This window comes from Mobula birostris, chromosome 2, assembly GCF_030028105.1.
Source record: "Mobula birostris isolate sMobBir1 chromosome 2, sMobBir1.hap1, whole genome shotgun sequence".
Taxonomy (NCBI): Eukaryota; Metazoa; Chordata; class Chondrichthyes; order Myliobatiformes; family Myliobatidae; genus Mobula; species Mobula birostris.
Genome location: NC_092371.1, coordinates 101,092,615 through 101,164,703, shown reverse-complemented (window position 1 = coordinate 101,164,703; position 72,089 = coordinate 101,092,615). Strand labels below are relative to the sequence as shown.

The 72,089-nt window shown below is 45.7% G+C and overlaps 1 protein-coding gene across 5 annotated transcripts; it reads left to right on the top strand.

The window, feature by feature from the left end:
* The first annotated feature begins 31,831 nt into the window (after window positions 1-31,831).
* prss35 (serine protease 35) lies at window positions 31,832-71,798 on the top strand. 5 transcript variants are annotated; one of them, XM_072245794.1, is made up of 3 exons: window positions 31,832-32,628; window positions 44,507-44,554; window positions 66,230-71,798. In XM_072245794.1, exon 3 carries the CDS (start codon window positions 66,249-66,251, stop codon window positions 67,389-67,391), a length of 1,143 nt encoding a protein of 380 aa, XP_072101895.1. In that variant the 5' UTR covers window positions 31,832-32,628; window positions 44,507-44,554; window positions 66,230-66,248; the 3' UTR covers window positions 67,392-71,798. The 5 variants fall into 5 exon arrangements, with proteins under 5 accessions (XP_072101895.1, XP_072101901.1, XP_072101917.1 ...); XM_072245800.1 differs by having other exon boundaries at window positions 31,832-32,632; XM_072245816.1 differs by lacking the exon at window positions 44,507-44,554.
* The last annotated feature ends 291 nt before the right edge of the window (window positions 71,799-72,089 follow it).

The following is a 72,089-nucleotide window of genomic DNA, read 5'->3' as shown; positions in this document are numbered from 1 at the left end:
TTTTGCTTTCAACTCCGTCAAAACAGATTGAATTGTTGACATTTTTGCATAAGTTGTCCTAAATTTTTCAAATCACATCTGTTGTAAAGTGGCAAAGTAAGCAAGACTTCACGCTTGGGAATTCCCTCCTTAATTTTCTCAACTTCTCTGCCTTCCTTTTCTCCTTTAAGACATTCCTTAAAATTGATCAGTGAATAATCTACTGGAGGAGCTCAGCATTGAGATGTCAATAATCTGTTGATCAAAGTTCAATATTCAAAGTAAATTTATTATCAGAGTGCATATGTAAGACCCTGAGATTCATTTTCTTGCTGGCATTAATAGTAAATACAAAGAATCAAGGAAAAAACACTCACAAAAGAGACAGATGAAAAATCAATGTGCAAAAGGCAACAAACTGAGCAAATGCCAAAAAAGTAATAATAACAACAATAAATAAATATCGAGAACACAAATTGTAGAGTCATTAAAAGTGAGTCCATAGGTTGTGGAATCAGCTCATGGTTGAGGTGAGTGAAGTTACCCACTCTGGTTCAAGATCCTGGCGGCATGCTGTTGTGCTGACGGATTGGGGGAGTGTTTGTGCGTTAACGGCAAAGGGTTGATTTTGCAGGTGCAATAGGTGATCAAGAAGGCAAATGGAACACTGGCTTTTATTGCCAGAGGGATTGAATTTAAGAGCAGGGAGGTTACGCTGCAACTGTGCAGGGTACTGGTGAGGCCACGTCTGGAGTACTGTGTGCAGCTCAAGTCTCCTTACTTGAGGAAATAAACACTGGCTTTGGGAGAAGTTGCCAGAGGAGCTTCGACAGGTTAAATCTGGAAATGAATCAGAATCAGGTTTAATATCACTGGCATATGTTGTAAAATTTGCTGTCTTGCGCCAGCAGTACATTGCAATCCATAATTGTAAAAAAAAACTATGAATTACGATATAAAATATATGTATATATATTTATAAAATTAAATAAGTAGTGCAGAAAGAAAGCAAAATAAATACTGAGGTAGAGTGCATGGGTTAATCGACATCCCCTCGGGTAGCCTGGGACTATACTTGCTGGAATTCAGAAGAATGACAGGGGATGTTATTGAAACATCTAAAATTATGAAAGGAATCAATAAGATAGAGGCAGGAAAATTGTTTCCACTGGTATGTGAGGCTACAACTAGGGGACTGAGCCTCAAGATTGGGGAAGAATATAGTGAGGACAGGGATGACAAAGTAACACACACAAGCTGCTGGAGGAACTCAGCAAGGCAGGGGTCATCTATGGAAAAGAGTTCAGTTGACGATTCTCCAGTCCTTCAGCAGGACTGCAGAAAAAGAAATGAGGTGTCAGAGTTAGAAGCTGGGGGGAAGGGATGGAGAAATAGAAAGTGATAGGTGAAACTAAGAGGGGGGGTGAGATGAAGTAAAGAGCTGGGAAGTTGATTGGTGAAAGAGATACAGGGCTGGAGAAGGGAGAAACTAACAGGAGAAAACAGAAGGCCATGGAAGAAAGAAAAGGGGAGGAGCACCAGAGGGAGGTGATGAGCGGGCAAGGAGATAAGGTGAGAGGAGGAAAAAAAGGATGGCAAATGGTGAAGGAGGGAGGGCCATACTGGAAGTTCAAGAAATCGATGTTCATTCCAGCAGGTTCTGTCCTCAGTAAGGGCCTCACCTTTGTCCTCCTGGGCCCACACCTCAGTGAGTTCCACGCCCGCCATGATGCTGAGCTCTTCTTCCGCCGCCTCCGTCTCTGAGCCTATTTCTTTGGTAAGGACTCCCCACCCCACACTGATGACCCCTTCTTTCATCTTGAACCCTCCTGCTCTTCCTGGACACCCCACTCTGGTCTTCTGCCTACTCTGGATCTTTTCATTGCCAACTGCTGACGAGACATCAACCGTCTGGACTTTACCACTCCTCACTCCAATTTCAACCTCACCCCTTCCGAACGCTCTGCTCTCCATTCCCTCCAAACTAATCCGAACCTCACCATCAAACCCACAGATGAGGGGGTGCTGTAGTAGTCTGGCGGACTGATTCTACCTTGCTGTAGCCTGGTGACAACTGTCAGACACCTCATTTTACTTACCCCTCAAACAGGATCCCATTAAGAAGCACCAGGCTATTGTCTCCCACATCATCAATGACCTTATTAACTCTGGGGATCTCCCATCCACAATCACCAATCTCATAGTTCCCGCACCCTGCACTTCCCGTTTCTACCTCTTACCAAAGATCCACAAACCCGCTTCTCCAGGTAGACCCATTATTTCAGCTTGTTCCTGCCCCACTGAACTCGTATCTGCATGCCTCCACTGAATTTTATTCCCCGCCCCCCCCGTTCAGTCCCTTCCAACCTACACCTGTGACACTTCACACGCTCTTGATCTTTTCAACAATTTCAAGTTCCCTGGCCCCAAGCATCTTATTTTCATTATGGATGTCCAGTCCCTATACACCTCTATCCCCCACTGGGAAGGCCTCAAAGATCTCCTTTTCTTTCTGGACACCAGACCCAATCAATTCCCTTCCACCACCCCCCTCCTCCGTCTAGCAGATACTCGCCTGGGTCCCAGCTATGCCTGCCTGTTTGTCGGCTACACGGAGCAGTCTGTGTTCCAAGCCTACGCTGGTATCACTCCCCAACTTTTCCTATGCTGCATCGACCACTGCATTGGTGCTGCTTCCTGCACCCATGCTGAACTCATCGACTTCATCCACTTTGCTTTCAACTTCCAATATGTTCCCTGCTAGACAGTTTGGGAAAATATTAGTGTTTTAAAAATTCAAAGGTCAAATTAAATTTATTATCAAAGTACATATATGACACCATATACAACCCTGAGATTTGTTTCCCAGTGAATTCAAAGAAGCAACAAAAAAAGCAAAATAATAATAGTAAATAAATAAGTAATAAATATCAAGACTATGAGATGAAAAGTCCTTGAAATTCAGAACATGGGTTATAGGAGCCATTCAGTGATGGGTTGAGTGAAGTTATCCCCTTTGGTTCAAGAGCTTGATGGTTGAGGGGTAATAACTGTTCCTGAACCCAGTGTTGTGAGTCCTGAGGCTCCTGTACCTTCTTCCCAATGGCAGCAGTGAGAAGAGAGCATGGCCTGGATGGCGGGGGTCTCTGATGATGGAAGCTGCTTTCCTGCGACAGTGCGCCGTGTAGGTGTGCTCAGTGGTGGGGAGAGCTTTACCCGTGATGGACTGGGTTGTAATTATTTATATGATATGAAGATAGGTGGAGGGGGAAGTATTTTTGAGGAAGCAGAGGGGGCTGCAAGTGGACTGAGAAGAACAGGACCCTTTTCTGGTGAATTTGGTACTCATGTCTTACATTCTGTAAACACAGCATGCTGGATAGTTCACAGTGTGGAGTAACATGTCTGTGTAGCCATTCCAGTGTCTGCCAGTAATGTACTAAATGGATAAATCAGGTTTAAGGTCATTCAGGTTCAAGTTGAAGTTTACTGTTTCCTGTCTGTACATTTATACAACCAAACAAAACAACATTCCTCCAGAACCTGGTGAATTCCCTAAATGTATATCACACAGAACACCTAAAACAAAATATTACCTCAAATAGGCTAATGAATATAATTCAAAATGCATGTAGTACATTTGATATACAATGTAATAAGAGCCCATGATGCTACAGGAAAGATACTAGCATGGATAGAACATTGTCTAATTGGCAGGGGGCACAGATTGGGAATAAAGAGAGTCTCCTTTGATTGGCTGCTGGTGACTCGTGGTGTTCCACAAGGTCAGTGTTGGTACTGCTACTTCTAACATTGTACGTCAATGATTGGGATAATAGAATTGATGGCTTTGAGGCCAAGTTTGCAGATGATATGAAGATAGGTGGAGTGGCAGGTAGTTTTGAGGAAGCGGGGGTCTGCAAAAGGACTTAGACAGATGAGGAGGATGGGCAAAGAGGCAGCAGATGGAATACAGTGTTGGGAAGTGTATGGTCTCGCACAGGTAGAAGGAACAAAAACATAAACTACTTTCTAATTGGAGTGGCACAGTAGTGTAGTGGTCAGCACAACGTGTTACAGTACCAGCGACCCAGGTTCATATCCCACCACTGTCTGTAAGGTGTTTGTACGTTCTCACCGTAATTGCGTGTGTTTCCTCCAGGTGCTCCAGTTTCCTCCCAGAGTCCAAAGACATACTGGTTAGTAGATTCATTGTTCACTGTTAATCGTGGCTAGGGTTAAATCGGGGGTTGCTGGGCAGTACAGCTCGAAAAGCCGGAAAGGCCTGTTCTGTGCAGTATCTTAATAAATAAACAAGGAGAAAATTCAAAAATCTAAGGTTGCAAAGGGACTTGGAGGATTTCCTAAAGGTTAATCCTGCACCTGCACCTCGTGCAGGATTTCCTAAGATTAATTTATAGGTTGAGACAGAGGTGAGGAAGGTAAATGCAATGTTAGCATTCATGACCAGAGGACTAGAATATAAAAACAAAGATATAATGTTGAGGCTTTATAAAGCATTGGTGAGGCCTCACTTGGAATATTGTGAGCAACTTTGGGCCCCTTATCTAAGAAAGAATGGTTGACATTGGAGAGAGTTCAAAGGAGGTTCATGAAAATGATTCCGTAGTGAAAAGTTTATCATATGAGGAGCATTTGATGGCTCTGGGCCTGTACGCACTGAAATTTCAAAGAATGAGGGAGGATCTCATTGAAACCTATGGAATATTGAAAGGCCTAGATAGAGTGGATGAGAGAGAAAGTATGTTATAGTCAAGGAGTCTAGGACTAGAGGGCACAATCTCAGAATAGTGAGATGTCCATTTGGAATGGAGATGAAGAGGAATTTTTAAGCCAGAGTGTGGACTTGGTTGCCACAGCCAGCTGTAGAGGCCAGGTCACTGGGTGTATTTAATGTGGAGGTTGATAGGTTCCAGTTAAGTCAGGGCGTGAAAGGCTATGGGGAGAAAGCAAGAGAATGGGGTCGAGAGGGAAATGGATCGACCCTGATCAAGTGGCAGAGCAGAGTTTATGGCTGAATGGCCTAATTCTGCTCCTATGTCTTATGGTCTAATATACAGTAATAATACCTTCCAAAAGCAGAGAAGTGTGTAGAGAGGGCAGGAGAATGGGGCTGGCTGGGTGATTTTTCAAAGTGGACAGCACAGTAGGGTGGTGGTTAGCACAATGCTTTACAGTACCAGTGACCCAGGTTCAATTCCCACCGCTGCCTATAAGGAGTTTGTACGTTCTCCCCCCACCGCTCACATGGGTCTCCTCCGGGTGCTCCAGTTTCCTCCCACAGTCCAAAGATGTACCAGTTTGCAGTTAATTGGTCATTGTAAGTCGTTCTGCGATTAGGCTAGGGTTAGTTTGGAGGTTGCTGGGCAGTGTGGCTCGAAGGGCTGGAACAACCTGTTCCATGTTGTAGCGCAATAAATAAATAAATAAATAAATAGAACATACAAAGTTCAAAGTATATATACGTCACCATCTACAACTCTGACATTCATTTTCTTGCAGGCATTCACAGTAAGTACAAGAAACACAATAGAAACAAGGAAAAACTACATGCAAAGATGGAAAAAACAACCAATGTGCAAAAGACAACAGATTGTGCATATACAAAAAAAGAAAAGGAAACTTAAATAATTAAGAAATAAATATCGAGTCGTAGACTCTTTGAAAGTGGGTCCATAGGTTATAGAATCATTTCAGTGTTTAGGTGAGTGAAGTTATCCACTCTGGTTCAGGAGCCTGATGGTTGAGGGGCAATAACTAGACCTGAAACCCAATATAGAGCTGATGTGCTGAAGGAATCCTTAGCATACTATAATCATTCTGAGATTCCGTGAAATGACCGCATTCCTTTCCCCAAGTTGCTGTATGAGAGGACAGCTTAGCTGATTGTCCAAAGCAAGGGGTCCATTTGCTCAGTAACCTCCTGCTTCCCAGTAAAGGGAATCGTGAAGAGCACATTAATGGGAATGGGATGGAGAGAGGAGTAGAATTAAGCCATACAGTCCATCATGGCCGATTTCTTATCACTCTCCACCCCATTCTCCTGCCTTCTCCCCTTGGATACCCTGACTAATCACGAACCTATCGACCTCCGTTTTAAATATACCCAACGGCTTGGCCTTCACAGCCGCCTGTGGCAATGAATTTCACAGGTTCACCATAGTTTGGCTAAAGAAATTCCTCCTCAGCTCTGTCCTAAAGGATATCCTTGCATTCTGAGGCTGTGCCCTTTGGTCCGCGACTCCCCCATGAGAGGAAACATCCTCTCTCTGATCACATTCCCAATTGCATTCCATTTGATCTATGAGCGGAGGCTGTGGGAATTCTTTTTCTTTCACGCTGAGCCAAAGAAGGGAAACACAAAAGTACTAATTTCTCTGAAGCAGCTATGAGCCGCCACCAGGAAGGAACAGCAGAAAGAATGCAGACCAGCTGATTACACAGCAAACTGCTGCCAGTGTAGGGACTGCTGAGTGGGAAATATCAGTCTGTTTGACCTGGAGCTGAGAACTCTGTACTGATAGAGAAATCACGCTGCAGACGGTGGGGGGGGGGGGGGGGGGGGCAAAAACCAAAACTTCCTGGATGTTGTGGGGTGTGGGGGGTGGTGGAATTGACACGCAAGTTACTGGCAGCCTAGAGGTGACACTAACCTGTGGCCAGAGCAAAACTCTGTGGCCAGGCAACACAGGATCAAAATCAGGTTTAATGTCACTGGCGTACACTATGAAATTTGTTGTTTTGTGGCAGCAGTACTTTGCAATACATAATCATTTTTAAAAACTTTACATTACAGTAAGAAATTTATTTTAAAAAATAAATAAGCAGTGCAAAAAGAGAGGAAAAAGACCAAAAGAAAAACAGTGAGGTCGTGTTCGTGTGTCATTGTCTATTCAGAAATCTGATGGTGGAGGGGAAGAAGCTGCTCCTGAAACATCGAGCGTGCGTCTTCAGATCCCTGATGGCAGTAACGAGAAGAGGGTGGTGGGGCTATAAATTGTTCTGCTAATCACTATACTACCTTGCTGCCCTGTTTGAACAAGGCAGAAATACAAAGAAACTGCTTCACAACAACCGAAGCTCTCGACATTTTGACCCTTTGTGGGGGACCTCACTGTCAGAGCCGTTGTAAAAACCGAGTCAGCCCACGTACACTCCCTCAGTTTTTCTGTTTGTTTTTCTGCTCTCTCTCGACATTGCTAACATCTGACTGCAGCCACATAGAACAGGGCATATAAATACGGTGAGTATGCTACGTTGGGACCAGAATGTGTGGCGGTACCTGCGGGCTGCTTCCAGCACAACCTTGGGTGTGTTGGTTTCACAGTACATTTCCACGTAGATGTGATAAATAAATATAAACAGTGAATGCAGGTCAGACTGCATCAGTTCTGCTTGAAATGTTAACTGTTTCTTTTTATTTATGTTCATAGAAAGAGGGCAACTGGACCGACTACTTAATGCCATTATCCAGCTTCAGCTCCTCTCCGTTATAATTCCTTGAACATGTCAGACTACATTTGGAACATCGTGAGCAGCTTATCTGAGAAAGGAGGTGCAGGAATTAAAGGCCTTGCTGAGTCTCACGAGAATGACTCTGGGAATGAAAGGGTTAATGTTTCAGGAGCGTTTGATGGCTCTGGGCCTGTACTCGCTGGAATTTAGAAGAATAAGGAGGGGGGATCTCGTTGAAACCTATTGAAAATTGAAAGTCCCAGATAGAGTGGACGTGGAGTGGATATTTCCTACGGTGGGGAGACTAAATGGATAACTTCACTTGCCACAACCTATACGCTCGTTTTTAAGTACTCTGCAGCTCGTGCTCTCAATGAATGGAGACATCTCCAAAGATCGAGGCCTCATGAAGGCAGCAAAGCAACAAATTTCATGACATATGGCAGTGATTACAAACTGAATTCTGATTCTGATTTCAATCTGATAGTAAAAATGAGAGCTGGGATATTCACAGTTCATTATAAACAAGCAAAGATTAGCTACAGAGATTTCCTGATATGGACTACTAGCAAGAGATTCAGATTCAGATTATCACCTGCACGTCAAAACATCATTTGTGATGATAACCAACTCAATGTAAGAATGTTCTGAGGGCAACCCATAATTGGTGCCACACATTCCAGTGCCAACATAGCATGCCCACAATGTTCAGCAGAATAGCAGCACCATTGGCGACCCTCTGTTGGTCATGGTCAACCATGGGTGTTGTGTCCTAGCTGTCTACATTCAGTCACAACACAAGTCAGGGCAGTACGATACGGAGAGCAAGCTCTTGCCCGTGTAGCAGTCTTCCCCTCTCCATGCAGCTGATGAATCCAAAGGAACGGCAGAAACCGATACAGTTTGGTACCAGCAGGAGTTGCCAGTCAGCATTGAACTCAACGTAGGTCTGCCTTAGGGGCTCCAGCTCCAGATTTGCCCTTGGTGTTTACTCCAAAAACCTTCCCAATGAGAGGGCATAGCCACAAAGCAGCGGAGGATGGAAATCAGAGTTTTCCTTCTCACTTGAGCGACGACAAAAACAACAACATCAAAATGAGCCCCCTTCCCGACCTCCCTCTTCCCTCACGCACACTGCCAGGGTCCAGCCCCGGGATAGACCACCACCCAAGGATGTGCTGGCGGTAGCACTTTCCTGCGCCAACGTACGTAGCGGGCCCGCAATGTTCAGCAGAAGCAACAACGATGGAAGAAAAATCTTCCACCAATGTACTTTAAGTAATAGCAATTCAAATGTGTTGATGATATGAAATTCAGTCCTTTCCTTTGCAAATTAGCAAGAAAGCACTCAGTAGTCAGTCTGGATTCCTCTTACAGTCCAAAGATGTACACACACATATATATAGAAAGCACAGCAGTGCCTCTACTTTCTTAGAGGTTTGTGAAGATTCAGCAAGTCATCTAAAACTTTGACAGACTTCTGTGATGTGTGATGTAGAGTATATTGACTGGTTACACCATGGCCTGGTATGGAACCACTACTACCCCTGAATTGAAAAGACTATAAAAATTGCAGATACATTCCAGTCCATCAAAAGGCCATAAAATATAGGAGCAGATTTCAATCATTTAGCCCATCGTGTTTCCTCCACCATTTCATCATGACTGATCCATTTTGGCTCTCATCTCCAATCTCCTGCCTTCTCCCTGTATTCCTTCATGCCCTGATTAATCAAGAATCTATCAATCTCTGTATTAAGTATATCCAATGACATAGCCTCCACAGCCGCCTGTAGCAATGAATTCCACAGATTCACCATTCTCTGGTTAAAAAAAAAATCCTCCTCAACTCAGTTCTAAATTGATGTCCTTCTATTTTGTGGCTGTGTCCTCTGGTCTTAGGCTGCCACACCATAGGAAACATCCTCTCCAAATCCACTCTATCGAGGCCTTTCAATATTCAATAGGTTTCAATGATATCCCCCCGCATTCTTCTGAATTCCAATGAATAGAGGCCCAGAGCCATCAAAGGCTCCTCATATGACAAGCCTCCTTCAATCCCAGAATCATTTTTATGAACCCCCTTTAAAAATTCTCCAATGTCAGTACATCCTTTCTAAGATAAGGGGCCCAAAACTGCTCACAATACTCCAAGGGAGAAATCATCAGTGTTTTATAAAGCCTCAACATTACATCCTTGCTTTTATATTCTAGTCTTCTCAAAATAAATGATATCATCACATTTGCCTCCTCACCATCGACTCAACCTGAAAACTAACCTTTAAGGAATCCTGCAAGAAGACTCCCAAATCCCTTTGCACCACAGATTTTTTGAATTTCCCCTCCATTTAGAAAACAATCTAAACTTTTACTTCTTCTGCCAAAGTGCATGACCATACACTTTCCAGCACTGTATTCCATCTGCCACTTCTTTGCCCATTCTCCTAATCTGTCTAAGTCCTTCTGTAGTCTCTCTTCTTCCTCAACACTACCTGCCCCTCCACCTATCTTCATATCATCCACAAACTTGGCCACAAAGCCATCAATTGCTTCATCCAAATCATTGATATATAACATAAAAAGAAGCAGTCCTAACTCAGACCCCTGTGGAACCCCTCTAGTCACCGACAGCCAATCAGAAAAGGCTCCCTTTATTTCCACTCTTTGCCTCCTGTCAATCAGCCAATGCTCTACCCATGCTAGTATCTTTCCTGTAACACCATTGGCTCTTAACTTGTTGAGCAGCCTCACGTATGGCACCTTGTCAAAGGCCTTCTGAAAATCTAAGTACACAACATCCACCAATTCTCCTTTGTCTATCTTGCTTGTTACTTCTTCAAAGAATTGCAACAGATGTGACATGCAAGATTTTCCTTTAAGGAAACCATGCTGTTACGGCCTATTTTATTATGTGCCTCCATTTAGCCCATCCACCATTTCCTTGTCCACCATCATTACCTCTCCAGCATCATTTTCCAGTGGTCTGATATCCACTTCACCTCTCTTTAACACTTTATATATCTGAAGAAAATATTGGTATCCTCTTTAATATTATTGGCTAACTTACCTTTGGATTCCATCTCTTCCTTTTTTAGTTGTCTTCTGTTGGTTTTTAAAACCTTCGCAATCAGCTAACTTCCCACTAATTTTTCTCTATCATATGCCCTCTCTTTGATTTTTAAATTGGCTTTGACTTCTCGTCAACCATGGTTGCCTCATTCTACCTTTAGAATACTTCTTCTTTGGCATGAGTAAAGCCCCCCCCCCACCCCATCATTGAGCACATCTACACTGAGCGCTGTTGCAGGAGAACAGCATCAATCATCAAGGATACCCATCATTCAGGCCATATTCGCTTCTCGTCGCTGCCATCAGGAAGAAGGTACATGAGCCTCAGGACCCACATCACCAAGTTCAGGAATAGTTATTACTTCTCAACCATCAGGTTCGTGAACTAGATGCCATACTTCACTTGCCCTAACACTTCCTGCATCCTATGGACTCACTTTCAAGGACTCTACAACTCATTTTCTTGATATCTGTTGTTTATTTATTTATTTTTTTCCCTCATGTTTTGTATTTGCAGATCTTCGTCTTTTGCACATTGATTACTGTCCGTCTTACTGAGTGGGGCTTTCATAGGTTCTATTGTGTTCTCTGTGATTGCCCACAAAAAAATTATTCTCAGAGTGACGTATATGTACTTTGACAATAAATTTATTTTGAGATTGAACTTTGAGAGGAGGTAATGTCCTGGGTAATGGGGGTCCTTAATGATAGGTTCCATTTTGAGGAATTGCCTTTAGAAGTTCAACATTCGGGTTTCAATATTCGGTATTGACCCCAGGCTCGCTGCTGACAGAACCTTGAATTCCAGGCCTAATCAGCATTCTTTATTCCAGTAATTATATTCCATTAGATACATTGCTATTTGAAATGGGAATATCAAGGGGATTCTATTAATAATACAAGGAGAAGCATCTCTGTAAACTGTGGGATTAAATGGAATGAGGAAATTTCATTGGCAATGGAAGACAAGCTGGACTGCATCAGTTGCGACTGCTCTTGCATGTGAGGAACTGCTGCCTGCTTGTATTTGCAGAAACGTGGCTCCAGGCCAACATCCATTCGCCATCAATCTACTGGCCATGACACTCAGGGTCTTGGTCTATATTGTTTTATCATACATATATTTTTGTAACTATATTTTACTGCTATCGTAACTAGATATGCTACATGTGCTGTGTGCTGTTGGTACTGTGCTTTGCATCATGGCCGCAGAGGAGCACTGCTTCGTATGGCTGAATGACGATTAAGCTTAAACTTGAATTTGGAATCGATTATAGCAAAGTAACACCCATTGAAGGTTTGTGTTGTGAGTTGATTCAGAACAAAACCCTGGTATGACTGATGTGTCGGTCCACGGCCTCCTCTTCTGCCACAATGAGGCCACTCCCAGGCTGGAGGAACAACATCTCATATTCCATCTCGGTAGCCTCCAAACTGATGGCACGAATGTCAATTTCTCCAACTTTCTGTAATTTTCCCTCCTACCCCTTCCCTCTTCTTCATTTCACCACTCTAGCCTCTGCTCTTTTCTCCTCACATGCCTATCGTGTCCCCTCGTTTCTCTCCTCCTCCTCTTTCTCCGATGGTCCACTCTCCTCTCCTATCAGATTCTTTCTTCTCCAGCCTTTTGCCTTTTCCACCTATCACTTCCCAGCTTCTTACTTCATCTCTCCCTCTCCCACTCCCCCATACACCTGGCTTCAGAAATCACATTCCAGCTTGTGCTCCTTTCCCTTCCCCTCTCCCCACCTTCTTACTCTGGCATCTCCCCCCTTTCTTTCCAGTCCTGAAGAAGGGTCTTGGCCTGAAACATTTTTCCATATTTGCTGCCTGACCGGCCAAGTTCCTCCGGCATTTTGTATGTGTTGCTCTGGTATTAGTTACTCTGATTAAGGTTTGGAGTAAAACATATACTTCCATATCTCAGAACTGACTCAGACTGTAAATCAAGAGATTTCTAACAGCATGCATATAACTCCAACAGGAATACCCCACTGGTTTAGAAAGAAATAAAAAATGAATGTCGTATGTTGGAGAATAAGTTAACGACTTCATTACTTGGCACAAAGCAATCATTAATGTCTTACGAATGCTGAAAGCCTCCATTGTGAATAAATAGTCCCAACAGAAGTGTGATCTCAGTGGGAACTGAAAACATGAAGATTCCACTTCCACGTAATTCAGAATCAGAATCAGATTTATTATCACCAGCATGTATCATGAAATTTGTTAACTTAGCAGCAGCAGTTCAATACAATGCATGATAATGTAGAAAGAAAAAAATAAATACGAAAATCATTTACAGTAAGTATTTACAGGTGTATGTATATTAAATAGATTAAGAATAGTGCAAAACGGAAATAATATATTTTTAAAAAGTGAGGTCGTGTTCGTGGGTTCAGTGTCCATTTAGGAAATGGAAGGCAGAGGGGAAGAAGCTGTTCTTGAATTGCTGAGTGTGTGCCTTCAGGTTTCTGTACCTCCTACCTGATGGTAACAGTGAGAAAAGGGAATGCCCTGAGTGATGGGGGTCCTAATAACGGACGTCACATTTCTGAGACACAACTCCTTGAAAATGTCTTGGATACTATGAAGGCTAGTGCCCAAGAGGGAGCTGATTGACTTTACGACTTTCTGTAGCTTCTTTCAGTCCTGTGCAATAGCCCCACCACCCCCATACCAGACAATGATGCCTCCTGTCAGAATGCTCTCCAAGGTACCCCTATAGAAGTTTTCGAGTGTTTTAGGTGATAAACCAAATCTCTTCAAATTCCTAATGAAATATAGCTGCCGTTTTGCCTTCTTTATGATATCATTATTGCTTTATGATATATTGCATCAATATGTTGAGACCAGATTAAATCCTCAGAGATCTTAACACCCAGGAACTTGAAATTGCTCACTCTCTCCACTTCTGATCCCTCTATGAGGATTGGTTTGTAGTCCCTCATCTTACCCTTCCTGAGGTCGACAATCAGCTCTTTCATCTTACTGATATTGAGTGCAAGGTTGTTGCTGTGACACCACTCAATTAGCTGGTATATCTCGCTCCTGTACGCCCTCTCGTATCCATCTGAGATTCTACCAACAATGGTTGTATCATCAGCAGATTTATAGATGGTATTTGAGCTATGCCTGGCCACACAGTCATGGGTATAGAGAGAGTAGAGCAGTGGGCAAAGCTCACACCCCTAAGTTACACCAGTGTGATATCAGCGAGGAGGAGATATTACTGCCAATCCACTCAGATTGTGGTCTTCCATTTCGGAAGTTGAGGATCCATTTGCAGAGGGAGGCACAGAGATCCAGTTTCTATAGCTTATTGATCAGGACTGTGGGAATGATGGTGTTAAACACTGAGCTATAGTCAATGAACAGCATCCTGAAATGGGAGATTGAATGGTCCAGATGAAGAGCCATTGAGACTTAGACCGGTTGTGGTGATTCCATACCTGCAGAACCTCTTGCATCTTCCAGGAGAAAATTCAGGAATATGCATATGCAAATATGACAGAAACAGGGAAGTTTCCTGCAATGAAGTAGATCTTGTTTTAGATGAGCATTATTTGTCACACGTACACCAAAACATCGGAACAGTGAAGGGGGTCGTTTTGCGTCATTGACCAACACAGTCCAAGGATGTGGTGGGAGCAGCCCACAAGTGTCGCCGCACTACCAGCGCCTGCACAGCATGCCCACAACTTACTAACCCTAACCCGTACATCTTTAGAATGTTGGAGGAAACCCACATGGTCACAGGGAGAACATATAAACCCTTTACAGACAGTGGCGGGGATTGAAACCCGATCTCTAGTGCTGTTGAGGGTTTTGCCAGCTGTAATGCTACTTGCCGCTGAAATGGAGGTACAAGGGATGGTAGATGCTGTAAATCTGGAGCAGCAAGCAGAATGTCAGAGGAACCTGCTGGGTCAGGTCACACTTGTGAAAAGAAATGGACCAGTCAAAGTAAATTTATTGTCAAAAACTGTATTTACAGTATATATTACCATCTTTTACCTTGAGCAACATTTTCTTGCAAGCACTTAGAGGAAAATGGAAATCATGAAAAAGAACTCCATAAACAGACAAAACCTGATAAATAACCAACGTGCAAAAGAAGACTAACTGTGCAAATACAAAAAAAACTAATAATCTGATGTATCATTCAATAATACTGAGAGTCAAAGTCAAAGTCAAAGTAAATTCATTATGAAAGTATGTACATGTCACCAAGGAATATACTACCCTGGAGTTCATTTTCTTAAAGGCATTCACAGTAAAAAGATAGTCATTGATGTCAAGACAAGTTTAAATTTACAGATTAGAGATCGGTTGGGTTCCTTTAATGAAACTAAAATATCAAAAGCAATAGTAATTTTGGGCACCCAATGATCTGTACTGCTTAATCATTTGATGGGTTTGCCCTACCCAAGCTGAGTCCTTACTTTTGGAATTTTATTTATATAGTGTCCATAGGAAGACCGGATTTCTATATGTGGTTTACACGTTATTAATTATTTCTTTTGCAACAAAATCTAAAAGCAGATAAATGCTTCACTCTTCTTAATCAAGAATAGTTCATAATCAAAAGGCATGCGGATAAACAGGCCGTGTGGAAAAATACATCTTTTCCTTGTTCCATGAGAATCCCAAAGATTCCCAGGCATTTGCCAATGCTTTAGTGATGTAATAATGATAATAACAAAAATAATAATCAGAAACAATTACAGGATCCTGCAGGAGCTTAACTCAGTCTGATCACTTACACAGGTACAATCAAGTAGCAAACATCATTCATCAAAATCTTGCTTTAAAATACAAACTCAGAAAAGACACCATGCCTTACTATAAGCCTGATCCGGTTTTAGAGTCAGAATATATTATGACAGATCCTTTATTACAGATAGGACAATCCATAATAACCGTCTGGAGATAATAAAACAAGATAAACAAGCAAGAACAACTTGCTTAATAGATATGGCATTCCAAACACACATACCATACAGAAATCAGTAAGTGAAAAACTCCAGGAATATGCTCAATTAAAAGAGGAAATTGAAAAACTTTGGAACATGAACAAGGTATACATTGTCCCAATAGTAACATCTACAACTGGTGTCATCCCAAAGGCACTACAAGTTCCTAGCAATTGACAAATGAGTGTGCTTGGCTCTTAACAGCTTGAGCTGAGAAAAAATTTAAAAAAAAAATAATAATAATAATAATAGTAATAACTTATTTCTAGAACACTTTTCATGGGTTCGACCATGGATTTTACGTCCCAGCTGTTTACGTGATACTCAAGCTGGTACAGTAAGCCTGGGCAGTACGATATGGAGAGCAAGCTGTTGTCCGTGTACGAGGCTCCCCCTCTCCACGTAGCTGGTGAACCCAAAGGAACAGCAGAGAGCAATACAGTTTGGCACCAGCAGCATGGCAGTGGCTGAACTCAACGTAGGACTGCCTGAGGTACTCCAGCTCCGGACTTCTCATCAGGGTTTACTCGCAAAACCTTCTGCATGAGTGGATATAGCTGCAAGGGAGTGGAGGTTTGAGATCAAAGTTTTCCTTCTTCTAGATGAGCTGCTGATAAGCCCTGACTGCCTGAAGCGACTGGTCTTAAAGTGTCTTTACCCCTTCTCCTATCAGAAGAAATGGTTCCACCGGGCTTAGTAGCTAGCCCACACGTAAAGGCCAGGAGATGGACTTAGTTGTCGGAGTCTATTTGAGACTCATGCATCAGGAGCATTTAATAGGTAGTGGGAGCTTGTCCCCATTACCTCCCCTGGCAATGACAACCTTAAAGCATCAATAAAAGTGCTTTACAATCAGATAAAGTGCAAACATGAAAACAAAATAAATGATAAAGATAAAATAAGCATAAAAATAAAAGGCAAAAAGATGTTAGCTATAAGTAAGGTTAAATAAATATGTTTTGCGTTGGTGTTTAAAAGTGTCAACCGAAACTGCAACCATCATAGTTCAAAATAAACTTATTACCGAATTTCATATATGTCACTATATACTACCCTGAGATTCATTTTCTTGCAGGCATTCATAGTAGAACAAGGAAATACACTAGGATCAATGAAAACTACACACAAATACTGACCCACGACCAATGTGCAAAAGAAGACAAGCTGTGCCAATACAGTGAAAACAAATAATAATAATAAATATTAAATAAATAATAGCATGGGTTGCAGAGTCCTTGACAGTGGGTATTGCATTGTACTGCTGCTGCAAAACAAGTTTCACAATATATAAGTGATAATAAGCCTGATTTTCATTCTCATTCCTATTCATTTATTCACAGAATAAAAACAGATGTCATCATTCCTAGTCCAAGTCCAGCTTCAAGTATTCTCACCCAAAATTATGCTATTAGTGCACAAAAATTCCTCAAATTGAGTATTCATCCAGGAAAAATTAAGACCATAAGAACATAAGACATAGGAGCAAACTTAGGCCATTCAGCCCATCGAGTCTTCTCTGCCATTCCATCATGGCTGATTTATTAACTCTCTCAACCCCATTCTCCGGCCTTCTCCCCGTAACCTTTGATACCCGGACTAATGAAGAACTTGTCATCCTCTGCTTTAAATATACTCAATAACTTGGTCTTCACAGCCATCTGTAGCAATAAATTCAGCAAGTTCACCACCATCTGGCTAAAGAAGTTTCTCCTCATCTCTGTTGTAAATGGACGTCACCCTATCCTGAGGCTGGCTTCAAGTATTCTCACCAAAAACTATGCTATTGGTGACTAAAAACCGTGAAGCTGAGTGTACATCAAGGAGGAAGTTATGAGGAATTATGCCTGGCCTAGTGGAATTCTCCGCTTGTTTCTGATTTGCAGTGGACAGTCTGACTATAAATGGTCAGTCACTGATTCGGTGTATGATCAGACCTGCTATTTTTAATATTCTCAGCTCTTTATTGTTATCTGTTTTACAGAAGATCAAGCAAGAGTCTGACGGCGGGAGAACACAACTCTAGACATATAGGCACTATCTCACCTCTCAGCCGTGATAAGCACTGTCTGCTGTCTTTAAAGGAGAATGCATCACCCAGTAAAATGACAGGGATATTCTCTATTTTTGAAGTGGCACTCTGTGGCTTATCAAAGTTAAAAGTGCAAAGTAAATTTATTATCAAAGTACATATAAGTCACCTTGAAATTTATTTTCTTGCGGGCATTCACAGTGAGCACAAAGAAACACAAGAATCAATGAAAGCCTGCGCACAGAGACAGTCAAACAACCAATCAGCAAAAGACAACAAATTGTGCAAAATCAAAAGGAATAAAAGAAAGAAATTAATAATAATAAAGTAATAAATAATAAATATTGAGAACGTGAGTTGTGGAGTCCTTGAAAGTGAGTCCAGAGGTTGTGGAATCAGTTCAGTGTGTTGGGCTGAAAGAGTGAAGGTATCCATTCAGCCTGCTGGTTAAAAGGCTGTTCCTGAAGTTCCTCCAGGACAGGGGTTCCCAAAATGGGGTCAGTTAATGGTAGGGGTCCTTGGCATGAACAAAGGTTTGGAACTCCCTCCTCTAGGAGAAAGACAGAATCAGAATCAGACTGATTTCGAGGTGCCGCCTTTCCAAGGTGTCCCTGATGCTGGGGAGTCTAGAGCCCATGATGGAGCTGGCTGAGTTTACAACTCTCTGCAGCTTTAACTGATACTGTGCAGTGGCCCCTCCTTATCAGACAGTGATGCAACCAGTCAGAATAATCTCTACAGTACCTCTGTAGAAATTTGCTAGTGTCTTTTCTGACATACCAAATCCCCTCAATGGTGGGCAGACTAGTGCCCATGATGGAGCCAACTTGAATCACCACTCATTAAATTCTATTTTTGAAACGGCAGACCATGGTTTATCAAGGACATGACAGGACCAGCATGTTAAAAAAGACCTTCCTGCTCAGTATCAGTAGGAAGTTGATGCAAGCTATCTGTGAATGCACACACTGTCAGCTGCAGTAGGCAAAACAATCATTCTGTAAAGAATGCAGATCTTCGAACGCCGTCTCCAGATTAATCTCAGCCCTATCACGTGTTTTGCTAGGCCACACGGATCCTCTTATGCCTCTTCAAAGTTCAAAGTAAATTTATTGTCACCATATACTATCCTGAGATTCATTTTCTTGCTGACATTCACAATAGAACAAAGAAAAACAACAGAATCAATGAAAAAATATGTACAATGACAGACAATGAACCAATGTGTAAGACAAACAGTGCAAATACAAAAAAAAATCAAATAATAACAACAAAAATAAATAATTAATAAATAATACTGAGAACTTGAGTTGTAGAGTCCTTGAAAGTGAGTCTATAGCTTGTGGAATCAGTTCAGTGTTGCGGTGAGTGATGTTATCCACACTGGTTCAGAACCCTGATGGTTAAAGGTAAACATCGATTGGCATCTCCCCAGAGTGAGGGGTTTAGATGGGGTAGAGTTTGTTAGGTGTGTTCAGAAAAGTTTCCTGATACAATATATAGATAAGCCTACAAGAGGAGAGGCTGTACTTGATCTGGTATTGGGAAATGAACCTGGTCAGGTGTCAGGTCTCTCAGTGGGAGAGCATTTTAGAGATAGTGATCACAATTCTATCTCCTTTACCATAGCATTGGAGAGGGATAGGAACAGACAAGTCAGGGAAACATTTAATTGGAGTAAGGGGAAATATGAGGCTATCAGGCAGGAACTTGGAAGCATAAATTGGAAACAGATGTTCTCAGGGAAATGTACAGAAGAAATGTGGCAAATGTTCAGGGTATATTTGCATGGGGTTCTGTGTAGATACATTCCAATGAGACAGGGAAAGGATGGTAGGGTACAGGAACCGTGGTGTACAAAGGCTGTTGTAAATCTAGTCATGAAGAAAAGCTTATGAAATGTTCAAGAAACTAAGTAATGATAGAGATCTAGATTATAAAGCTAGCAGGAAGGAGTTTAAGAATGAAATTAGGAGAGCCAGGAGGGGCCATTGGTGGACAGGATTAAGGAAAACCCCAAGACATTCTACAAGTATGTGAAGAGCAAGAGCATAAGACATGAGATAATAGGACCAATCATGTGTGACGGTGGAAAAGTGTGTATGGAACCGAAGGAGATGGCAGAGGTACTTAATGAATACTTTGCTTCAGTATCCACTATGGAAAAGGATCTTGGTGATTGTAGGGATGACTTGCAGCGGATTGAAAAGCTTGAGCATGTGAATATTAGGGAAGAGGATGTTCTGGAGCTTTTGGAAAGCATCAAGTTGGATAAGTCACCGGGACCGGACGAGCTGTACCCCAAGCTTCTATGGGAAGTGAGGGGGGAGATTGCTGAGCTTCTGGCGATGATCTTTGCATCATCAATGAGAACAGAAGAGTTTCTGGAGGATTGGAGGCTTGCGGATGTGGTTCACTTTTTCAAGAAAGGTAGTAGAGATAGCCCAGGAAATTATAGGCCAGTGAGTCTTACTTCAGTGGTTAGTAAGTTGATGGAGAAGATCCTGAGAGGCAGGAATTATGAACATTTGGAGAGGCATAATATGATTAGAAATAGTCAGCATGGTTTTGTCAAAGGCAGGTTGTGCCTTACGAGCCTGATTGAGTTTTTTGAGGAAGTGACTACACACATTGATGAGGGTAGATCCGTAGATGTAGTGCATATGGATTTTAGTAAGGCATTTGATAAGGTACCCCATGCAAGGCTTATTGAGAAAGTAGGGAGGCATGAGATCCAAGAGGACATTGCTTTGTGGATCCAGAACTGGCTTGCCCACATAAGGCAAAGAGTAGTTGTGGACGGGTCATATTCTGCATTGAGGCCGGTAACCAGTGGTGTGCCTCGGGAATCTATTCTGGGACTCCTACTCTTTGTGATTTTTATAAATGACCTGGATGAGGAAGTGGAGGGATGGGTTAGTAAATTTGCGAGAATTGTAAGTGCATGGAATGGGCTGCCGGAAACGATAGGGTCTTTTAAGAGACTCATGGAGCTTAGAAAAACACAGGGCTATGGGTAAGCCCAGGTAGTTCTAAGGTAAGGGCATGTTCAGCAGAGCTTTGTGGGCCGAAGGGCCTATATTGTACTGTAGGTTTTCTATGTTTCTATAACTGGAACCTAAGGCTCCTCCTGTACCCCTTCTCGGTTGCAGCTGTGAGAAAAGAGCTCTTGTAGAGTTAGCAGCAATGATCAAAAGTCTCCGATGGAGAATTCTCAATTAAAGATAGAGAGATTAGCTTTATTTGTCAGATGTACATTGAAACATACGGCGAAATGTCATACCTTATCCTCCACAGTATCCACACTTACATTTGGTGGTTCTTCACTTTTCTCACGTCCAGCAAGGATGACAAGATTGCCCATCTACAGACTACAGAACATACCATCTCTAACGCAGGGAGCCACGGACGTCCCCAGACTGCGATCCCTGCTGCCGATCTTGACAGCCCCAACAATCCAGAGCAGGTTCAAATCTTGGAATCCACCGCCGTCAATGAGGATTCCAACGTCCTTGGACATCTCCAACGTGCCGATTTCGCAATCTCCAACCCCGACTCCAGCCTGGATCTTGACCGACAGCACCTCCAGGCTGAAACTTTACACGCTGCCAGTAGATCCCCAGTCTCCCTTCTGCATCTTCCCTGAAAACCCCAGCCTTCCCCTCTCTCCAGACACTTCCAACCCCCTTCCCCCCTCTGATCCCAGCTCTCTTCAGTACCGGGTCTTCACCATTCACTCCAACTTTCCCCTCTCTGAGGTAGAACAGTCCTCAGTAAGAGCCTCACCTTTGTCCCCCTGGGCCCATACCTCAGTGAATCCACGCCGGCCATGATGTTGACTTCTTCTTCCGCTGTCTCCATCTCCGAGCCTATTTCTTCGGCAAGGACTCTCCACCCTGCACCGATGACCCCCTTCTCCCGTCTTCAGCCCTACTCCTCTTCCTTCACATCCCACTCTGCTCTGGATTTTTTCATTGCTAACTGCCAACAGGACATCAATCGTCTAGACTTCAACACTCCTCTCTCCAATTCCAACCTCACTCTTTAGGAGCGCTCGGCTCTCCACTCCCTCTGCACTAATCCTAACCTCACCATCAAAGTGTTGGGCACGTGGCCAAGTGGTTAAGGCGTTCGTCTAGTTATCTCAAGGTCGCTAGTTCGAGCCTCAGCTGTGACAACGTGTTTGTGCCCTTGAGCAAGGCACTTAATCACACATTGCTCTAGTGTCTGTGCGAGGAGTAACGCCCCAAATAAACTTCCAATCTGCACCTTGTAAGGCATAAAAATGCCCAATGCAGGCCTCTCATGGTCTGAGTCGATGTTCCCCTCCCTCCCCGCCATCAAACCCGCAGAAAAGTTGTTAGGGGGGTGGGATGCTGTAGTAGTCTGGAGGACTGACTTTTACCTTGCTGTAGCCAGGCGACAACTCTCAGAAACCTCCTCTTAGACCCCCCACCAAACAGGATCCCACTAAGGAGTACCAGGCCATTGTCACTCATACCATCACTGACCTTATTAACTCTGGGGATCTCCCATTCACTGCCACCAACCTCATAGTTTCTTAGCCTACACCTCCTGTTTCTAGCTCCTACCCAAGATCCATAAACCTGCCTGTCCAGGTTGACCCATTGTTCCTGCCCCACCAAACTCATACCTCAACTCGGTTTTATTCCCCCCCCCCACCCCTGGTTCAGTCTCTTCCTAAGCATGACACTTCACATCCTTTGAATCTTTTCAATGACTTCAAGCTCCCTGGCCCCAGTCATCTCATTTTCACCATGGGCGTCCAGTCCCTATACACCTCCATATCCCACGACGAAGCCCTTAAACCTCTCCAGTTCTTTCTGGACACCAGACCCAACCATTTCCCCTCTACCACCACTCTCTCCTTCTGACAGAATTGGTCCTCACTCTCAACAATTTCTCCTTTGGCTCCTCCCACTTCCTCCAAACAAACGGTGTAGCCATGGGCACTCTCATGGGTCCCAGCTATTCCTACCTTTTTGTTGGCTACTTGGAACAGTTAATGTTCCAAGACTACACCAGTATCACTCCCTAACTTTTCCAACACTACATTGACAACTGCATTGGTGCTGCTTCCTGCACCCAGGCAGAGCTCATCAACTTCATCAACTTTGCCTCCAACTTCCACCATGCCCTCAAACTTACTAGGTCCACTTATGACACTTCTCTCTCCTTCCTCAATCTCTCTGTCTTTATCTCCAGAGACAGTTTATCTACTGATATATTTTATGAACCCATTGATTCTCACAACTGCCTGGACTACATCTCTTCCCACCCTGTCACCTGTAAAAATGTCATCCCCTTCTTTGAGTTCGTCCACTTCCGCCGCAAATGTTCTCAAAATGAGGCTTCTCATTCCAGAACTAATGAGATGTCCTCCTTCTTCAAAGAAAGGGGCCTTTCCTTCGTCCATCATCAACACTGCCCTCACCCGCATCTCTTTCATTTCGTGCATGTCTGCCCTCACCCTATCCTGCTGCCACCCCAGCAGGGTTAGGATTCCTTTTGTCCTCACCTACCACCTCACCAGCCTCTGTGTCCAGCACATAATTCTCTGTAACCTCTCTCACCTCCAATGGGATCCTACCACTGAGCATCTTTTCCTCACTACCCCCAGCTTTCTGCTTTCCACAGGGATCGCTCCCTACGCGACTCCCTTGTCCACTCGTCCCTCCCCACCAATCTCCCTCCTGGCACTTATCCTTGCAAGCGGAACAAGTGCTACATCTGCCCCTGCACCTCCCTCCTCTCTATCATTCAGGGCCTCAAACGGTCCTTCCAGGTGAGGCGACACTTCATCTGTGAGTCTGTTGGGGTCATCGGTATTCCCGGTGTGGCCTCTTATATATCGGTTATACCCGGATTAAATTGGGAGACCGTTTCACTGAGAACCTATGCCCTGTCCGCCAGGAAAAGCGTTTTTTCCTAGTGGTCACCCGTTTCTATTTCCCATTCTAACGTGTCAGTCAATGGCCTCCTCTACTGCCACAACCAGGGCACGCTCATGTTGGAAGAGCAACACTTTATATTTTGTCTCCAACCTGATGGCATGAACTTCCTGTAATTGCCTGCCCCCCCTTCACCATTCCCCCATTCCTGTTTCCATATCTCACCTTATCTCCTTAACCTGTCCATTATCTCCCTCTGGTGCTCCTCCCCATTCCCTTTCTTCCATGGTCCTCTACCCTCTCCTGTCAGATTCCCCCTTCTCCAGACCTATATCTCTTTCACTGATCAACTTCCCAGCTCTTTACTTCACCCCTCCCCCTCTCCCAGTTTCATGGATCACCTGCCACCTTGTACTTCTTCCTCCCCTCCCACCACCTTCTTGCTCTAACTTCTCATCTGTTTTTCCAGTCCTGATGAAGGGCCTCCGGCTGAAACGTCAACTGTTGACTCTTTTCCACAGGTACTGCCCAACCTGCTGAGTTCCTCCAGCATTTTATGTGTGTTGCTTGGATTTCTAGCATCTGCGGATTTTCTCATCTTAGTGAAATGTGTCAATCAGTGAGCTTTGTGCTGGGCAGCCCACAAATGTCTCCATGCTTCTGGCGCCAACATAGCATGCCCACAAATTACTAACCCTAACTGTATGTCTTTGGAATGTGGGAGGAAACTGGAGCACCCGGAGGAAAACCATTCAGTCTCGGGGTAAACATATAAACTCTTTATAGACCATGCAAGAATTGAACCCTGATCTTACAGCCGACACTGTAAAGCATTAGCCGGTAACCACCGGGCCTCTCTGCCACCTACGATGACTGAAATCTTCCAGGTCTTCTTCCAGAAGGCATTTATTGGAAATCGCATCATCCACTTTTCTCAGCTGGTACTTGACAGAACAAGTTACACAAAGACATTAGACTAAATTAATCCATCCATTACCTGTTTCCCAAACACCCACTGAGTGTTGTGCTTGTCATAACTGAACCCAAATATAATGTAAATAGCTCAAAAAGATTATAAAGTAAGTGATATTATTGGTTGAACTATCCGGTGATTAAATATATTGTGAAAGGTTGCATGATTTAAAAGAAATTAATCAAGTTAAACACAATTTTAATTACAAAGCTAAACAATAATGGAATACTTGCAATTTCAGATGCTTTTGCCATTTAAAGACCTTGATTTCAACAAACTCATAGAATACAAAGTATTCACTGTTCACTTGATTTTGTTTTCTTTATTAATACTTGGGTAAGTAAAGGACGAACAGAAGAGAGAGCTGTTAATTAATTTCCATTAACATGCATGGTTACACATATAAAATAAATGGATTATTCTTTTGAAAGTGTTAGTTGCTCAAGTACAGCTAGCCCTGAGAACTTCCAGCCCTCCAATGGGATGCTCGCAAGTTGAGCGAATGAGCTGACTCACACCAATGTGTCCTGGAGAACCTTTCAGAATCAGATCTATTATCACTGACATATGTCATGAAATTTGTTGTTATACAGCAGCAGAGCAGTGCAATACATAAAAAATTGTTATGTTACAATACAAAATATACAAAAATAAGCAAGTAGTGCAAACCATGAGGAAGTGTTCATGGGTTCATTATCTATTCAGAAATCTGATGGTGGAGGAAAAGAAACTGCTCCTAAAACATTAGGTGTGTGTCTAGAGGCTCCTGTGCTTCCTCCTTAATGGTAGTCATGAGAAGAGGGCATATCCCGGGTGAAGAAATGTTGCTTTGAAAATTTCCTCAATGCTGGGGAGGGTCTCATGATGGAGCTGGCCTAGTTTACAATTTTTTGCAGCTTTTTCCAATCCTGTGCAGTGGCCCCTCTGTACCAGACGGTGATGCGGCCAGTCAGAATGCTCTCCACGGTACATCTGTAGAAACTTGCTGGAGTCTTTAGTGACATACAAATTGTCCTCAAACTCCTGATGAGCATGGCTTCTTTGTAACTCCATCGATATGTTGGGCCCAGGATAGATCTTCAGGGATGTTGGCACCCAGGAACCTGAAGTGGCTCTCCCTTTCTACTGCTGACACCGCGATGGGGGCAGTGGGATGGCTCTGAATTTCCCCTGCCAGAAGTCCACAATTACATGGTCTTAGGTTATTGTTGCAGTGCTACTTAACCAGCTGACCTACCTCACTCCTCTACTCCTGCTCGACACCATCTGGGACTCTTCCAACTATAGCTGTGTCACTGGAGAAAGTATAGATGGTGTTTGAGCTGTACCAAGCCACAGAGGCATGTGCAGAGCAGTAGGCTCTGTGTTGACTGTCGACAAGAGAGAGAAGTAATTCCCAATCCGTGTGGATGTTAACACTTTCATAGTCACACAGCATGGAGAAAGGTCCTTTGCCCATCGTATTCATGTCTGCCGTCAAATATCTATCAGTTTCATTTCCAAGTACAAGCCTGCAGCCTTCTGTGCCAAGTACTCAACTAACTATAAACACAAGAGATTCTGCAGATGCTGGAAATCCAGGAGCCACTCACACAAAGTGCTGGAAAAACTCCAAAGGTCAGACAGTGTCTGTGGGCAAAACCCTTCATCAGAACTCATGGGCTCCATGGTAGCACAATGATGTTACAGCTTGGGGCGTCGGAGTTTGGTGTTCAATTCCAGTGTCCTCTGTAAGCAAGGTTGCATGTTGCTTCCCATCTGCACGTGGGTTTCCTCTGGGTGCTCTGGTTTCCTCCCACAGTCCAAACATGTACTAGTTAGTAGGTTAATTGGTCATTGTAAATTGTCCTGTGATTAGGCTCGTGCTAAATAGGTGGGTTGCTGGGTGGCAAGGTTCAAAGTGTTGATAGGGTCTGTTCCACACTGTATCTTTAAATAAAAATAAAATAAATATATGTGTTGCTCAATTAACTACTTCCAGAAAGCAATCTATGTGTTTCAAACAACCCAAAGGATTCAATCACCCTCTGGGTGAAAGGAATTCATATTGAAATCAGTCTTTCCACAATTCAGGACCATGTGTTTCCAGTCTATCATCGTGCTTCTCTGCAATAACATTAAAACTTATGGAATTATACTCGACATCCCTGAAGCATCCACCTGCAGACACGCTGGCCACTCGCCCGACAATATTCTCAAATTTTAGATTCAGTATCACAGCTTCTGAAAGCAGGAAGTTATGTTGCAACATTACAAAATTTTACAGATAGGCACATGAATGTGAGGAAAATGGAACAAAATGGACGGCGAAGGCACAGGGGATTCGTTTAGTTGGCCAAAATGTTCTATGTTATTTATGTTCTATGATCTGCAGTGGTACTACCTGTGAACTGATTCAAATAGTCTCTCCTTTTCACACTAAGTAGATGCCAGTGTCTTCATATCCTTAACTCCATGTGCAAATCCTTATTAAGCTCTCTTTGGATGCAGCCAAAACCCTGTTAATGCCTCTGGTATTGTGCTCGCTCACTGAACGGCAGTAGCTAAGTTTAAACACAAAAGATTCAGCAGTTGCTGGAAATCTTGAGCAACATACACACACACACACACACAAACACACACACACACACACACACACACACACACACACACACACACACAAAGTGCTGGAGGAACCCTGTGGGGCAGGCAGGATCATGGAGTGAGACCCTTCAACAGGACTGGCTGATCAGGATTAGTCGTAATGAAAGGTCTTGGCCCGAAATATTAACTGTCCATTCCCCTCCATGGAAGCAGCTTGACCTGCTGACTTTCTCCAGCATTGTGCATGTGCGTTTGCGAGTGCGTGCGCGAGTGCATCTCTGTGTGAGAGTGTGTCTGTGTGCGTGTTGCAGTAGCTAACCTGCCATCTGTCATGGTCCGGTCCGTGAAGTCAGTATTCCAGTTCACGGTCCGGTCCATCGACCCTTGATCCAGGTTTTCCTGCCTACCCTGTTTCTGTTCCTGTTGAGCACTAATTAAGGCAGCTGATGCTCGTTGGGGCTGGCTGCATAAATACCTCCAGAGACCAGGGTGTGGCTGCTGGATTGTTCTTGTCCTACTCCTTGTATCCCTTCCCCTGCCTTCTGTTTCCTCGCCTGAAGCCCTGCCTTGTCTTGCCGGTAACTCTTGCCTCACCTGAAGTTCTTATCTTGCCTTGCATTGCCTGAAGCCTTGCCTTGTCTTGCTGGTAACTCTCGCCTGCAGTCTTGTCCTGGAGTCACCCTGTACCTAGCTCCCTTCCTGTCCCTTGTCTCTGCCCAGGGAAGCCAGGCCGTCTTGCCGTTACCTGGGGTTGGTTCTGTCCCTTCCTGTCCCTTGCCTCTGTCGGGTGGTGATCCGCGCCTTGCCCAGGAGAAAGTCTCAAGTCTCCTGCCTCCAGCCTCCAGCCTCACCTCACCTCAAGTCTCCTGCCTCCAGCCTCGCCTCGCCTCGTCTCCTGCCTCCAGCCTCCAGCCTCGCATCGCCTCAAGTCTCCTGCCTTCAGCCTCCAGCCTCGCCTCGTCTCCTGCCTCCAGCCTCCAGCCTTGCCCTGCCTCAAGTCTCCTGCCTCCAGCCTCACCTCAAGTCTCCTGCCTCCAGCCTCCAGCCTTGCCTCGCCTCAAGTCTCCTGCCTGCAGACTCCAGCCTCACCTCGTCTCCTGCCTCCAGCCTCCAGCCTCGCCTCATCTCCTGCCTCCAGCCTCCAGCCTCACCCTGCCTCAAGTCTCCTGCCTCCAGCCTCCAGCTTCGCCTCAAGTCTCCTGCCTCCAGCCTCCAGCCTTGCCTCGCCTCAAGTCTCCTGCCTTCAGCCTCCAGCCTCTCCCCACCTCAAGTCTCCTGCCTCCAGCCTCCAGCTTCACCTCAAGTCTCCAGCCTCCAGCCTCCAGCCTCGCCTCGCCCCAAGCCTGAAGACTCCAGCCTCGTCCTGCCTGCCAGCCAAGCCTCGTCCTTGACTAGTTCTGGGGTCCAAGCCAGAGGCAAGACCCAGGTAGTGGGTCCTTGTCCAGTCTCTGTCTCGGAGTCTAAGCCCGGGCTCCTAGCTCGTTCGTCCAGTCCTGTTCCAGGTTCCTAGTTTTCCTGTCCATGTCCTTGGCGTCGCCCTGTATCCTAGTCCTGTCCCTAGTACTTCAGTGTCTGTGTCTTGCACTTGGGTCTGTTCCCAGCCACCACCATTTGACACTATCACAACACAGAATTCTCTTCCAGAATAAAAAGGAAGCAGAAAGCCTCAGTCCTTTTCTGCACCATATGAACAGTACGCAGGACGAGCTTTTCACTGTATTTTGGTGGGACACATGACAATAATGAAACAACTCCAACTCCAATTCTTATTCTGGCTGTTAATTTTGTTTTGACTTCGGAGGCATACCTTCAGTTCATCAAGGCCATTAGTCCCTCAAATGCCATTCTTGTCTTGGGTTCCACGCCACCAGGATTGGGAACACTTGTTCCCTTACAGCCATCAGGCTCCCGGGCCAACTTCACTTGCCCAAGCGCTGAACTGGCTTCACAGCTGTGGACTCACTCTCTGCATCCCTGCGGACTCTGTTATGGTCTGGTCCGTGAAGTCCGCTTTTCGGTTCACAGTCCGGTCCATGGATTCAGGACTCCTGGTCTTCCAGGTATCCTTTGTTTTGGTTGAGTTAATCATAGGCACCTGATTCCCATCTTGGGGCATGACTGTGAGCGGCTGGTTTGTCTTGTCAAGGTTCCCTGGGAGCAACCTGCTGGCGGAAGGCTAGAGCAGCCACTTGCCATCTTTGGGCTGCATTGGAGAACCATCTGTTCATGGAGCCTTGCTGTCGGTAGTCGGAGCTGTCTTTGCGGTATGGACTTGGCCATTTCCCAGGCCAGCTGAGTGGCCATCAGCCACTCCGATCCAGGTAGGGATCCAGCTGTTTCCGTAGCCAGCCTAGGTTGCTGGCTGTAACTGCGACTCAGAGCAACCCCGAAGCAGAGATGGAACTGTCTGTCGTTCTTCGGTGTTTGTCTCTTTTTGTCCTCACCTCTGTGGGGTAAGTCAGGCTGTTCTGCCATTGCCCTGCGGGGGGACCTGTCTTGTCTTGTTTTTGCCTCTGTTGAGTAAGTCCAGCCAGTCTGCCGTTACCCAACAGGTGGACCTGTCCCACATTGGTGTGGAGATAAGGTTGAGTCCTGGCTTGTCTAAGGATGAGTCCCGGCTCTATGCCTTTGTATTATCCAGTCTCATGTTAGTGTCGTGTTAAAGATGAGTCCTCGCTTTTTGAAGGATAGTCCCGGCTCTATGTTGATGTATAGTTCCTGGTCTGTCTCTGAGCTCCAGCCTCCGAGTTAGCAGCCCCAAGCCTGTCTCTGTTGCATGGGGCGACTAAGGAGAACCCAAGTGCAGGACACCAGCACGTCGACTGAGTTGGGGATGCTGGCGTAGATGTAGATGTAGAACAGCAACCTGGAGGAATCTTGACAAGGAGACGGGATTTACAGGGACTATCTGGAAACTAGAGCTGAACTTGGTACTAAGCTTAGAACTAACGGTTCTAATCGGACAAGAGAATGAGAATGGACCAACAAACTGGCAACCTGTGTAGTGATGCCATCGTACTTATTTCACAATCTCTGATGCAAACCAGGTGTACCGTAATTAAGTAAATCAGCAGCATTTGGAAATTTAATGGCTGAAATTAGGGCATAATCAGGGAAAAAGGAGCATTAAAGGGGAAAAGCCAAACGGAACCATGACAGTATTCCTTCCTCAACGGTGATCCCCCAGGCTTGTCTGGATGGTCCCGATGGAAATCCCGGATGAGAGAAGGGTCCAGAATGTAGGAGCGGGCAATCCAGGAACGTTCCTCCGGGCCGTATCCCTCCCAGTCAACCAGGTACTGGAGACCCCTGCCCCGACAGCGGAAATCCAATAACCATCGGACGGTGTACGCCGGCTGGTCGTCGATGATCCGGGGGGTGGGGAGGGGTTCGGTTGGAGGGCACAAGGGACTGACAGAAACCAGTTTTAACTGGGAGACGTGAAATGTAGGCTGGATCCGCATAGACGTAGGTAGTTTGAACTGGATTGCCATGGGCTTGATAATGCTCTCAACCTCGAAAGGTCCCAGGAAGCGGGGGTGGCGAGCTTCTTGGGCTGGTTCTTCAGAAGAATGTCTCTAGACGAGAGCCACACTATCTGCCTAGGTCGATATTCAGGAGCAGGGGTACGATGATGGTCGGCAATCTTCCGGTTACAGTTGGCTGAGCGAAGCAGGGCCGTGCGAGTGTCTTCCCAGATTTTTTGGCACCTGTGTATATGGGCCTGGACTGACGGCAATGCAATCTCTTCTTCCTGGGCGGGAAACAGCGGGGGTTGATAACCAAGAGAGCATTCAAAGGGAGATTTTCCCGTCACAGTGCTGACCAGAGAGTTGTGTGCGTATTCTACCCATGCGAGATGATTGCTCCAGGTAGACGGGTTGTTGGCTGTCGGACAACGTAACGCCGCCTCCAACTCCTGGTTGACCCGCTCCGTTTGCCCGTTCGTCCATGGGTGAAAACCGGACGATAGGCTATCTGAGGCACCAAGGCTCGACAAAAAGATCTCCAAACTTGCGAAATGAATTGAGGTCCCCAGTTGGAGACAATATCCAAAGGGATTCCGTGACGTCGGAAAACGTGGGTGACGAGAAGGTCTGCGGTCTCCTGCGTGGAAGGGAGTTTAAGGAGGGCTACAAAATGCATCGACTTGGAGAAATAGTCCACCACAGTGAATACGGCAGTGTTTACACATGAAGGGCGTAGACCGGTGACAAAATCCAGAGCGATGTGTGACCAGGGACGACCAGGGACAGGCAAGGGACGTAGCAATCCCGCAGGTGGCCGATGGGCAGCTTTTCCACAGGCGCAGACGGAACAGGCAGAGACATAGGAACGGGCGTCAGCGTCCATGGAGGGCCACCAGAAATGTCTCTTCAGAAGAGTCAGAGTCCGATCGATTCCAGGGTGGCAGGCGAAACGAGAAGTGTGCCCCCACTGGAGAACCTGCGATCAGACAGAATCAGGTACAAAGAGGCGATTGGGAGGTCCGATGCCTGGGTCAGGTTGAATCCGTTGGGCCTCTTTGACTCTGGACTCGATCTCCCAGGTGAGGGTAGCCACTACACAGGAGTTGGGAAGGTCCTCCTCGGAAACGTATTGACGGGAGAGAGCATCGGGCTTTCCGTTCTTGGACCCCGGACGATCGGTGAGGGTAAACCTGAACCGGCCAAAATATAATGCCCAACGGGCCTGGCGAGAATTCAGGCGTTTGGCGGTCTGGATATATTCAAGGTTCTTATGGTCTGTCCAGACGATGAACGGGTGTTCCGCCCCCTCCAACCAGTGTCTCCATTCTTCCAACGCCAGTAGCTCCCGATTCCCCACGTCGTAATTTCATTCAGCGGGAGATAGTCGGCGAGAGAAGGCACAGGGATGTAGTTTCTGATCCGGGCCCGAACGTTGGGACAGTACCGCTCCCACCCCGGAGTCGGAGGCGTCAACCTCCACAATGAATTGACAGGAGGGGTCCGATTGAATCAGAACGGGAACAGACGTGAAGCGCCTCTTTAGTTCCGCGAATGCTGAGTCCGCCTCAGAGTTCCAACGGAAAGATGTGGCAGCTGAGATAAGTCGAGTCAGGGGAGCCGCCACCTGACTGTAGTTTCTGATGAACCGACGACAGAAGTTCGCAAACCCCGGGAACCGTTGGAGTTGCTTGCGGTCGGTGGGTTTGGGCCACTCCGTCACAGCCCGGATCTTCTCGGGATCAGCTCTCACCTGTCCGCTCTCGATGATATAACCTAAGAAGCTGACCGAGGGGACGTGGAATTCGCACTTTTCCGCCTTTATGAATAACTTATTCTCCCGCAGCCTCTGCAGGAATTGACGGACATGAAGCATGTGTTGCTGGCGACTGCTGGAAAAGGTTAGGATGTCATCCAGATAGACAAACACAAAGCGTTTAATAAAGTCTCGTGGTACATCGTTAATCAAGGCTTGAAAGACTGCAGGGGCATTGGTGAGGCCAAAAGGCATGACCAAGTACGCAAAATGGCCTAAAGGGGTATTGAATGCCGTCTTCCGCTCGTCCCCTTCCCTTATTCGGACCGGATGGTAGGCGCTTCGGGTCCAACTTCGAGAAGATGGTGGCTCCGTGAAGTGGTTCGAGCGCAGAACTTATCAGAGGCAGTAGGTACTTGTTCTTTATGGTTATATGATTTAGGCCTCGGAAGTCGTTGCAGGGACGTAGGGAACCATCCTTCTTCCCCACAAATAACCCTGCGCCCGCCAGGGAGGACGGGGGTCGGATGATGCCCGCCGCGAGAGATTCACTGATGTAACCCTCCATTGCTTCCCTCTCTGGTCGGGACAAGTTAAACAGCCGACTAGTGGGCAGAGGAGCTCCGGGGAGAAGGTCGATAGCACAATCGTATGGTCGGTGTGGAGGCAGGGAAAGGGCGCGTTGTTTACTAAACACTTGTCCCAGGTTGTGGTACTCCACTGGAACCCTAGATAAGTCAGGGGGTTCAACGGCAGGTGAGGTCGAGGTGGTTTTTACAGGGGAAAGGGCTGTTACCTACCCCGTAACTGGGTTGCCAAACCAGCAGAAATGGACCACTCGGTGGAGTCTGGATTACTAGGAACTAATAAAGTTTTATTAAGGAAATAAATAACACAGTACTCTAATCGTAAGGATATAAATGCAATAGGTTAGCAATGATAATACACACGTGTACACAGAACTAGGGTAATAGGGATCACCCAACCTCTATCGCAGTCAAGGGGTAAAATGGTCAGTCTTAATTGACGCAGAGTTCAGTTCAGCTTAGTACAGTTCGCAGTAATCGCTGTTGTGCCATTGGAGAGGGGCGGGTGCAGTTTGATTCAGGCAGACCTTTGATGCTCTTCACAGTTGGTTTCGGGTGGACCCTTTTATGTCTTCTATCCCGCTGTGGTCACCGACTGTGACCCCTCCGTTCTGGATACGACCGTTCTTCCGCAGTGAACCCGACACCCAGGCAAGGGCGGACACACACACCAGGTTCCCACCGATCGTACCTTTTCACCCTGTGAGTCTATGGTCGGTTCCCACGAACTGGACCTCCAAACTCCCACCAACTTGTGGGGGCACACAGCTCTTCCAGGGTCTCATTATCTCGTGATCTCATGGTGTCCCGTGCCTTAGCGAACTTGTTCTTTTTATCCCCCTGCTGGGGTATCGCCTGTCCATCAAACTTCAAACAGTTCAGGTTCAAAGCAACCAGTCTGTCGATATTCTGAATTATGTTCCTTTTCCGTTAATCTCTCTCTCCTCTCTCATTAACATTTTGAATGTTTCTCCATTGTCTCCCTTATCTCTCTCATTATCATCAATCGTCTGATTACTTGGTTTGGCGTCACAGGGCCCACTGCGGACAAGTGGCATGACAAAACAGACTCCAGCGGGCTATCTTCCCGGTGGACCAATCAATGTAAGGGTTATGCTGGCTTAACCAGGGGTACCCAGGAACTATTGGAGCTTGAGGAGAAGAGATTAAGTTAAATTGTACCTGTTCCCGATGGTTCCCAGAGAGAACCAAAGACAGTGGTGGGGTACAGTGAGTGACTCGGGCCAGAAGTCTTCCGCCCAGTGCCCGGGCTTCCAAAGGAGTACTCAACAGCTCCGGAGGAATTCCGGCTTTGGAAGCTATGTTTTCATCCAACAGATTCCCCTCAGCACCGGAGTCTATCAAGGCAGACAAGAACAGGGGCTATTGGTTGTAGCTTACAGTGGCTTGGACTTGCATCTGAGATTGGGGGACAGAAGGGAATGTGGTCTGACTCATCAGGGTCTCCCTTTCTACTGGTGAGCCCTCCCTTTTGGCCGAAGGGAACAAGTAGCACGAAAATGGCCAGACTGACCACAGCAGAAACAATCCCCTGCTCTTAATCTCTGGAGCCGCTTGGAGGGAGAAAGACGGCTCCGTCCCAGCTGCATTGGTTCCTCTCCCGGGGTGGTGGAAACGGCCGGGCCGGATGCTATTCTAGGAGTGGGAGGAGGAGAGAGGTTAGGGCTGGGAGTAGATGGTAAAGCGTGCCGTGGGGTGGCCAAAGGAGTTGGACGACTGGTTCTCTCCCTCTGTCGTTCTCGGAGTCGGTTGTCCAGCCTGGTGGCTAGGGTGATCAATGAATCCAGGCTGTTCGTGTCATCCCTAGCCACCAACTCGTCCTTTACCTTGTCGCAGAGGCCTTGCTGGAATACCTCACATCGTTCCAGCCCGAGTCGGCCGCTAGCATCCAGAACTCCACGGAGTATTCGGCAACACTACGTGAGCCTTGATGGAGGGTGAGTAGCCGCTTAGCAGCATCTTTACCATGGATGGGATGGTCAAAAATTTTCCTTATTTCTGAGATGAAGGTGGGGAAGGAAGAGCAGGTCTCTGGCTGATTATCCCAAATCGCAGTGGCCCATGCTAAGGCATTTCCTCGCAACAATCCCATAACGTAAGGTGTTCGAGCAGCAGCCATCCACATACGCCACGGACAGATCCACGTCCTGACTACGCCTGAAAATTTTTTAAACAAAGCTTTTTCTCTTCATTTTGAATCTCTGTCAACACTAAAATGGCGTTTTCATCCCCCGAAAACAGAGATTTTCCAGAAACAGTCTCCAGAGCGAATAAATCTGAAAACACCTAATATCCGTTGTAGTGTGTACGGGGTAAATGGAGAGATTTAAAAACGCTGTCATGACATCACCACAACAACACTGCTTTTTCTGCTTCTGCTTGGTACTGTGCAAGCACTGCCGGACGGCTGTTATAACGCGCAGTCGGTGTGAACGGGGTGAGAGTTAAATTGTAAAGTGAGCTTGTTTGACTGTTTAAAAACGCTGTCATGACGTGCCGGAACAGATGGCCGCAGCGCAGCATTTTGCTGTTTTCTTGAACGCAACCCCCCACATACCTAACAATTTCAGAACAGACGGCAATGAGACTGAAGCCAGAAGAGTTAGAAATGTACTCACCAAATACTTTGACCCATAGCTTACTGAATAAATAAGTATACTCACTTTGCCCTGTTTTCTGTCCTTGCTTGTATGAAGGTGATTTACCTATTTATGCCACGTACTTCTCTGACAATAGATGTGTAACAGCCTAATGTATCATTGTATGGAAATACAAGATAACACTGATGCAGACGTGTTTTATATATTTAACAAGGTGCTTTATTAATGCAACAGGATTAGTCAGTTTTTCAATGTTCGTCGTCAGCCGGGTCATACTGTCCATGAACTCCCAGTCGGTTGCCTCCATACGCTCCAGTATTTGTTTTTTTTTTCAGTTTAAGTCCTCCTGCGCGAGAGCCAAGAGCAATTCCTTTATAGTCTTTCCTACTCTGTAACTAGACAAGTGTGCACCAAGTATACCGTTTCCTCTTCGCTCGTTTTCTGTGTGTCCTGTGCATGCCCAGTAGAAGGAGGCTCGCCCAAATATACAGTGTGGACAGAGATATTTTGAAAAACGCTAAAGCCTGTCGTTTTTACTCAAAACCGGCATTTTCAAAATTATCTGGCGTAATGTGGACATAGCCCAAGGAGCATTGCAGCAGAAAAGCCTGGCACTTCCCCAGATCTCCAGCGTAGGGTTCTGGTTCAGGGACACGCGGATCTCTTAGCGGACGTGTTGTTGGCGCATCGGGCGTCGCCACTACAGGCTGTCTGGGCTGGATAGATGGAGTTCCCGGAGTCGACGGGGTAAGATGGGCGGATACTCGGTCAACCTTTCTTATGTTTCCTGACAGGGAACGGAGGTTTTCCATGACTTCCTGAAGCAGCTGATCGTACAAGCCCAGTAGGGAGCCCTAGCTGGCGAGGGCTTGTTGCAGAGGATTTGTGTCCGCTGGGTTCATGTTGGCCAGTTTCTTCTGTTGCATGGGGGTACTGAGAACCCAAGTGCACGACACCGGCACGTCGACTGAGTTGGGGATGCTGGCGTAGATGTAGACATAGAACAGCAACCCGGAGGAATCTTGACAAGGAGACGGGGTTTACAGGGACTATCTGGAAACTAGAGCTGAACTTGGAACTAAACTTAGAAATAACGGTTCTAATCGGACAAGAGAATGAAGATGGACCAACAACCTGGCAACCTGTGTAGTGACGCCATCGTACTTATTTCACAGTCTCTGATGCAAACCAGGTGTACCGTAATTAAGTAAACCAGCAGCAATTGGAAATCTAATGGCTGAAATTAGGGCATAATCAGGGAGAAAGGAGCGTTAAAGGGGAACAGCCAAACGGAACCATGACAGGCTCCAAGCTCAAGCCTCAAGACCCCAGCCTGTCTCCAAATTCAAGTCTCAAGACCCCAGCCTGTCTCCAAATTCAAGTCTCAAGACCCCAGCCTGTCTCCAAATTCAAGCCTCAAGACCCCAGCCTGTCTCCAAATTCAAGTCTCAAGACCCCAGCCTGTCTCCAAATTCAAGCCTCAAGACCCCAGCCTGTCTCCAAGCTCAAACCTCGATGGGAGTTGGCAAGAGTGAAAGAGAATTGGGAGTGGGGTGCTGAGTTGAGTTGAGCTGAGTTGGAACTGGGGCTGAGAGTGTGGAGTTGGAAATTTGAGTTGGCTGGTGGAGTTGGAAAAGAGCATGGAGGCTGCAATTGCTGAGTTGATGAAGAAAATATCCTGTAGGATGAACAGGTTGACGGATAGTGAAAGTGAGTTTGAGATAGAGGAATGGAATGAAGAGAGTGAGGAAAGGAAACCGAGGTATGAGATGTCAAACTCTAAGGAGTCAGGGGACAAACAAAATAGGATAGCAAAACAATGGAAAGAGGATGAGATTAAAGCAATCATAACACTGAGCGAAGACAGAGCGTCTTTTGGTGAATGGAACCGGATTCATTTGACGAAGATAATCAACAAACTTATAGGTGAAGTCAAAAAAGCAAAGATTTTATGAAATGGATCGCTATTACTGATTTGTCGGGACAGTGCTCAAGAAGGCAAAGTGATAAGATTAAATAAAATAGACGGCTAAAAAGTACAATGCTCAATACCCAACAATAGAAAGTGGACTAGAGGAGTTATTTCGGGTATACCAACAAAAGTTACTATGGATGAGATTAAACAGAACATAAAAGGAGCAAAAATTATTGAGGCCAAACGTTTGAAAGTTACAAGAAACGAGAAAAAGTGTAATAGTTTATCGGTTACGATCAACTTTGATGAAGAGAGATTGCCGACTAAAGCTTATTTAGGGTATATGTGTTATGAGGTCAGAATATATATACCACCGCCTTTAAGATGCTTTAAATGTCAGAAATTCTGGCATATTGCGGCGGTCTGCAGAGGGAAACAAAGATGTGGAAGATGCGCTGGAGAACATGAATATGGGAAATGAGAGGCGGGAGCTAGGCTGAAATGCTGCAATTGTGGTGAGGAACACAGTGCAGCTTATCGAGGGTGCATTAGCAAGAAAGAGGCTGAGATACAAAATGTAAAAGTAACTCAAGGGATCAGTTATGTAGAGGCAGTGAAAGCAGTTGCTGGAAAAAAAGCTCTCAAGCAAACAAATACAGGGAATAATAAACTGGTGAACTGTGAGGGTTGTAATATGATAAATAAGGACACACTAATTATGAATAAGAAGGATTTCGTACTCCTTATGGTAGATGCAATTAACTGTTCAGCGCAAACAGACAAAAGAACCGAAAAAATTAAAATTATAGTCAAGTCTGCAGAAAACTATCTTGGTATTACAGACCTTAGGTGGGAAACAGTCAAAGATCTGCTGAATGGAGGATCAAACAGTTCACAGGCAGGAGAGGCAGGAAATTAATGGCTGTATATATATATATATTAAAAGGGAATGAAAGGAGTCATCGCAAATGGTCAAGAATTTACGAAATATGTACCAGAATTTAAGGAAAAACCTCAGATTTTATGTTACAAGAAACATGGTTGAAACCCAGGTCCATCAACAAATAGAAGTACTCAATAAGAACAACTGTGAGTTGGAAAGAGATTGGACGAAACAGTACTGCATTTAAAGGAGACTGTTTCTGAAAAAGATGCTTGTCAAAAATTCAGTGACATGGAAAACAGATTAAAAATGGAGGAATTTATTCCAAAGTTACAAAAGGAAAAAGGAATTCGTTGCAAAGTGAATTATCTACGTTCGGATTATAAAATGAAAAGATGGAATCAACTGAGGAAGAATTTTAAGATCTCAATAAACAACTACAGGTTCTGATTCAAGAAAAGGAAAACTTGGAAATAGCAGATAGACTTGGAAAACAACAATTTTAAATATTAAGCATGCGATAATGAATATTCTCAAGCAAGAAGCTTATACTTTTACAAATTATTCAAATAAAATTAATGTAATTTGAGGCAATGCAATTATTTGGAAACCACATGACAAAATTTGAGAAGGAAAACAATCTGCGGTGTTGCTATTTAATGAGCGCATACAGCATTTGCAAGCAGAATTATAATTAATTATACATCCTGCGGAGGGCAGTAATACGCCCAGATGTGTCCAACCTGCCGGAAATAGAAGAAGAAGAAGAAGAAGCTCAAGCCTCAAGACCCCAGCCTGTCTCCAAGCTAAAGACCAAGACCCCAGTCTGCAGTCCCAAGCCTCTAAACCCCAGCCATGTCCTGTCCTATAGACATGTCATGTCCTTGCCTGGTTCTGGGGCCCAAGCCCAAGGCAAGACCCAGGTTCTGGGTCCTTGTCCAGTCTCTGGCTTGGAGCCCAAGGCCAGGCTACCAGTGCATAGTTCCTTGTCGGGGTTCCCTGTCTAGTCCATGTCCTAGCCCAAGTCTACATTCTTGTCTCTGCTCCTCATCTGTATCCTGTCACGTCCCTAATCTAGTCAAGTCCTGTTCCTAGTACTTCAGTGTCTGTGTCTTCCATTTGGGTCCCAGTGCCCTCTGATGACAGACTCACTCTTAGTGTCTGTGCAAATGTACTCTTGCTGTCTCTGCACATTCACTGTCGGTGTCTCTGCACACTCACTCATGGTGTCTGTGCACACTCACTCTCGGTGCCTCTGCACACTGACACTCGGTGTCTCCGCACACTCACTCTCGGTGTCTGTGCACACTCACTCTCGTTGTCCCTGTGGACTCGCTCTCGGCGTCCCAGCGGTCTCACTCTCAGTGTCCCTGCGGACTCACTCTCGGTGTCACTACGGACTCACTCTTGGTATCCCTGAACGCTCACTCTCGCTATCCCTGCGGACTCACTCTCGGTGTCTCTGCCGACTCACTCCCAGTGTCCGTGCACTCTCACACTCAGTGTCCATGCACACTCACTCTCGCTGACCCTGCGGACTCACTCTTGGTATCCCTGAACGCTCACTCTCGGAGTCCCTGCGGACTCACTTTCAGTGTCTCTGCCGACTCACTCTCGCTATCCCTGCAGACTCACTCTCGCTATCCCTGCAGACTCACTCTCGGTGTCCCTGCGGTATCACTCTCGGTGTCCCTGCGGACTCAATCTCGGTGTCACTACGGACTCACTCTCAGTGTCACTACGGACTCACTCTCGGTGTCCCTGCTGTCTCACTCTCGGTGTCCCTGCGGTATCACTCTCGGTGTCACTACGGACTCACTCTTGGTGTCCCTGCGGACTCACTCTCGGTGTCTCTGCCGACTCACTCTCAGTCTCCCTGCACTCTCACACTCAGTGTCCATGCACACTCACTCTCGGTATCCCTGCAGACTCACTCTCGGTATCCCTGCAGACTCACTATCGGTGTCACTACGGACTCACTCTCGGTGTCACTACGGACTCACTCTCGGTGTCCCTGCTGTCTCACTCTCAGTGTCCCTGCGGTATCACTCTCGGTGTCACTACGGACTCACTCTTGGTGTCCCTGCGGACTCACTCTCGGTGTCTCTGCCGACTCACTCTCAGTGTCCGTGCACTCTCACACTCAGTGTCCATGCACACTCACTCTCGCTGACCCTGCAGACTCACTCTTGGTATCCCTGAACGCTCACTCTCGGAGTCCCTGCGGACTCACTCTCGGAGTCCCTGCGGACTCACTCTCGGTGTCTCTGCCGACTCACTCTCAGTCTCCGTGCACTCTCACATTCAGTGTCCATGCACACTCACTCTCGGTGTCCCTGCGGACTCACTCTCGGTGTCCCTGCGGACTCACTCTCGGTGTCTCTGCGGACTCACTCTCGGTGTCTCTGTGGACTCGCTCCTGGTGTCACTACGGACTCACACACGGTGTCCCTGCTGTCTCACTCTCGGTGTCACTACAGACTCACTCTCGGTGTCCCTGCGCACTCACTCTCGGTGTCTCTGCGGACTCACTCTCGGTGTCTCTGCGGACTCACTCTCGGTGTCTCTGCGGACTCACTCTCGGTGTCTCTGCGGACTCACTCTCGGTATCTCTGCAGACTCACTCTCGGAGTCACTACGGACTCACTCTCGGAGTCACTACGGACTCACTCTCGGTGTCCCTGCTGTCTCACTCTCGGTGTCTCTGCGGACTCACTCTTGGTATCCCTGCAGACTCATTCTCGGTGTCTGCGCACACTCACTCTCGGTGTCCCTGCGGATTGACTCTCGGTGTCCGTGCACACTTACTCTTAGTGTAGTGCACACTCGCTCTCGGTGTCGCTGCGGACTCACTCTCAGTGTCGGTGCACATTTGCTCTCGGTCTCTGTGCACACTCACTTTCAGTGTCTGTGCGGACTCACCCTCAGTGTCTATGCAGATCCACTCTCAGTGTCGGCGTGTACTCACTCTCGGTGTCTGTGCACACTCACTCTTGGTGTCTGTGCATGCCCACACTCAGTTTCCGTGTACGCCCGCTCTCAGTGTCCCTGCACGCTTGCTTTCGGAGTCACTGCGGACTCACTCTCGGTGTCCCAGCAGACTCGCTCTCTGTGTCCCTGTGGACTCACTCTCGGGCTCTCTACGGACTCACCCTCGGTGCCCTGCGGACTCACTCACAGAGTCCCTGAGGGCACACTACCGGCGTCGGTGCAGACTCACTCTCAGTGTCGGTGCAGCCTCACTCTCGGTATCTGTGCACACTTCCACTCAGTGCCACTGCAGACTCACTCTCCTTGTCCCTGCGGTCTCGCTCTCAGTGTCTGTGCACACTCGCTCTCGGTGTCCCTGCGGTCTCGCTCTTGGTGTCCGTGCACACTCTCTCTCTGGGTCCGTGCACACTTTCTCTCTGGGTCCGTGCACACTCTCTCTGTGTCAGTGCACAGTCTCTCTCGGTGTCAGTGCACACCCACGCTCAGTGTCGCCGCACGTTCACTCTCGGTGTCCGAGCACGTTCGCTCTCGAAATCACTGCGGACTGACTCTCGGTGTCCATGCACACTCACTCTCGGTGTCCCTGTGGACTGACTCTCCATGCACGCTCACTCTCGGTCTCTGTGCATGCTCACTCTTGGTCTCCCTGCAGACTGAAACTCGGTGTCTCAGCGGACTCGCTCTCGGTGTCCATGCACACCCACTCTCGGTGTCTCTGTGGACTGACTCTCAGTGTCCGTGCACGCTCACTCTCGGTCTCCCTGCAGACTGACACTCGGTGTCCCAGCGGACTCGCTCTCGGTGTCCATGCGCACTTACTCTCGGTGTCTGTGCACGCGCACTCTCGGAGTCACTGCACACTCACTCTCAGTGTCAGTGCACACTCACTCTTGGTGTCCCAGCGGACTCGCTCTCGGCGTCCCTGCAAACTCTGTCTCACTGTCTCTGCACACTCACTTGGTGTCTCTGCGCACTCACTCGGTGTCTCTACACACTCACTGTCGGTGTCTCTGCACGCTCACTGTCAGTGTCTCTGCACACTCACTGTCAGCGTCTCTGCACACTCACTCATGGTGTCACTCCACACTCACTCACGGCGTCTCTGCACACTCACTCACGGCGTCTCTGCACACTCACTCATGGTGTCTCTGCACACTCACTGTCAGCGTCTCTGCACACTCACTGTCAGCATCTCTGCACACTCACTCATGGCGTCACTCCACACTCACTCACGGCGTCTCTGCACACTCACTCATGGTGTCTCTGCACACTCACTCTCGGCGTCTCTGCCCACTCACTCACGGCGTCTCTCCACGCTCACTCACGGTGTCTCTGCACACTCACTATCGGCGTCTCTGCGCACTCACTGTCGGTGTCTCTGCGCACTCACTGTCGGTGTCTCTGCACACTCACTGTCGGTGTCTCTCCACACTCACTCACGGCATCTCTGCACACTCACTGTCGGTGTCTCTGCAGACTCACTCTCGGTGTCTCTCCACACTCACTCACGGTGTCTCTGCACACTCACTGTCGGTGTCTCTGCATACTCACTCTCAGTGTCTCTGCACACTCACTCACGGCGTCTCTGCACACTCACTATCGGTGTCTCTGCACACTCACTCACGGCGTCTCTGCACACTCACTGTCGGGGCCTCTCCACCCTCTCTCTCAGTGTCCCTGCAGTTCGTGCCCTCAATGTTGAAGAGCCCTCAATTTTGATTTGAAACTTGCATGCTTGTCGGTCTTCGTTATGTGTGGTTTCTTGTGGATTGCATTTCCTTGTTTTCCTGTGGATGCTCACAAGCAAATGAATCTCAGAGTTTTATATGGTATACGTACTTCCATAATAAATTTACTTTGAACTTTGGTATCTGGCCGATGAGAAAGTAGGACTGCTAGGAGCATTAAAACTGATTTGAGTATCTGATTCAATGTCTTCTCTGTGTGATAAAATGTGGGATTGTTAAGATCCAAGAGGTACCAGTGCCGGTCATATCTCCTATGGTTGCATTGGTTCCAGAGACCCTGTTCAAGAGAGGAAACATCACCACCCAATAATGTCTTCCAACTGGATAGTCCGTCCCTATAATGAGTCTCCCATCTGGGAAGCATGTTCCAGATGACTTGTTCTGTGGTCTATTTTCACAGATAGGAACAGCCTTGGAATAAAAAGTTCAGCGATGCATTGTCCTGATAAAGCCATTAATGAATCCCGCACTATAATAAAACTTGTAGTGTAAACACGAGAGAAAGGGCAATGCAAGTTAAAGATAAATTGCAAAAGCAAAACGAAGAACATAGAACATTGCACCAAGTACAGGCCCTTCAGCCCGCAATGTTGTACTGGCTTTTTAACTTATTACATGATCATCTAACCTTTCCCTCCCCCCATTTGTCTATCTAAGAGCCTTTCTAAGAGTCTCTTAAATATCCCGAATGCATCTGTCTCTACCAGCATCCATGGCAATGCATTCCATGCACCCACCACTCTCTGGTGAAAAACCTATCTCTGACTTTTCCCTATACTTTCCTCTGATCACCTTAATATTACCTCATATTAGCTATTTGTGCCCTGGGAGAAAGTCTCTGGCCATCCACTCTGTCTGTGCCTTTGTAATCTTGTACACCTTGATCAGATCACATCTCATCCTCTTTTGCTCCAAAAAGCGCTAGCTTGCTCAACTTCTCCTCAAAAGACATGCTCTCTAATCCAGGCAGCCTCCCGGTAAATCTCCTCTGCACCCTCTCTAAAGCTTCCACATCCAGAACTGAATACAACAATCCAATTCACTCCAATTTGCTACCAGTGGTCACAGCAGATCAGCAGCAGATGCCACCTCACTGACTCTTCACTCAACTCTGAAACATCTGGACAATGAAGATATCTACATCAAGATGCTCTTTATCTACTACAGCTCAGCATTCAATAGTATAATACCCCCGAACCTAATCACTAACCTCTAAGACCTAGTACTCAATACCTCCCTGCTATTGGATCCTCGATTTCCTCACTTGCGGACCCCAGTCAGTTGGGATTGGCAAAAACATCTCCTCGACAATCCCCATCAGCACAGGTGCACCACAAGGCTGTGTGCTTAGCCCTCTGCTCTATTCGGTTTATATTTATGACCACAAGTACAGCTGCAATGCTATATTTATGTTTGCCAATTACACCATTGTTGTTGACTGAATCAAAGGAGGTAATGAATCTGCATATAGAATGGAGCTTGAAAATCTGGCCGGGTGTCACTCAATACCAGCAGAACTACCTTTGTTTTTTTGACTACAGGAGGAGGAAACCAGAGGTCCATGAACCAAGGGATAGAAGCTGGAGAAGGTCAGTAACTATAAATTGCTTGCCATTACCATATACATAAGAATATCTGTCCTCAGACCAGCACATAAGTGTTGACACAAAGAAGGCATGTCAGTGTCTCTACTTTCTTAGAAGTTTGCGTATATTTGACATGTCACTTAAAACTCTGAGAAACTTTTACAGATGCACAGTGGAGATTATCTTAGCTGGTTGCATCATGGCCTGGTATGGAAACACCAATGCCCAGGAACAGAAAAGCCTACAGAGAGCAGTGGGCACAGCCCAGTCTATCACAGGCAAAGCCCTCCCCACTAGTGTGTACCCCTACAAGGAGCACTGCCACAAGAAAGTAGCACCCTCGATCAAGGAGACCCACCATCCAGGCTGTGCTCTCTTCTCATTGCTGCCATCAGGAAGGAGGTACACACACCACCAGGTTCAGAAAGAGTTATTCCCCTACAACCATCAGGCTCCTGAATCAGCATGGATAACTCCACTCACCCCAACACTGAACTCCCCCACAACCTACAGACTCACTTTCAAGGACTCTCCTAATCATATTCTCAGTATTATTTCTTTCTTTCCTTTATTTGCACAATTCATCTTCTTTTGCACATCAGTTATTTATCAGTATTTGTGTATGTGCACTTTTTCATAAATTCTGTTGTATTTCTTTATTTGCCTGCAAGTGAACAAATCTCAAAGTGACATAGGTAGTTTGATAATAAATGTACTTTGTCTTCAAGATTGTTTAATGTCATTTCAAGTGTAAAGGAGAACAAAGTAATTGTTGTATAGGGTCTGAAACAGCAGAATAAACACATTAAGATAACGAACACAATAATAATTTAAAAAATAAATAAATAAAAATACCTAAGTTAGCTTATATACATAGATGATTGTATGTCCATAAAGTGATGCTGGGCACAGGAGTGTCTGTACATAAAGTGACTCTGACAGGAATTTGCCACAATGTATGCTGGCAATATTGGAACCTAAGCGCAGAGGAACTACAGATTCCGATGCAAGGATGGCAATGAAAGTTTATTCATAATAACTACAAAAAAACTTTGGTGGTTCAGCTGAGCAACACTGCGAGAAGTTACATTCTCAAAACTAGGACCCTGGAATTAGCGCTAATCAGGCTTCCTCTTAAATAACAAGGAATCCCTGAGTCTATCAAAATAAACTTCACAAGCTTAATCAGAAGTCACCAGGAGACTGCATTACAAAGAGCAAGTCACTTGGGGAAAAAACACAAGGAACTCTAAATGATTAATGAATCTCATTAAATAACAATTAACCAATCCAGGTGCTTTAAAAACCTTGGAGCCTAATGCTTTCTGGTGTCCCCTACGAGTCCAAAGAACTCATTACAAGAAATGAGACAGTAGTGGTGGTGGAGAGTGGAGGTATTGATCACTCATACAATCATCTATGTATATAAGCTAACTTAGGTATTTTAATTTATTTATTTTTTAAATTATTATTGTGTTCATTATCTTACTGCTTGGGGAAGAAACTGTTTTAGTGTCTGGTGGTCCTGCTGTGGATGCTACACAGCCTCATCCCTGATCGGATTGAACAAATGGTCCATGAGCAGGGTAAGTGATGTTACTGACCTTTCTCTGGCACCTTTCTGTATTTGCATGTCCTTGATGGTGGGTAGGTTGGAGCTAGTGAAGCGATGGGCAAGTTTGGCCACTGGTTGTTGAGCCTTCCTGTCTACCACTGTGCGGTTTGTCAAGATGCTCTCTACGGCGTAGAATAACGTTAGTATGAATGCATGTAGTCCCACTTTCTTCGGCCTCCTTGCAAAGTACAAGCATTAGTGAGCTTTCCTGATTGTGTAGGATGTGTTCTGGGACTATGAGAGGTTGTGTGTGATGTGCACTCCCAGGATTTCGAAACTGCTCGCACTTTCCACTGTTGTGCTGCAGTTGTAAAGACAGGGGTAGATTGTGAGGTCCACAGTCCATCTTAGAATTCCAGAGCTTGTTCAGAGTCTCATAACAGCGACCGAAGCAGCAGCACTCAAGGTTAAGAAATCCATACGTCAGCACTGTTAGTATCGTAACCAACTATTGCGCACTAATTAATGGCAAAAATCACAAAATGCTGGAGGAACGCAAAAATGAGGAAATCTGCAGATGCTGGAATTTCAAGCAACGCACATCCAGGTTGCTGGTAAACGCAGCAGGCCAGGCAGCATCTCTAGGAAGAGGTACAGTTGACGTTTTGGGCCGAGACCCCTCATCAGGACTAACTGAAAGAAGAGGTAGTAAGAGATTTGAAAGTGGAAGGGGGAGGGGGAGATCCGAATTAATAGGAGAAGACAGGAGGGGGAGGGATGGAGCCAAGAGCTGGACAGTTGATTGGCAAAAGGGATATGAGAGGATCATGGGACAGGAGACCTAGGGAGAAGGAAAAGGGGGAGGGGGGAAGCCCAGAGGCTGAGCAAGGGGTATAGTGAGGGGGACAGAGGGAGAAAAAGGAGAGAGAGAAAAAAAAGTGTATATAAATAAATAAATAAATAATGGATGGGGTACAAGGGGGAGGTGGGGCATTAGCAGGTTAGAGAGATCAATGTTCATGCCATCAGGTTGGAGGCTACCCAGACGGAATATAAGGTGTTGTTCCTCCAACCTGAGTGTAGCTTCATCTTTACAGTAGAGGAGGCCGTGGATAGACATATCAGAATGGGAATGGGACGTGGAATTAAAATGTGTGGCCACTGGGAGATCCTGCTTTCTCTGGCGGACAGAGCATAGGTGTTCAGCGAAACAATCTCCCAGTCTGCGTCGGGTCTCGCCAATATATAGAGGGCCGTATCAGCAGCACCAGATGCAGTATATCACCCCAGCCAACTCACAGGTGAAGTGTCACCTCACCTGGAAGGACTGTCTGGGGCCCTGAATGGTAGTGAGGGAGGAAGTGTAAGGGCATGTGAAGCACTTGTTCTGCTTACAAGGATAAATGCCGGGAGGGAGATCGGTGGGGAGGGATCGGGCGGGACGAATGGACAAGGAAGTTGCAAAGGGAGTGATCCCTGTGGAAAGTGGGGGGGGGGGAGGGAAAGATGTGCTTAGTGGTGGGATCCCATTGGAGTTAGCAGAAGTTACGGAGAATTATATTTTGGACCCGGAGGCTGGTAGGGTGATAGGTGAGGACAAGGGGAACCCTATTCCTAGTGGGGTGGCGGGAGGATGGAGTGAGAGCAGATGTGCGTGAAATGAGGGAGATGCATTTGAGAGCAGAGTTGACGGTGGAGGAAGGGAAGCCCCTTTCTTTAAAAAAAGGAGGACATCTCCTTTGTCTTGGAATGAAATGCCTCATCCTGAGAGCAGATGTGGTGGGGACGGAGGAATTGCGAGAAGGGATTTTACAAGAGACAGGGTGAGAAGAGGAATAGTCCAGATAGCTGTGAGAGTCAGTAGGCTTATAGTAGACATTAGTGGATAAGCTGTCTCCAGAGGTAGAGACAGAAAGATCTAGAAAGGGGAGGGAGGTATCAGAAATGGACCAGGTAAACTTGAGGGCAGGGTGAAAGTTGGAGGTAAAGTTAATGAAGTCAACGAGCTCAGCATGCGTGCAGCGAAGGGAAATTGGGGAACAGATACCAGTATAGGCTTGGAACATAGATTGTTCCACAAAGCCAACGAAAAGGCAGGCATAGCTAGGACCCATACGGGTGACCATGGCTACACCTTTGGTTGGGAGGAAGTGGGAGGAGTTGGAGAAAATCGACACTTCGGGTCTTCATCGTCACTGGAAAGGAAGGGTCTCGGCCGGAAACGTCCACTGTTTATTCCTCTCCATAGATGCTGCCCGACCTGCTGAGTTCCTCTGGCATTTTGTGCGTGTTGCTCTGGATTTCCAGCATCTGCAGAATCCCTTGTGTATATCGTGGCAATAGTTCGATAGGCACTGATTAATACCTACAGTTTAAAAAAGAGATTGCCTGGGTAAACCGTTGTGATTCGATGTTTCGTTCGCTGAAGTTCAGCGAGGAGGAAATTTGAACACCCTTCCTGTGATTACCGTTTCCCCTGCTCGCCCATTCATTGCAGGTGCGACGGGTCTTTAAAACTTCACGCTCGACTTCATCCTCACCGCAACGTGTCGGAACAGACCGCAAATTTTCAGCACCAACAAGCAGCTAAGTTAGTGGGTGGAGTGGGGGGAAGTCCTTGGTATTTCACAACGGGGGGTTTTGTTTCTAGCCTTGTCTGACGAACAAGACCCCGCCGAGATGCGTTTGTAAACAGTCACTTGGAAACGAAACAGTGCCGAGAGGGAGGCGAGCGGGCTCTAATTGGACACTCCCCTGTCGGCTTCCCCCCGGCGCTGGGAAGAAACGCCAAGACGTGGATTTTCCTCGCAGGCATCAGGCGGGAGGTGCTCGGCAGCAGCGAGCTGGCATTCGGTGTTCAAACGCGAGCACCGGGAGGGTTGCAGAGAGGTGAGCCACCTCATGAACCGCAAAGGAGCCGGGGCCGTACCTGGAGAGAGAGGGTCGCGCAGCGCGGCGTGCTAACAGGTAAGAAGAGGTCGGTGTCAGATACACTGAATGCTGGCGGAACTCGGCAGGTCAGGCAACATCCATAGAGAGGAATAAAGAGCCGAGACCCTTCATCAGGTTAGAGTCAGCCTAGGTCCAAGGAGAGAGGAGGACGAGCTCGGCGAGGAATTGTCCCCGCTCCGGCACAGGGCAGGGACGGCTTTGTCGGAAAAGCCACGCAAACGGCTGCAGAGTCAGGAACACCGGATCGCGAAGTGCGCTCCCGTGACAAACGCGGTGGACTGACGACCATGTTCACACCTTCCCCATAAAACACCAGAGTTTTTCCACTTTTGATTTAGCATTCTGTCAAACAGCGGCCGATTCCACTCACTTTTCAGAACTTCGGTTACCGCGCTAAGACTTAACTCGCGAATTCCACACTAAGTGTGCTGTTGCTATGTGGTTTTATTGTGTTTCGCCATTCCAGTTTTCTAACAAAACCCCACAAATCAACTAAAAGTGCTTCTTTTTTCATTCGTAAGTTTGTTATTTGCCCGGAGCGTAAACTATTCTAAACGACAGTGAATTAAGAAAAAGAAAACGCCTTCAAACGCTATGTTTACCCACAAGAGTTTCCCCAGAGGAACTAATTCCTCTTTTAAGGACGACAACTCGTGTCCTGTTTTATCTATCTTTATTTTTGTATTTACAGTTTATCATCTTTTGCATATCGGTTGTCAGTCTTTGTGTAATTTTCCCATCGTGTTTCTTTGTACCTATTGAGAACGTCAGCGATAAAAAAAAACGAATCTCAGGGTAGTATTTAGCGACATAAAGGCACTTCGATAATAAAGTTACTTCGAACTTTTTCCTGGAGGTGGTCCTCGGGATCAGCGGAATAAAACGACAAGGGGTTGAAAGGTAGAGTTTTAAAACGATAAGGTTACCGCGTCTGCTATTTGTGAAGGTCGCTGCTTGTAGAGACGTGGGGGTGAGCCCCTGCGTGCAGGGAAACGCCGAGGGGAGAGCAGGGCGCTTCCCCCTCTGTGCGCGTCCCGGGTCTCCGGGGACGTGAGTGGGCCGGCGGCGCTGCCGGTCCATCTGCCGTTCACTTGCGTGAACCGCGGTCAGCCGAAACACTCCACGGAACACGGCCCATCAAACTACAGCGATCCACGTTTCTCCCCGGCGGTGACCTAACACCGCAAAGCAAAGTCAAAATAAATTTACTTTCAAAGTACATGTACAACGCTGAGATTCACTTTCTCTCGGGCATTCACAAAGAAACAAAACATAATAATAACAAATAAGCAATAAATATCGGGAACGTGAGGTGAAGAGTCCTTGAAGTGACCCCGTGTGTTGTAGGAAGCGTTCAGTGATGGGGTGAGTGAAGTTCAGAGGATTGGCTTGCTTCCTTATAAAAGCCGCTTGGTGGGATGGTGGGATTCAGCGTGCGTTTTTCCATGCTGCCACTAACCCGGGGAACTTCTCCCAAGTTTCGCTTTAAGAGACAAGCACCGCCCAGACCTGAGATTATATGTCAGCGATTACTTACTGAGAGAATAGACCCTTCCAGCCGCACCGCCCATCACCCCCCACCAACCCCGATTTAACCCTAAACTAATCACGGGACAATTTACAATGACCAGTTAACCTACTCTGGTCGTCTTTGGACCGTGGGAGGAAAGCGGGGTCCCGACGAAATCCCTCGCATTCCGGGGGCAGGACGTGCGGAGACTCCCTGCGGGGGGGACGCGGGGATTCGAACTCCACCGCCCCGAGCTGTAATAGAGTACGCAACAAGGATGGGAGCTGCATAGAATCAGTTCGAAAATCATCTCTAGATACCTCAAGTTATTAAAAATCTATAAAAATGTAAAATTTTCATGAGATTCCAGAAGAGCAGGAATGCGAAAAATGCATCAAGTTAACACGGGCGGTGCAGACGCTGCCTCACGGCGCCAGGTTTCAAGATAGTTTAATGTCATTTCTAATACACAGGTGTGAGGGAGAATGAAATAATGGTTACTCCGGATCCGATGCAGCACAAAAATCACAATAAGATAAAGAACACGGAGAATAATAGAAAAAAATAAAATGAATATAAGGCAGTCTATATTCATAGCCGGGTGGCAGGGTGGAGATGGGTCTCTGCCAAAGGAGGTGTAAGGCGCTCCTCCTCTCCGCTAGCCTGCAGGTTATCCCTGGGGAAGGTGTAGCACCTGCTTAACTCTCTCTCCTCCACCCTCACAACCCTCCCCACCCCACCCCCCTCCCAATCGATCAGGGTAGGATGAATCCATGGGAGCATATGGTGGATGGTGGTATGAGTAGCTACCTCAGCTCCTGGTTATGCAACCATTGATGCCAGGCGGACAATCCCTGAAGAGTATTGATAGTGATTGGGGTCACCCGTCTTGTGAAGACACTGCCCAGAAGAAGCCAATGGCAAACAACTTCTGTAGAAAAAAAATGGCCAAAAGCAACCGTGGTCATGGACAGACGCTGATTGTCCACGACGTACCACACAGCAGACGATAATGATGATAGATTGTATGTCCACAAAGTGACACAAGGCAGAAGGTGACTGACAGGAAATGATGAAGGAGTGGTGGTTGACTGTGTGGAGAGGTGGGTGAGTGGGTGGAGGTGTTGATCAGCCTTGCTGCTTGGGGTAAGTGACTGGTTTTGAGTCTGGTGGCCTTGATGTCGATGCCACCAGACGCTGGCTCGATGTTGACCTCAGGTGCTGTTGCTGTGGAGTCTGCACACTCTGCCTGTGACCGTGCTGGTTTTCCTCCCGGGTGCTCCAGTTTCCTCCAACATCACAAAGATGTGCAGACCGGTAGATCATAAACAAGGGATTCCGCAGGTGCTGGAAATCCAGAATAACACACACAAAAAGCTGGAGGAACTCAGCAGGTCAGGCAGCATCTGTGGAGAGGAATGAGTGTTTTGAGGTTTCTGCCTTCTGCCCCCTTCCTTTCCAGTCCTGATGAAGGGTTTGAGCTAAAATATCAACTCTTTATACCTCTCCATGGATCCTGCTGAGTTCCTCTGGCACTCTGTGTGTGTGTATATGTGTGTTACTCTGGGCTTCCAGCATCTGCAGAATCTCTTGTGTTTATGATGTAATGCTGAGACCTTATACGGTTTTGGTCTGACTGCATTTGGAGTACAGTATTGTGAGCAGTTTTGGGCTCCTTATCTAAGAAAGGATGTGCTGGGGGTCCAAAGGAGATTTGTGAGAAGCATTCTGGCAATGAAGGAGTTAATGTATGAGGAATGTTTGACCTTTCTCGGCCTGTTCCCACTGGAGTTTAGAAGAATGAGGTGGGGTGGGGGGATCTCATTGAAAAGCCTAGGCAGAGTGGACATGCATACAATGTTTCCAATACTGTGAGTGTCCACGACCAGGGGCACAGCCTCAGAATATAGGGATGAGGAGGAACTATTTTAGCTAACTGGTGGAAATTCTGTGGAATTCATTGCCACAGGCGGCTTTGGAGGCCAAATCATCAGATATATTTAAAGCAGAGTTTGATAGGCTCTTGATTCATAAGGGTGTCAGTGAATATGAGGAGAAGCCAGAAGAATGGGCCATGATGGAATGGCAGAGCAGACTCCATGGGCCAAATGACCTAATCCTGCCCCTGTGTCTTATGATTTTATGGCAGCAATCCCTGTTATATTCTTCCTCTAGATACCCTGCCATGTTGGTTTGCACAATCAGTAAGTGGATTCAAAGATTCAAAAATCTCCTATGACAATTGCATCTCTCTTCAAAAATGCCATGGATACTTCCCCATTCATTTTCAGCCTTTGGTGACATACCAGATCTCCTCAAACTCCCAATGAGGTAGAGCTGCTAGAATGCCTTCTTCAGGATTGCATCAATATGTTGTGCCCAGGATTGATCCCCTGAGATGTTAACACTCAGGAACTTGAAGCTGCTCACCCTTTCCACTGCTGGCCCCTCAAAGGTAAAAAACACCAGGCCCATCCATGTCGTCTTTCTCGATCTCAGCAGAAGCTGGCATGATACAGTTGCATAGTGGTTAGTGTAACATGATTACAGCACCAGCAACCGGGGTTCGATTCCTGCCACTGCCTGTGAAGAGTTTGCATGTTCTTCCCACGACCGCGTGGGTCAGTAGGCTGACTGGCCACATGGTTTCAATCGGGCAGCGGGGACTTGTTGGGCCGGAAAGACTTGTTACTGTGCTGTATCTCTATATTAAGCAATGAAGTAGTTAATTTGATTCTACCCTGCCTCGGCATCACGACTCAACATTACTCAGACACTTGCCTTAGATAACAAGACTATTTCGCCTCCTTTCCCTTCCTAGCCTAAACACAGGCAGAAATGATGGAAACATTCAGTGGCCTCCGGGGAGAATCGGGATCAGTGTTTCAGGTCCTTACATCAGAAGCATAATTTTTAACCCCTGCAAGCTGACCACAGCTCGAGTACTTTGCACTGGCAATGTAAGAGTGACCTAGAGACACATGACAGCAACCAGAAACTGTTGTCGTCTGACTCAGGTTTAGTATCTCTGTCTTGTGTGTTGTGAAATGTGTTGTTTTGTGGCAGCAGTTCTGTGCAAAGACATAAAATTACTATAACGTGCAAAGTAAATAAATAATGCAAAGAAGAATAATGCGGGAGTGTTCACGGACCACTCAGAAATCGGATTGTGGAGGGGAAGATGCTGCTCCTGACTCAGTGAGTGTGGGTCTTCAGGCTCCCGTACCTCCTCCTCGGTGGTAGTAATGAGCAGAGGGCTTATTCCAGGTGGAGAGGATCCTTAATGATGGGTGCAGCTTTCTTGATGCATCATCTCTTGAAGATGTCCTTGACGGTGAGGAGGGTTGTGCCATAGCTGACTCTGTAACCCTCTGCAGCCTCTCACATCTTGTGCATTGGAGCCAGATCTCCACCTGCACATCTGTAGAAAATTTAAAGTGTCTTTGGTGACATATCAGATCTCCTCAAACTCCCAACGAGGTAGAGCTGCTAGAATGCCTTCTTCAGGATTGCATCAATATGTTGTGCCCAGGATCGATCCCCTGAGATGTTACCACTCAGGAACTTGAAGCTGCTCACCCTTTCCACTGCTGGCCCCTCAAAGAGGACTGTTGTGTGTCCTCCCAATGTCACCTTCCTCAAGTCCTCAATCAGTTCACCATTAGTTCACTAGCAAGGTGCAGTGGGCTCTCAGACCTGGGTGTTGGTCTTGGTGAGGGTGGTGAGCCATTCTCAGACCTAATGCCATGATGGAAAAGGGAACAACCAGGGACAGCTCCTCTCTGCACACAGCTGGTGTCTCATCAGATATATGGTATCAGATACTGTTGGGCAGGACACAGGCAGAAGAGGTTCTGTAGATGCTGGAAATCCAGAATATATATATAAATATCTCACACACACACACACACACACACACACACACACCAGGTCAGGCAGCATCTATTGGAAGGAATAAAGAGTTGATGTTTTGGGCCGAGACCCTTCAACCAGATGCTGCCTGACCTGCTAGTACCTCCAGCAAGAGAAAATCTGCAGATGCTGGAAATCAAAGTAATACACACAAAATGCTGGAGGAACTCAACAGGACCCAGGCAGCATCTATGGAAAAGATTAAACTGTTGACACTTTGAGCCGAGACCCTCCAGCATTTTGTATCTGTTACTGACAGGACACTGGCTAGCCTTCCCCACCGTTACCTCTCACACATAGGAAGTAGTGGTGTGATTAGTGTGTGGATTAATTCAAAAGCTTTCCAGAAGTTAACACTTTAAAAGTTTCTCATTTCTACTGCTCTTGGGTAACTTCCAAAACCTGCGTTGCAAATAACATCATAAAATAATTAAATTGTGATCTAAAACTGGAATGTGGATGCCTTATTGTGAATTGAACTGTAAGCAAATATAAATAGTGCCAAATTTCAGAGCAGTAGTCCGATGAGGAAATAGAAACCTCACTAGCAAACAGTACAAGTTGAAAAATTAATGTTCAATGCTAGAAGCAACACACATCAAAGTTGCTGGTGAACGCAGCAGGCCAGGCAGCATCTCTAGGAAGAGGTACAGTCGACGTTTCAGGCCGAGACGTCGACTGTACCTCTTCCTAGAGATGCTGCCTGGCCTGCGCAACTTTGATGTGTGTTGCTTGAATTTCCAGCATCTGCAGAATTCCTGTTGTCCAATGCTAGAACTTGTGGGAGCTCGCCTGCCATCTTCTGCCACCTAGTGGTGAATTAACAGTAACACAGCAGTCACCTTAACTGGCAAGTTAAATTCAATGTCCAAATTACATTTATTATCAAAGTACATATATGTCACTATATACAACAATGAGATTCATTTTCTTCCAGACATTCAAAATAAATTCAAAGGAATACAATAGTCAATGAAAAGCTGCACACAAAGACAAACAACCAATGTGAAAAAGACAACAAATTGTGTAAATACAAAAAGACAAAATAACAATAATAGATAAATAAGCAATAAATAATATTGATTTATAGAGTCCTTGAAAATAAGTTATAAGGTTGTGAGGACAGTGGGGACCTCAGTGTTGGGGTGAGTGAAGTTATCCATGCTAGTTGAAGAGCCTGCAGATTGAGGGGTGGTAACTGTTACCTCGGGCTCCTGTACCTCCTTCTCAATTGCGGGAGTGAGGAGAGAGCTCTTTTGTCCAAGAGCCTGATGGTGGAGGGGTAATAACTGTTCCTGAACCTGGTGGTGTGGGTCCTGAGGCTCCTGTTCCTTCTTCCCGATGGCAGCAGTGAGATGGCCCGGATTGGTGTCGGGGGAGAGGGGGTGGAGGGGTTCTTTGACGATGGATGCCGCTTTCCTGCAACAGGCTCCTTGTAGATGAGCTCAATGGTGGGGAGGGCTTTACCTATGAAGGAGATTATAGATTAAAAATTAAGATTAGATTTATTTGTCACATGTATATTGAAACATACAGTGAAATGTGTATGTTTCTCCTAACACACTGCTTGCCATTCTCCCCATGCTAATGCTAACCAACCATCAAACCTGCAGATAAGAGGGGGGCGGGTGCTGTAGTTGTTTGCGGACTGACCGCTACCTTGGTGAGGCCAGGCCACACTCTTAAACACCTCCCCTTACTTACCCCTCAAACAGTACCCCACTAAGGAGCACCAGGCCATTGTCTCCCGCATCTTTACTGACCTTATTAACTCAGGATCTCCCACCCACTCCCACCAGCCTCATAGTTCCCTCACCCCACTCCCCCCATTTCTACCTCCTACCCAAAATCCGCAAACCTGCCTGTCCAGGTAGACCCATTGTTTCAGCTTGTTCCAACCCGTCCGGACTTATACCTCGACTCAGCTTTACCCACACCCCCTCCGGTTCAGTCCCTTCCTACCTACGTTTGGGATACTTCACATGCTCTGGAACTTTTCAATGACTTCAGGTTCCCTGGTCACAGTTATCTGATTTTCACCACGGACGTCCAGTCCCTATACACCTCCGTCCCCTAACAGGGAGGTCTTAAAGCTCTCCATTTCTTTCTAGATAACAGACCTAACCTGATACCCTCCACCACCGTTCTCCTCCATCTGGTGGAACTAGTCCTCACTCTCAATAATTTCTCCTTCGGCTCCTCCCACCTCCTTCAAACAAAAGGTGTAGCCACGGGCACTCACATGGGTCCCAGCTATGCCTGCCTTTTTATCAGCTGCATGGAACAGTCTATGTTCCAAGCCTATCACTCCCCAACTTTTCCTATGCTACATTGACGTCTGCATTGGTGCTGCTTCCTGCACCCATGCAGAGCTCGTCGACTTCATCCATTTTGCCTCCAACTTCTACTCTGCCCTCAAATTTACTTGCTCCATTTCTGACACCTCCCTCCCCTTTCTCAATCTCTCTGTCTCTGGAACTTCTGCCATTTCTGATGGGATTCAACCACCAAGCACATCTTTTCCTCCCCCCCCCCCCCCCACCACCTTCTGCTTTACACAGGGATCCCATTCTATGCAACTCTCTTCTCCATTCAGAAAGTTGAGGTGTTGTTTGTGATGGTACTTAATGTGCTGGTCCTGGGACAGATCCTCTGACATGATAACGCCAAGGAATTAAAAGTTACTGACCCTCTCCACATCCCATTTCCTAATGAGGACTGGCTCATGGACCTCCAGCTTCCTCCCAAGACCATAAAACCAGAAGACATAGAGACTGAATTGGCCTATCCATCGAGTCTGCTCCGCCATTTCATCATGGCTGATCCATTTTCCTCTCAACCCAATTCCCTGCCTTCTCCCTGTAATCTGTCACTCCCTGACTAATCAAGAACCTATCAACCTCTGTCTCAAATTCATCCAATGACGAGGCCTCTACAGCCGTCCCTGGCAAAGAATTCCACAGATGCACTACCCTCTGGCTAAAGAAATTCCTTCTCATCTCTGTTCTAAGTGAATGTCCCTCTATTCTGAGGCTGTGCCTTCTGGTCCTAGACTCACCCACAATAGGAAACATCGTCCCTACATCCACTCTATCTAGGCCTTTCAGCATTTGATAGGATTTAATGAGATCCCCCCTCATTCTTCAAAATTTAATGAGTACAGGCCCGTAACATCAATCACTCCTCATACAATAAGCCTTTCATTCCTGGAATCATTCAAGTGAAACTCTTCTGAACCCTCTCCAATGTCAGCACATCCTCTCTTAGATAAGGGCCCAAACTGCTCACAATACTCCAAGTGAGGCCTCACCAGTGCTTCATAAAGCCTCAACGTTACATCTTTGCTTTTATATTTGAGTCCTCTTAAAATTGCATTTGCCTTCCTCACCACCAACTTCACCTGCAAATTAACCATATAGCCATATAACAATTACTGCACGGAAACAGGCCATCTCAGCCCTTCTAGTCCGTGCCGAACTCTTACTCTAACCTAGTCCCACCGACCTGCACTCAGTCTATAACCCTCCATTCTTTTCCTGTCCATATAGCTATCCAATTCAACTTTAAATGATAATATCAAACCTGCCTCAACCTTTAGTGAATCCTACACAAGGACTCCCCAGTCCCTTTGCACCTCAGTTTTTTGAATTTTCTCTGCATTTAGAAAATGGTCAACCCTTTCATTTCTTCTATCAAAGTGCATGACTATACATGTCCCGACACCGTATTCCATCTGCCACTTCTTTGCCCATTCTCCTAATCTGTCTAAGTCCCTCTGTACCCTCTCTTCTTCCTCAAAACTACCTCCTCCGCTCCCCCCTCCCACTCACCTAGCTTCATATTGTCTGCAAACTTGGCCACAAAGCTATCAATTCTATCATCCAATTGATTGATGATAAGTGAAAAGAATCTGTCCCCACACAGACCCCTAGTCACTGGCACCCAACCAGAAAAGGCCCCCTTTATTCCCACTTTTTGCCTCCTGCCAATCAGCTAATGCTTTATCCATGTCAGTATCTTTCCTGTAATTCTTGTTAATCAGTCTCATGTGCAGCAAAGGCCTTGCTCCTGTAGTCAATCATTTCTTTGGTTTTTGTGATGTTGAGCAGGAAATTGATGTTGCAGCATCATTCAGCCAGATTTTTGATCTTCTACATCAGGAGATTTCCTGCCTTTCCATTTATTAAAGGCAGGATTTAAGTACAGTTTTAGCTTGCACTTCAATAACAAATTCGAATGTTTATTAATTCTTTCCCAAACAATTGGTATGCGGAGAAATAACATGAATGTAGCCTTGTTCGTTTGTACTCTTAAGAAGCCTGTTTTTACATCAGCACAGGGGGCGTGGTAGCATATTAGCTAGAGTAATGCTTCATGGCTCCACTGATCGGATTTCATTTCCTGCCGCTGTCTGTAAGGAGGTTTCATACTCTCCCTTGACTGCGTGGGTTTTCTCCGGGTGCTCCGGTTTCCTCCCACATTCCAAAGATGTACTGGTTATAGTCAGTGAGTTGTGGGTTTGCTACGTTGGCACCAGAACCATGGCCACACTTGCGGACTGCCCCGGAAGGTGTTGGTCATCGACACAAATGATGCATTTCACTGTATGTTTCGATTTCCGACGTACTGTATATGTGGCGAACGTACGGTGACGGCGTTCGGACCCAGCGTGGCGGTCGCGCTTCACGGAGGGACTGCGTTTGTGTGGCTGCTCTCCTCAGTGCTGATGGGAGGACGTTTTCAAAATTCTGAGGTTCATGTGATTATTGGACTGCGGTTTATGTTGGCCTCCTTCAGTTTTCGGTCTTTCCTTTCTCGTTGCTGATTGGTGGGTAGGCGATGTGTTGGTTTTTGTGCGAGGAAGCAGGTTGGGGATTTGAGGTCTGACCTTGTTGCTGTTTTTCTGTGTGGGGGATCTGTGAGTTTTTTGTGTTTGTGACAGAGAGACAGGTTGGGAGTTTGATGTTATTGTTGCTGGGTTTTTTTCTGCGAGGAAGGGGTTTGGGGGTTTGAAGTTATTGTCGCTGTTTTTTTTGCGATGGAAGGGTTTGGGGTTTTTGATATTCCAGCTTCTGTTATATGGGTGGAAATCTATTAGTTTTTTTGCAAGGGAGGGGATTGGGGGTTTGGGGATTGCTGTTCCGTTTTCCATGTCAGTGATCTGTTAGTTGTTGTGCGAAGGAGGGGGGGTTGTGAGTTTTGTTTCTTTTTCATGCATGTTGATGTCTTTTCTTTCAACGCCTTCCATTTTTTTTGTATTTCGTAGCTATCTGGAGAAGACAAATATCAGAGTCGTATTGTACATACATACTTTGGCAATAAAATGCAGCTTTAAAACGTTTGAGCCTTTAAAGCTGTTCTTTAGCAGAAAACATACCAACCATTTTAAGAGGATGGAAACAATTATCTTAACTCAAAGTGGTTGGTATGTTTAAAAATACAGGGAACGCTTCAAGTAAGAAACCGTTTACCTTTATGATAATTATGTATTTTCTTCTCAACTAGTTTCACGTTGTAATTTCCCGTTATAGGCTTGTGACCTTCGTAATTCACCAGAGGAGGCAACTACTTCAAAGAGTGTACAACCACGAATTAAATACAGTCAAATCCATATGCAGACTATCGCAGCAAACAGGGTTTGGGAACCTGCTGAGGTTATAAACAAAGCAAAGAGGTTTCTGAAGCTGCGTCTGTCAGTCAGTTTATTGCAGCCATTCTCAATCCCGTCAGGGAAGAGGCTACGTAGCATCCATGCCAGGACCACTAGGCTCAAAAGCAGTTACTTTCCCTGAGCAGTAAGACTGATCAAGTCACTTGGGTCGTCACGGCCAGGGGTGGGCGGGGCGGTGTAGTGGGGTAGTAGGGTGGTGGGGATAAGCTCCCATGACTTATTAAATGCTCCCAGTAGCACGGGTCTTAAGTAGTCTCTGACAACCAAGTCCAGATCCTGGCCTTCATGCGTGGCCTAGCTACTAAGCCTGGCAGAACCATTTCTACTGACTGGAAAAGGGTCAAAGGCGGGCTACGGGCGCCATAAAATCAGTTGCTTCAGCGTGGTTGGCAACTCATCCAGGAGAAGGAAAACTCTGATCCCAAACCTCTACTGCCATGAGGAAGGCTTCGGGAGCGAACCCAGAGGGAAAAATCCAGAGCTGGAGCACCTCAGGCAGCCCGATGTTGCATTCACTGCTGACTGGTAATTCCTGCGATGCTGCTGGTGCCAAACCGTATCGGTCTCTGCTCTTCCTCTGGATTCATCAGCCGCGTGGAGAGGAGGAGCCTGCTGTATGGGCAGCAGCTTGCTCTCCGTACCATGCTGCCCTGACTTGCGTATCTCAGAGACAGCTGAGACGCAGACCCCATGGTCGACCCTTAGCAATGCAGGGCCTCAAGTACTGATGAACACCTCCACGCACTAACTCCACCACTGCGTCATGATTTCTTGTCAGTCACGTTATTTAGCCCCTAGCATCACTTCATGGACATGCAATCAACTATGTACATAATCTATCTTACATATTTTATTATTATTGTGCTCTGTATCTTTTGTTAATATCTTTGTGCTGCATCAGAACTGGAGTAATAATTATTTCTTTCTCGTTCCCCTTGTGTACTGGAAATGGAATTAAACAATCTCTCATCTTGCAGTTGTATGGAGATCTGGGTCACAAGACTTCACTCATATCCCACTCAATCACCTGCCTGCATTGGCCTCAATGGCTGTTGCTCTGGCTCACCTTCAGCGGATGTAACGTGACTGGCTGTGCTCAGTGTGTCACCCTGGTACAAAACCTATCTGTGCAGTCAGTCACTCCACAGGGCTAGTGGGAAATCTGGTCTGTGATTTCAGTCACCCCAACCTGCAAAAGCTCATTTCAGAGAGGTAGCACCATCAATTTGCGGGAGACTTCCGGAGAGGTGGGATGTCTGCAATAGAGTAGCTCCTTAGCAGCTGGCCATCTAGTTTAAATAACGTTAGCTATGCTAATGAACGAATGACACCTGTTAAACTCACCTCAACATGTCTTTTACAGTTTTAACCCACCATAGGCAATAGAAAAGTCACTGTCGCAAACAGTGCAGCGAGCAACACTGTCGTTATTTTGACCCCTATTAGGCAGAGGTACACTTTAGTGTAGTCTGGGGTGACGTATGTTCTATATTTTCTTTTTTTGGAACACTCTGCCACTCTGACTTTTTTTGGAACTCTCTCGCTCTTGCTCTTGCTCTCGCGCGCTCTATCTCTCATGGTCACTCTCACTCCTGCTCGCTCTCTCTCTCACTCTCTCTCTGTCTCTCTCTCTCTCATGGTCTCTCTCTCGTGGTCGCTCTCACTCGCGCTCGCTCTCTCGCGCTTCCTTTCTGGCTCTTGCTCTCTCTCTCTCTCTCGTGGTAGCTCTCTCGCTCTCACTCTCTCTCTCTCTCTCTCTCTCTCTCTCTCTCTCTCTCTCTCTCTCTCTCTCGTGGTCACTCTCACTCACGCTCGCTCTCTCGTGCTTGCTTTCTGGCCCTTGCTCTCGCTATCTCATGCTCGGTCTCAAAAAAATCAATTTCCGGGACATTGTATATAATTTGCGGGCATCAGGGAGCCACTATTAATTTGCCGGAGACTCCCGGAACTTCCGGGAGAGGTGGGAGGTCTGTGATTTTGTGCAGGTTCAGATTCAGATTTACTTACCGCATGCATTCTGAAACATACAGTGAAATGTGTAATTTATGTTCCCCGGTGTCAACATAGCATGCCCACTGTGTTTAGCAGAACCACACAATCAGCAACAACAGCAACAAAACAAGTCCCTTTCCCACTCCCTCCACCCAGGCCAATGAGCTCCAGTCCCAGGCCTGGACTCTCAGACATCGGGGTTCTGAGCTCCAGTCCCAGGCCTGGACTCTCAGACATCGGGGTTCTGAGCTCCAGTCCCAGGCCCGGATTCTCAGATATCGGGCCTCCGAGCTCCAGTCCCAGGCCCGGATTCTCAGACATCGGGCCTCCGAGCTCCAGTCCCAGGCCCGGACTCTCAGACATCGGGGTTCTGAGCTCCAGTCCCAGGCATCAGGGCTCTGAGCTCCAGTCCCACGTCCAGACTGTCAAACATCGGGCTTCCGAGCTTCAGTCCCAGGCCCAGACTCTCAGACATCAGGGCTCCAAGCTCCAGACAAGCTGACTTGGGTCTTTGACCTTCAGGCAAGTGACTTCACTTCAATTTCAGCACTCCTTCAAGGCAAATTTTGGGAAAGTTTTATGTTGATCCCTGAGAGTGGAGGAAGCCCAGACCGGAACTCAAACACCTGATGCCTGAGAGTTCTGGCCAGGGACTGGAGGAGGCTTAGTTCTGTGAAACAAGCACATTCAGCAAAAATTACATTTGGAAATAAATAATGCTTCTTGGCAATTTAATTCTAAGCAAAAATGATTAGTTTATAGCTTGACTGAATGTCATAAGTGTAGGCATAGATAGATAAGAAAGGGTTTTGTATTTATGAAGGGTCTTGGCCCGAAATGTTGACTATGCATTTTCCTCCTTACACTGAGTACAGAGTTAAGGAGCACTACAGTGCAGAAACAGACCCTTCAGCCCATCTAGTCCTTGCCTAGTCCCATTGACCTGCACTCTGTCCATAGCCATCTATCCCTCTCCCATCCATATACCTATCCAAATTTCTCTGAAAACTTGATCTCTAACCCATACCCACCACTTCCACTGGCAGCTCATGCCACACTTTCACTACCCTCTGCTTTTGACTGAGTTGGAAAACTACATACTATTCCCTTCTCAAGAAAGAAAGAAAGTTGAAGTTATATCGGAAGTTGGTGAAGACATAATTGTTGTATTTTGTGCAGTTCTGGTCACCTACCTTCAGGAAATATGTCAATAAGACTGAAAGAGTACAGAGAAAATTTACAAGCACGTTGCCAGGTCTTGAGCACCTGAGTTACAGGGAAAGATTGAATAGGTTAAGACTTTACTCCCTGGAGGGTAGGGGAATGAGAGGAGATTTGATAGAGGTATACAAAATTGTCAGGGGTATAGATAGGGTAAATGCAAACAGGCTTTTTCAACTGAGGCTGGGTGAGACTAGAACTAGAAGTAATGCGTTAGTAATGAAATAACTTGTTTATAGAGCACTTTTCATACGGATGATGTAGTTCAAAGTGTTTTACAATGGGATAAAGGGCAATCATGAAAATAACAGACAAAAAGCTATTGTTAAAAAGCTAGGTTAAATAAATGGGTTTTGAGCATGTGTTTAGAAGTGTCTACTGAGTCTGCATCCCTTATAGTTTTTAAGTACACAGTCCACTGTTTAGGAGCATAGTTCAAAAAAGCTGAACAGCCAATTATCTTTGGCAGGAGATAGTTTAAATTTAAAAGACCAGCAGAAGAAGACCTGAGAGCTCGAGCAGGGTTATAAACTGAAATGATTTTGTGTTATACTCCGGTCCCAGACCATGGAGAGCTTTAAAAACAAGTAAGAGAACTCCAAAATCAATTCTAAAAGATACCGGAAGCCAATGCTGAGTAGCTAGGCGGAATGGGGTGCTCCCTTATCCTGGTTTTAGTTAAAAATCTAGCAGCTGCATTCTGAATGAGTTAAAATTTGTCAGTAGGTTGCTTTGGAAGGCCAGTAAAAAGTGTATTGCAATAAAGTAATCTATTCAATATAAAGGCATGAATTAGTTTCTCAGCATCCTTACGTGCCTTAGCAATATTTCTTAAATGTAGAAATGCTGTTCTAATTAACTTCCTTATGTGGGATTTAAGATTCAAATCTTAATTAAGGATAACATCCAGGCTTGCTCAAGGAGAGCCAAGTTCTCAAATTTAGCAGTAAGTTTATCTCTTTTGGCTTTGGGACCAGCCAAAAGTATTTTATCTTTATTTAGTTTTGGGAAGTTATTGCTCAAACATTTGTTTATTGCAGCCATACCAGAAGTTGGAGAGAATAGGTTGTTATCATCATTGGGCTCACACAAGATGTTCAGTCATGTGTCATCTGCATAACTGTGGAAATCAAGTTTATGTTCTCCAATGCTGTTTCCTAAGGGGATCATGTATACGGAGAAGAGTAGGTTAAGGGTGAAAGGTGAAACGTTTAAGAGGAACTTTTTCACTCAGAAGACTGTGAGAGTGTGGGAATGGTGGTTCTCATTGAGGGGTCAGCAGTGGAAAGGGTGAGCAGTTTCAGGTTTCTGGGTGTCAGTATCTCTGAGGATCTATCCTGGGCCCACCATACTGATGCAATACAAAGAAGGCACGACAGCAGCTATATTTCATGAAGGGGTCTTGGATCCAACATCAGCAGGTTTGGGAACAGTTACCAGGCTCCTGAACCAGTGTGGATAACTATGCTCACCTCAGCTCTGAACCATTCCACAACCTGGAGACTCTTTACAGCTCATTGCCTCAGTATTATTTTTTATTTGCAGTTTGTCTTCTTTTCCACATTGGTTATTTGTCAGTCCTTGTTTATGTATAGTTTTTCATAAGTACTATTTTATTTCTTTATTTTTCTGTATTGCTTGCAAGAAAATAAACATATGAACAAATATGTACTTTGATGATAGATCTTGCTTTGACTTTGGTTCTGTCATGACACTACCTTCAGTGCATCACACAATGTTAGGCTGCTCTATTGGTCGGGGTCGGTCTTAGATGTTGTGTCCCAGCTGTCTACATGATACACAAGCCAGGGCACTACAATATGGGGAGCAAGCTGTTTCACATACAGCAGGCTCCCCCTCTCCATGCAGTTGAGGAATACAAAGGAATGGATACAGTTTGGCACCAGCGAAGTCGCAGGAGATGCCAGTCAGCATTGAACTCAACGTAAGACAGTCTTAGGGAGTCCAGCTCCAGTCTTTTCCTTGGGGCTCACTCCCAAAGCCTTCCCCATGAGTGGGTATAACCACAAGGCAGCGGATGTTTGAGATCAGAGTTTTCTTTCTCTTTGAAGAGCTGCTAACCATGGCTGACGAGCCCCATCTGTTTTTAGGACAACTGGTTTTAAGGTGTTAGTAAACCACCTTTGCTCCTTCTCCTGTCAGTAGAATTGGTTCCGCTAGGCTTAGCAGCCAAGCTGGATGTGAAGGCCATACAATAAGTATTGGTCCAAAATTATATTACAGATCTATGTTTTACTATGTAAGTAAAGCAATTTAAAATTTCTGATATGAGTAGTGTCAGATCTGCACATACAGGTTCCTCCCAATCTCCACCCAAGTAGCAGGAAGCTCCTGCCATTCGTTTCCAACTCGTCACCTGCAGCCTATTTAAACCCAGCTCTCATCCACAATCCTTATTTTCTCGTCGAACCAGCCGGCCTCAACCACTTGCTCCTAGCCTTCACTCTCTCTGCCTAAGGTTTACCTTGTTGCTTGTTGTGTTCACTCTTGCTTTGTGGCCCCTCCTGTCTTGTTATTTTGCAGCTAGTTATTAAAGTTATTGCTCACCACTAAACCATCTCCACTGCTCTACATTTGGGTCAATTCTTGACAAGTTTATTTTATTTTATTTAGAGTTACAGTGCAGACAGGGCCTTCTGGCCCAATGAGCCTACTACCCAGCAACCCTTGACAACCCAGCTTTAACCCTAACCTAATCTCGAGACAATTTACACTGCCCAATCAAGCTATCCAGTACATCTTTGGACTGTAGAAGAATTTGGAGGACCTGGTGAAAACCGCACACAAGCAGTTGATCTGAAAGTATATCTTATATTAAAACTATTTTTTTTGCTTTCTTCACAGAAGAAAATCTGGTCTCACAATGGGAAATCTACCAATTATATTATTCCTTTCCACAAGTACATTGATACTTGCCTTTGAGATTGGCACTGAGAATGACTACACCTGGCACTTACAGAGGGCACCTCAAGTGTTGGACAGAAGAACGAAGACCATCAAACCTCCAAGATTTGCAGCTGAAACCAAATTGTTGCTTAACTCAACCTGTGGGATCGCTTGTCAAAAGAAACTACCGTCACCAACTGTGTCTGACCTTCAGAATTACCTTTCGTATGAGACGGTGTACAGTAATGGGACACGCACAATGACTGAGGTAAACATCAGAGAATTTGATCTGAAGCACGAACTTGAGTACACCAAGGGTAGCAGTTATTCGAGGAGGAGGAAGAGGCAGGTCTTCGGGTTGGACAGCAGGTTCAGCATTAGCCAGAAGCAGTTCGTTACTAACTATCCCTTCAACACTGCGGTGAAAATCTCCACAGGATGTACCGGCATTTTAGTGTCCCGGAAACATGTGCTGACAGCAGCTCACTGCATCCACGACGGCAAAGACTATGCGAAGGGTGCCAAGAAGCTCCGAGTTGGATTTCTAAAGATGAGATCCAAGGGAGGTGGTAGAAGAAGAGGGTCTAAGAGGATTAAGCGATCAACAAAGGATAAGCCGTCTTTCCAGTGGTCCAGGGTCGTCCGCACTCAAGTACCAAAGGGGTGGTTCAAAGGTGTCGGTGAAGATATTGCAATCGATTATGATTACGCCATTCTGGAGTTGAAAAGGGCCCAGAAGCACAAGTACATGGATATTGGCATTAGTCCCCCTGTGCAGAACATGCCAAGCAGCCGGATTCACTTCTCGGGCTTCGACAACGACAGGCCGGGCAAGTTGGTTTATCGGTTTTGCACCGTGTCTGATGAGTCCAATGACCTGCTCTACCAGTACTGCGACGCCCAGCCTGGATCAAGCGGCTCAGGCATCTACATTCGGCTTCGGGATCCCGAGCATCGCGTCTGGAAACGGAAAATCATCGGAGTCTTTTCCGGTCACCAGTGGGTGAAGATCAACGGCGGGCAACAGGACTACAATGTGGCCGTGCGCATCACGCCTCTTAAATACGCACAGATCTGTTTCTGGATACATGGAAACTATGCTGATTGCAGAGATGGTTGATGGAATCTGTTACTCCTGTTACTCACTTTCACGTCCGCGTACTTCTGTACAGACATTGGCCGATCTGGATGATAGTTTTCCACTGAGAGTCATTGAAAAGACAAGTGCAATTTCATCTTGATTATAATAATCTGTTCAGGGTGCTCTAATTTATGAAAATGTAAAATTAACAGCAGCCTTTCGGAGCATATCAATAAATGGGGTGCATTGCCGTCAGATATTCAGTATTTATCTTAGTTAATTATTCATCTGCAGGATTGAGATATTCAAAGCCAGTACAAACCTAATAAGTATTTAGTTAATGGTGTTGAAAGTTCCATGTATTAAAATGTCTCCTTATTCTCATTTCTAATGTTATTTTTAGTGTTGACGGATTCACTGCCACAATCTCTAGATGATTAGAATCAGAATTAGGTCTGTTGTCACTGGCATACAATATGTTGTGAAATTTGTTGTTTTGTGGCAGCAGTACTTTGTAATACGTAGTAATAAAACATAAATTACATTAAGAAATGGAAATAAAAAATCGAGTAGTGCAAAAAGAGGGAAAACATTTAAAAACTAAAAATCATGTGGGAGTGTTCAAGGGTTCATTGTCCATTCAGAAATCTGGTGGTGGAAGGGAAGAAGCTGTTCCTGAAATGGTGAGTGTGTGTCTTCAGGCTCCTGTACCTCCTCCTTGATGGTAGTAATGAGAAGATAGCATGTCTTGGGTGATGGGGGTCCTTAATGATAGATGCTGTCTTTTTGAGTTATCACCTTTTGAAGATGTCTCCAACTGCTGGGGAGGCTAGTGCCGATGATGGAGCTGGCTGAGTTTACAACTTTCTGCAGCTTTTTCTGATCCTGTGCAGTAGCCCCTCCGTACCAAGTGGTGAAGCAACCAGGTAGAATGTTCTCCACGGTACATCTGTAGAAACTTGCAATTGTCTGCTGACAAACCAGTTCTCCTCAAAGACCTAATGAAATATAGCCACTATCGTGCCTTCTTTATCTTATAAACGAAACACTATTCATTCACACTTTAAGCAATTTCTTGTATTAAGCTACTACGGTTTCTGCTGCATCAACATGTCACTTGCATCAAATTTAAAATGTCTTGTAACCTAAGGGGAAGTGATTCTTACCCTTGTACTGATTTTGCATTACATCATTTTCTGTTGAAGATATATGGTAGGTGATCTTCATAGATTTTTCCCCTATTGAAGGGAATATGTTATCATCAATTTTTTTATGACTTTAGCACAAATATGCCTTTTTGTAAATGAACTGCCAAAATGGAATGCATTCTACAGATAGATATAATATAGGTCCTCCCCACGTTCAAAGTAAATTTATTATCAAAATACATATGTGTTTTTAAAATTTTTATTTCAAGATACAGCACAGAGTGGACCCTTTCAGCCCTTCGAGCTGCACTGCCTCAGCAGACCCCGGTTTGACCCTAGCCTATTCATGGGACAATTTACAGTGACCAATTAACCAACATCGTTGGACTGTGGGAGGAAACTGGAGTACCCAGAGAAAGCCCAAGCATTCCACGGTACGGACTCCTTAGAGAAGATGCCGGAATTGAACTCCAAACTCCAAAGCCCCAAGCTGTAATAGTGTGGCAATAACTGCTGCACTACCGTGCAGTATTTATACATTTATACTACTCTGAGATTCATTTTCTTGCAGGCATCCGCAGTAGTACAAGAGAATCAATGGAGAACTACACACAGACTGATTGCTGTCATCTGGTGGTAGCCCGGGCAGTTTGCAAGTGGGAAAGGTGACCATGAACCAAATTCACACACGGCAGAAGATGTCAGTAGCTCCGCGGCAAATTCACCTCAGCCATCTCCAAAACACCTGTTTGTGGGTGGAGGCTGAACCTAAACCAGGCGTTTGTACACAAAGAAGGGCCTGTAGTTACAAAGCTTAGTAAAATTAAAGAGAATACTGCAGCTTGTAAAAGGAATTGAATTCACACAACAAATGTTCACTCAATCAAAGTGTAATTAAATCGATGCAGTGAATGAAAATGTAAATGGGATTTGTTAGTTAAATTTATTTAAGTTTCAACCATCATTTCATTCTTTTCATGACCTCTGTCTCCTCTGAACCCATAAAAAGTATTGAGGTAGTGATAAGTCAAAGTACTATAGAATCTAGCACTTTCGTAGCCATCCACTAAAAATGCCTTATTCAAGGTTCAAGATTGTCTAACGTCATTTCCAGCACATAGTGTAAATGCAAACAAAATAATTGTTATTCTGGATCCGATGCAGCACCAAAGAAACACAGTAAAATAAAGAACACAATAATTTTTAAAAAACAATAAATATTGATACTTAAGGTAGCTTACAGACATAATTGATTGTATGTCTGTAAAGTGATGCTGAGCACAGGAGTGTCTGTACATAAGGTGACTGACAGCAAATGATAAAGTAGTGGTGGTTGGGGGTGTGGAGGGGTGGGTTAATGGGTCGAGGTCTAATCAGCCTATGGTGTTACAGGAGTGAATGATACTTCAATGGGATTTGTCATTCTGTATGGCAAGGCAAATCAAATCAATCTCTTTAAAAATGTGTTGTCAGAAGCTTATATTTTTCAATTGCATCGAGCTAACTGTGTAGATTAGAAACTAACGCTTCAAGTATCAACCTGATCATTTGATTGCTAACAGCACATCACTCTTATTTATACAGAGAACAATGACAAAGATCTATTGGTTTGTATTCATGAAGAAGGTAGACAAAATGACAATGTTTCAGAACTTGTATCTGGGCAGAGTGGTAAAACCCTGAACATTTCCTGGCAAATTCTGTTCTTTGAAACCAGATACAGAATTCTGTCCTAAACAAAAACTTGAGTAATATTAGCTTACTCCTATTGCAGGAGGACAAAAGTATTGAGTGAGGCAGAGAATGCCATAGATGTTCGGTGAGAGTAAGAGTTCGGCACGGACTAGAAGGGCCGAGATGGCCTGTTTCCGTGCTGTAATTGCTATATGGTTATATGTGAGGTATGGTCAGGTGCCATGGTGACCGAGCGGTTCGCGCGATGCTCAGGGTGTTGGAGTTCAGAGTTCGGACTTCAATTCCGGCATCCATTGTAAGCAAGTTTATACGTCCCTTCACACGTGTTTGTGCATTCCCCCCCCCCCCCGCCAGAGCTCCGATTTCCTCCCACAGTCTAGAGACTTACTGGTTAGTGGATTAATTGGTCATTGTAAATTGTCCTGTGATAAGGCTAGGGTTAAATCAATGGGTTACTGGGTGCCACAGCTCAAAGGGCTGGAAGGGCCAGTTCCACACTGTATCTCTAAATAAATAAATATATATATACGAATAATAATGTCTGTGAAACGTTTGAGGAAAGTTCTACCACTTTAGAAGGGCTGGAGCTACCCTATCTGTTGCACTCACTGTCATTGCAGGTTAGGTGACAGTAAAGATTAAATAGGGAAAAAAAAGGTATTTACCTAAGAATTGTAAAATGGTGCACACTGTTAACTCTTAAAAAATAAATACAGCTACACTCAAAGCACAACACCATTGAGGGAATTCTACACAACACTTCAAGGAAATATTTAAATAATGATGGTCATTAACAAATAGAACTTGAAGTCATTTATTTTGAATTAATGACAAGCACACAAAAATTTAATTTATTTGTTAGAATTAGATTTTGATTAACGATATTCAAGAAAATCACTGATTTTTCTATTTGAAGTGTACAATGAGAATATGTTTACCTAAGATAATTAGTAATTAAGTTCATTGTTTTAGAAAAATAATCCAGCTGGGTAATAGCTGATGATGGCCATTAAATAAAGACATAAAAATAAAGATTAGCTTTATTTGTCACATGTACATCGAAAAATTGAAACACCCAGTGAAACGTGTTGCTTGTGTCAAATCGTATCAGTGAGGATGTGCTGGGGGCAGCCACAAGTGTCACCGGGCTGCTGGCACCAACACAACATGCCTGCAGCTAACTGGCCCTTATCAGTATGTTTTTGGAATGTGGGAGGAAACCAGAGCATGTGGGGGAAACCCACGCAGTCACAGGGAGAACGTACAAACTCCTTACAGCCTGCAGCAGGAACTGAACCCCGATCTTACAGCTGCCACTGTGAAGCAGTTTCTGCTCTACCGTGCTACTCGAAATTCATTAAGGGAAAAGAATAACTAAACCCAGGTAATTTTGTTGTTTTTTTTTTGCTTTGGGCAAAATATAAGTTGCTTTGCATATTTGCTCTTAAGTGTCATTTTAAAATAAAACTCTGAAATGCATGGTTAGATAGTGGTACTTTTGATAGATCCACTGTTCTGATGTACAGTATATTGTGTAAGACATGATCTATGAATTTCACTGTATGTCGAGCAGAAAAATACAGATCTTCTCTGTTCTTGGTTATCTGTTGTGTTTTTTATTGTTGGAAATAGACACTTAATATACAAAATACTCTCTGTGATCACTTTATTAGATACAGGAATAGAACCCTTGAGGTCGTCTTCTGCTATAGCCCATCCTCTTCATGGTTTAAAGTGTTGTGCATTCAGGGACGCTCTTCTGTACACCACTGTCGTAACACATGGTTACCTGAGTAGGAACATGGACGGCTACAGCACAGGAACAGGCCATTCAGCCCACAATGGTGCGGCCCATCCACTTTGAGGTTTGACATGTGTGTTAAGAGATGTTCTT

What these genes read in the sequence shown, in the direction of transcription:
- prss35 (XM_072245816.1), top strand. Translation starts at nt 66,249, where the DNA reads ATGGGAAATCTACCAATTATATTATTCCTTTCCACAAGTACATTGATA.